At 32.7% G+C, this 72,089-nt stretch overlaps 4 protein-coding genes and 1 long non-coding RNA gene across 17 annotated transcripts in view; 2 read left to right on the forward strand and 3 right to left on the reverse strand.

Moving 5' to 3' along the window:
- Positions 1-428: 428 nt before the first annotated feature.
- Positions 429-8,417, reverse strand: LOC100375401 (calreticulin-like). The gene is made up of 9 exons (XM_002741363.3): positions 8,231-8,417; positions 6,624-6,728; positions 5,858-6,061; positions 5,379-5,479; positions 4,809-5,018; positions 4,129-4,242; positions 3,117-3,260; positions 1,566-1,658; positions 429-1,093 (listed from the first exon to the last, which is right to left on the reverse strand). Exons 1-9 carry the CDS (start codon positions 8,310-8,312, stop codon positions 917-919), a joined length of 1,230 nt encoding a protein of 409 aa, XP_002741409.1. The 5' UTR covers positions 8,313-8,417; the 3' UTR covers positions 429-916.
- Positions 8,418-15,707: 7,290 nt separating this feature from the next.
- On the reverse strand, positions 15,708-44,241 carry LOC102804317 (uncharacterized). Of its 7 annotated transcripts, none has more exons than XM_085503340.1 (14): positions 43,840-44,241; positions 36,188-36,277; positions 33,020-33,139; positions 31,180-31,203; positions 28,636-28,769; positions 25,373-25,462; positions 25,142-25,273; positions 24,063-24,230; positions 22,988-23,077; positions 22,597-22,659; positions 21,711-21,863; positions 19,381-20,928; positions 18,765-18,824; positions 15,708-18,037 (listed from the first exon to the last, which is right to left on the reverse strand). In XM_085503340.1, the coding sequence occupies exons 3-14, from the start codon at positions 33,108-33,110 to the stop codon at positions 17,999-18,001; spliced, it is 2,592 nt and encodes an 863-aa protein (XP_085359466.1). In that variant the 5' UTR covers positions 33,111-33,139; positions 36,188-36,277; positions 43,840-44,241; the 3' UTR covers positions 15,708-17,998. The 7 variants fall into 7 exon arrangements, with proteins under 7 accessions (XP_085359466.1, XP_085359467.1, XP_085359468.1 ...); XM_085503341.1 differs by lacking the exon at positions 43,840-44,241 and adding an exon at positions 43,403-43,570; XM_085503342.1 differs by lacking the exon at positions 36,188-36,277.
- A 379-nt stretch (positions 44,242-44,620) lies between these two features.
- Positions 44,621-53,067, forward strand: LOC102805231 (uncharacterized). 7 transcript variants are annotated; one of them, XR_014930412.1, is made up of 7 exons: positions 44,621-44,724; positions 49,726-49,849; positions 50,337-50,546; positions 50,789-50,836; positions 51,213-51,320; positions 51,639-51,761; positions 51,903-51,917. XR_014930412.1 is itself a non-coding variant. In XM_085503347.1 (5 exons), the coding sequence occupies exons 3-5, from the start codon at positions 50,596-50,598 to the stop codon at positions 52,007-52,009; spliced, it is 471 nt and encodes a 156-aa protein (XP_085359473.1). In that variant the 5' UTR covers positions 44,621-44,724; positions 49,726-49,849; positions 50,337-50,595; the 3' UTR covers positions 52,010-53,067. The 7 variants fall into 7 exon arrangements, 3 of the variants coding, with proteins under 3 accessions (XP_085359473.1, XP_085359475.1, XP_085359474.1); XR_014930411.1 differs by having other exon boundaries at positions 50,337-50,836; XR_014930413.1 differs by lacking the exon at positions 50,337-50,546.
- A 5,256-nt stretch (positions 53,068-58,323) lies between these two features.
- On the reverse strand, positions 58,324-62,410 carry LOC144358736 (uncharacterized). Its single transcript, XR_014930599.1, has 2 exons — positions 62,325-62,410; positions 58,324-59,647 (listed from the first exon to the last, which is right to left on the reverse strand). It is a non-coding gene; the product is annotated as an uncharacterized LOC144358736 (long non-coding RNA).
- A 102-nt stretch (positions 62,411-62,512) lies between these two features.
- LOC100376904 (lysosomal dipeptide transporter MFSD1-like) overlaps positions 62,513-72,089 on the forward strand; it is a 14,724-nt gene continuing 5,147 nt past the window's right edge. The window contains exons 1-7 of the mRNA XM_085503794.1: positions 62,513-62,659; positions 65,169-65,269; positions 66,638-66,753; positions 67,331-67,386; positions 68,020-68,163; positions 68,454-68,539; positions 69,487-69,642. Of these exons, the coding sequence (XP_085359920.1) occupies positions 62,635-62,659; positions 65,169-65,269; positions 66,638-66,753; positions 67,331-67,386; positions 68,020-68,163; positions 68,454-68,539; positions 69,487-69,642 (684 nt within the window). The 5' untranslated portion in view covers positions 62,513-62,634. The remainder of the gene's footprint in view (positions 62,660-65,168; positions 65,270-66,637; positions 66,754-67,330; positions 67,387-68,019; positions 68,164-68,453; positions 68,540-69,486; positions 69,643-72,089) is intronic.

Consider the following 72,089-nt stretch of genomic DNA (forward strand, 5'->3'; position numbering starts at 1 on the left):
GACTTGTGGTTTTCAACAAGAAGTCGAAAATATCACTTTTTACCAAAAATATTCACCAAAATTAGAGAATTAAAGATGTCATTACAAAATAAACAAATCTGAGAGATGTCCACATGTAGTACCTATATATGTAATATCAAAGCAATTGGTCTTGCGGTTTTCAACAAGAAGTCGAAAGTATCACTTTTTACCAAAAATTACAAAAATATTCACCAAAATTAGAGAATTGAAGATATCATCATGAAATGAACAAATCTGAGAGAGGTCTACCCAAGGTACATATACACCAAGTATCAAAGCATTCAGGCTTGTAGTTTTCAAGAAGAAGTCGAAAAAGTAAAACATTGACGACGAACAATCACTCATATGATAAGCTCCGCTCGACAAAGTCGACAGCGGAGCTAAAAAGACAAAACACAGACACATGATCCAAATAAAACTTGTAAATAATTTTATTCCCAAAATCTGGATAATTTGAAACAATTTTGACATGATAATATGTTGTTATGGCAACAACAATGTGGTACAATCAATACCAGGAAAGACGCATTCCGAGGTTTACAGGGAGAGGTTTAAAAAAAGAAAGACAAACTAAAATATTCCTTTCAAATATTACACATGAACATAATTTAAGCAAATATGGAAGCAAGACTTTAATTAGGGCTTTTTTTATTTTATTTTTTTTACTAAAATTATGTTTAAGATGCACAGGCACATCACACCTTTAACAAAAATAAAAATTCTAAACCACAATTCTATAAAGATGATAAGAAGCAGTCCAGAGAAAGCCACCTAAGATTTTGAAACTCTTGTGTACCTGACGGAGAAGGTGCAAGAAATATTTTTTTTTTTTTCCTTTTTCATTAAATATAGAATTTCAAAACTAAAATTAAATAAAATGCATTTTTAAAACTTTCTAAAGTTCATCATGGAATTCTTCATCCATGTCTTCATCAAAATCCTCATCAAAGTCCTCCTCTTCTTCATCGAACTCTTCTTCGTCACCTCCCTCCTCTTTGAGTTTCTTTTCTTCTTCCTCTCTCTGTGCACGCTCCTCAGCATCTTGTTTATCTTTCATCTCTTTTTCTCCATTCTGATGATGAAGTAAAATACACAATGTCAATATCATTAGTAGCCACTTTCGCCATAGGCGAGGATCAAATTACCATATACTCAACTCCACATTGATAGTAAAATCTGATTATTTAAGCCCTAAATATATATATCAATTTCACTCGCTAGCTGCGATGCAATCTGCTTATCCATTTAGATTTACAGAATATCACACCATCACAAGTACCTCATCTCTAAACGTAGAGAATGGGAAGTCCTAACTTATCTATGCCAAATTTATTAAATTGATTTGTCATACAGAATATTAAATTCTAAATAGAATTCTCTTCCAGCAAGATGTTAGTGTACCCCCCACAGTTTTTGAAAGCTAAAGGAGTTCAGGTAACTCTTGTAGACACATCACAGAACATCAGAGGCCTGGACACGTAAATACAAAGTTTTCATCATAACTCAGAGCCAGCAGGATTGATTCTCAAAAAAAGTTCACTTACTTTTGTTACTTCCCAGAGATCTGTGGCTTGTTTTTCTGCTTCTTCTACACTGTCTGATACTAGAACATTGTCAAAAATTGTGCCTGATTTTACCTAGAAGGAATGAAAACAAAATGTTAGTGATTTGGTTTGATTGTGATACGATTATCTACAACATTGATAATTATCTGCTACGTTCAGGAACTCATTGAAAAAACATCACATAGTATCAGAGGCCTAGACACGTGTATTTGTTCATCATTACGTAGCATTACAACTTGATCTTTTAGTACATATCAATTAAAGAACTGAAACAGGAACAGGAACAAGGGCGCAGCATCCTTATGACATGGTCATGGTCAACTGTGACCTGTCTGATAGTAATTTTGGCCCCAAGGAATCCATAGATTTCACCATTGTAGAATAAAAAACTCCACACCCTGGTAGGTAGAATTCAACCCCCCACTACCACTCTGGTAGTTCTTTTCTAGAAAAGAACCCCTGTGCAATATACTTACATATCTAACACTAAAGTGATTTTGCTGTATTTAACATAATGACTGGCCACTTATGGGCGTATTGACAAATTTATGTCTTCAAGTCTGACATATTGATTCAGTAAATAAACACTGTACAATACACACAGAAAAGTTTTCATTGCAACTACAGTGTCTGAATTCTAGATCAATGTTTCACAAAGCAGGCACATTTTGAAACTGGTTAATAGGTGATTTTCCGTACAACTGCGAGATCTTGCGAGATGCATGAAAGACGCGCGTCGAACGTCTGTCGCAAAAATCGAACGATTTGATTTTGAACTCTAATTTCTTTATTTCGTAGCGCACATCAACCGGCCGATCTTCGACAGGAATATTGCATTCGAATATCCTCACTTTATCGAAATTGCCCATCATCAAATGTGTACAGCACATTATTGACATGGAAATGTTCCCCAAAATACTTTCGCGTTTGTCGAATCTCACGCGATGTTTGACACGACTACGACGCTATGACTTTTGTTTGTCCTGTTTTTACGTTCGATTTCACGCATAATGCGCGATTCTCGCAGTGAACGGAAAATGGTCTATTGCAACCACTCACTGTTAACATTACCGATCCAATTACCATAGTTACAAAGACTACAAGTTTAAAGGACGGTAGTCGTCGCGCCGGGTCCTGTTCGATATGGGATTCACAGCGGCGTATACAAAGCATGTAAAATACATTGTTTATTTACATGGTATTCGAACACGCGCTGCGCGACGACCACCGCGCTTTAAGCTGAAGTTTCAGGTGTATAGCACAGATGTTTTTTTCAATTTACTGTGAAATACTTTATTTTAGCTGCAATTAATTTTCGCTGAAAAGGCTTTTTGGGCATTTTATATGGAATTTATTTTCACTGATTTTTGATGAGTTGAACGTGAAATATAGGAAAAGTATATTCGCTGGTTTTCACGGAATCATTCCTTCAGTGAAAATAGCGAAAACAAATTCCAAGCGAAAATAAAGTATTCTACAGTAATTAAAATCAAACATGCATATAGTAACACAAAAACAGCCAACACATACCTGCCAAAGATCAAAGCCTATAGCACCAATATCTGTATAAAGATAAAGTTTATCATCTGCTTTATAATCTGGATTGTCAATTTCTGGATGGATCCATTTGCCTTTGTACTCTGGGTTTTCAATTTGTTTTGGTTTCCATTCACCCTGAAGACAAATAAAGAAAAGTCATGATATCTGTCAGATAGGCAAATGAATCTTCAGAATCCTGAATACAAAGTTTTTGAAGACTAGAATTAAAAAAAACTTTTAATTTCGTTTGTGCAAAGCAACAGTTCCGGGCATTAGATGTCACTTGTCTCTCCTGACTTCTTTGTATGTGCAAATTGCAAGTGCTGACACCTGCTTTTTTTGCCATAGAAGCCATAATCATGTTTGGGATTACATGACAGGGATGTGCAACCATCTCTAAATCAAATGAGAATATTAATGCACTATCCTGGCGTCAATCACGCTGTCGTACACAAAGTCATATTTGTTAATAAATGAATATTGACCTGTGACCATTGACATTCACGAAGGGTAGGAATGACCCTTTTTGGTGTTCAGCCCGAGGTAGGATTTGAACTTGATCACAAGACTCTTACAAAAACCACTTTGCTAAAAGTGACTAGAAACTTTAGAATGTTAGAGTTCAGGTAACTCTTGTAAACACATCACAGAACATCAGAGGCCTGGACACGTAAATACAAAGTTTTCATCACAACTCAACGCTGGCAATAGGCTTGCAAAAAATGCAGGCAAGATAATATAAAAGTAAAGAAATGTTAGGAAGCTCGAATTTTAATAAAGAATTGCATTTTGCTGATTTTGTTTGATGAAAATGTCTTCTGGGCACAGTCATCCCGAGATGCAATTCACAGAACAGAATACTGTTCGAATGATTCTTTTGAAATACCGAGAATTATGTACAGTTATAGAAATATACATCATTCCTAGCAGGGTCAATTTAGAATCTAACTGCAAATGAAAAGATACAACACATGATAGAATGGATGCATGTATCCATGGTTACCTTGTATTCTGGATTGTCAATCATTGGTGGTTCCCATTCTCCATCCATTTCATCATCCCAGTCTTCTGGCTTCTCAGCATCTGGGTCTGCAATGTGTTCTGGTTGATCCCAATCCTAGAACAAATGTAATATTAGATTAGCTTGTGAAAAAAAAATCATTACCCCCCCTAATATTTTAACAATAATACAGCCTCCTAAATTCCTTAATCAAAAATCTGTGAAAGTATGATATTGCCAGTTTAAAAACGGCAAATAAAACGACTATGAATTTAAACAAAAACCCAAGCAATTTGCATAAAACTGGGCATGAAAAAGTTAACATGAAGACAACTTCTTGATAACCTCAAATTGTGTTTCACCCCAAGAACTTCAGGTTAGGTGATTAATGATACTTCATATTCAAGTGAGCAGTTAGCATTGCATGATATTTGGGTCCCATTACTAACAAAGACAACTTGAGCACATTCACGAGTATAAAAAAAATGTTTAAACCATGCAATTTATGAGATGACTGAAACACTTGAACAAATATTCCAAGAAGTCAAAAAAACTGTACCTGCTGCACATTGCATACAGATGAAAAATCAGTCGCGATTACCACTGGAAGAGCACATTCAATTATGGGAAAAAAAATCATTAACACAAATTTATAGATATTAAATATGAAACTATGTACATACTTCTGGTTTTGTGGCTTCTGGGTCATCAATTTTTTCCCTATCGTCCCAATCTTCTGGTTTTTTGGCTTCTGGGTCTCTGATCTTCTTTGGTGCCAGGAAATTCCAATCATCCTCCAAGTTTCCAGATTCTACTTTTTTGTTATCAATGCGAACCTCATAGGTGTTATCAGAGCGGACAATCAGTGTGTACAGATGGGTAAGCTCATCATCCTGTATATATAGTAGAATTGAAATGCAGTGAGTAATCAATGAGTTTCAGTTAATTAATAATTGATAATTACTGGTCTAGGAGACTTCAGATTACTGTCAACATCATGGATATCAGCCCCGAAAGATGGTTATATGTTGAAGTTATCATCATTAGAATCTGCATCTTAGATATGCAATCCATTACACAGATTGTAAAATAAATTTTCACTGATTTTTGGCGATATGAATGTAAAATATAGAAAAAATAGGTATACATGTATTGGCTAGATTTTTATTTTCACTGAATCACTCTTTCAACAAAAAATTAATTTCAAGCCAAAATCTCTTTACAGTAATAGTGTTTAACGTAATAGTACTTACCTTACACCTAATATCCTTTTTGATTAAAAGATTTTCCTTCTTTGGTGCATAATTGAAAATAACATGAACCTTTTTGGTTCCTGGGCCACAAATATCAGGTCCTGCAATAAAAATGAAAACAGTTAACGCAATTGTAAAAAGGTATATTAAATAAATTACTTTGGCAATCAGTCTTCAGATTACTGTCAACATCACGGATATCAGCCCCGAAAGATGGTTGTATGTTGAAGTTATCATCATTAGAATAGTAACCACTACTTGGACTGGACATCTTGATCTTTAATTGAAAGAATTTTGGGGTTCCTAATTTATGCAATTTGCTATTTTTATAGCAGATGTGCAAATTTTTTCTTACTGAAACGTTGCTCACAATGGCAGATATATTTAAATAAAATGAAATTCAATAGATATACACGTACAATTATCAAATTTGTGATCATATTTATCATAAAGAAAATGAGCAAAGAGTTGCAACTTACCAAACATGATAAGATAAGGAGATTCTCCATGAAGTTTTTCTTGGTCAAGATCACTTGAGAATACTTTCACGTAACCACCCCCACAGTCTATTTTTTGTTCATGTTTAACTGTAAATTGAATGACTAAATCTTTTCCTTCATTGCTGAATTTGTCGAATTTACTGGATATTCCATAAAACCTGGCATTTTCTGATGTCTGGATACCTGATGAGTGAAACAAACATAGTAAGTTAGGCTCACATGTTTCATTGAGTGAGTGAGTGAGAAAATTCAGCTTGTTTAGAATAAATGTGCGCATACACAAGTTTTTTTTTTGATAAAATATATACAGTATACAACATGCAATATACAGCAAATGCATTAGTATAGAGTTTTGTCCGAGGACTGGCAAATTATGCAGCAAAATTGTGTTATTTTGCCAAGTATACACTAGTAATTCTTCAAAGTTGTAATTTTAAGTTATAAAACAATCCTAACAAATCCAGCTGTCGCCATTATACTGATCAATCAAGTGGTGACGTGTTGGAACTCTACCATAGAATGCAAACTAATCAACACGTATACAAATTGTATTGAAAGAATTAACTCATTGGTGGTTTAAAAATCATTTTAGGCAACAAATACTTAAATGGGTGATCATACTTTCACTTATATACCATCACAATACATTATATATTAACGGAATTATTGTTTTAATCACTTCACCCTGATTAAGTCAATTGTAAAGGTGCTCATCTGGTGAAAGTAAACAAATAAAATAACTTGCCTTTATCTTTGTCTTCATCATTGAAAAATTTTCCTGCACTCCATGCCCATTTGCCTTGCTCACCGCCTTTGGCTGTTGATTCTACCCAGCGACCTTCGTACCCTTCTGCAAAATACAAAACACACAAATGTTAAATTAAAGAGGAAAACATGTTGAAATATTTATGCAAAAGTAATTGTGAGTTATCAGTATTAGTTCCAACATTCAAATAAAGCAAACTATTTCTTGAATTCCAAAAACTTAAAAGGCTTCAATAACAATATCCGGTATATGTTAATAGTTTTTTTTTTTTATCCACAATTGTCAAAGTCGCATCATATCCACAGTTGTTTAGTTAGATAATCGTAAATGAACATCGTTATTTTCGGAGCATAGTTTCGAGAAGGATTAGTTCTACAGTGGATGTAATGCCATTCCGACCTCTTACAGAATAGCATCACATTTTCAATTGAAAAAGTGATATTTTTACAATGACTTTAAAAATTTACTAATCCCAATAATTATTTCTAATCCCTAACATGATGCCAATCATGTTTATAAAACACAATTTTAAAGACTATGTACTAATACATATCACCATATGCTTCAATTTAATCCTAACAAATTTTTCAGCCAATCAGAGGCAGAGATTAAAAACTCTCCAGCCAATCACATGTAGACATTTGTAAAGGCAATGGTGGCATAGCATTTTGGTTTTCCTTTTGAAAAAAATTCATAAATTATTTGAAATAATGTATATACAAATATTTAAGTTTAATCAGGTAATTATTGAAATTTAAAATAGTACGATCTTAAACAGGAACAAGGAGTTTAAACATTCAAATATAAAGCAATGACTGCAATATATATTTTGAATTTTTAGTATCAAAATTAAGCTTTCCATGCCACTTTTAATAAAATTGAGAACATTTAACACTCTGTTTGGATTATTAAGAGATGGTATTAGTCGATAATGCAAATTTTAGTCCCTTGGGGAAAATGAATAATTTTAATACATTCAATAATTGATCTAGAAAAGGAAATGAATAGAGTACAATAGCCAGTTGGGTGCAATTCCCAGTTGTATTGCAAAATGTCACATTTTCGCCGAGGCCAATTAACTAATATCGTGTTGTTGTTTTTTTCTTTAAGGCAATTCATTTTGACCTCCATGGGCAATCTAACTCCCGGGTGTATTACCATTATTACTATTCTCGAATTCGATATAAAATGCAAGGTCACTATTTAACTGATTTCTAGCATTTCAAAATACTGCCATAATATACGAGTAGGTATATATTTTTTTAGGTAGTAATATTAATAAAAGAAATTTTAAAATGTGGAGACAGACCCCCCCCCCCCTCCCCGAACACGCTTGACCTCGTTTCTGCGTTAGCAGAACGGCAGAAGCGCAAACGTAGAACAAATTGAAAATAGAGATTTTATGCAAAATAAGACAAAAAATAGACGAGACGGTGGGAACATCGCTCACATAATACTATGTTTTCATGTCACGCAGAAGTCACAATTTTTTTACCGACAAATCGATGATCTCAGTTGCATTACCAGAGAGATCTCGTATTAAAATTCAGATGAAATGATGTCGAATGAAAATGTATTTTACTTACCGCCGAACTGTTCCTGGAAGTAAATTTCAGCTTTTGTGAATGTGCACACCAGAAGCGCGACAAGGAGAAGTAAAAACTTCATTTTTTTCTGTGTTTCTGGAGATTCTCTGTACGGAAAACCTGCACCAAAATAAGGGAAACACTAAGCCCAGTGCCTATATAGTTGTAGTACACGTGAAGCGGCTAGCCAAATGGCTACATCTGATTGGGTAAATCACTGAGGGTCATTAGAGCCAACCAATCAGCGCCGACCACGCGTCGAGGCAGCTTATAACAGCGCCCGCCACCGATTACCTCTGGTGAGTCATTTTGAACATTTGCATAAGTAATTAGCATAAACAAAACAGAACACATGCAGAGCCTTTCGACAAGATTATTTCTTTATGGTTTCAGACCAATCTCAATTTGTTTTTGAAGTCAGGTACATATAGTCAAACTTGAAGTAGTTTGCTTTGCGGTGGTTTTTTCAGTACTTTCGGACACAGAGGACTGTGTTTCGGACGACAAGCGAAATTGATGGTATCTAAACTCCAGCATTCATCCAATCACAAAGCTACACCGGTCAGATTAAACATTAGGAAAACAACCAATGCAGGATACGTTTACATTGGAACTCAGTGAACTATAGAAAACACGTCATTTCCGTCGTTTATCGCCGTATGAACTCAAGAATTCGACTAAATATAGTTCTCTTTGTATCTCGGAAGAAAAGTTAATTTAATGAAATACAAATAATAATAATGTTGTTAAAATATCAATGTACCGTGGTATCACTGTCAAACTACGTAAGAGCTTTCCATTCCATATTTTTATCGGGTTTACTCAATGTAGCATAAAGATATATTGTTACCTATTCCCGATAGTTCTTTATTTTCAAAGTTGTTGTTTTTATAGCATTTTCTATTTTATAATAAAAAATATTATTCGAACATACTAATTTAATTGATATACTTCTGTGTTACAGAAAACTGGTTCCACGAGCCAGCATAATCTCGGGGTGGAGCTACGTCACAGAACGTTGTGCGTTGCTATGACGCACACCGCTGTACCGTGTATTTCTACGAGCTCTGCGCAATCAAGTACTGTGGAACGCCGGTCGAATAGCCGGTGAAAACAGCTAAACTCAACTTTGAAGTAATGCTGAGCAACCAAATTTATATATGTTGCACATGTAGGAGTAATCTTGTTACACTGTTGAGGAGAATCTCAGCAACTATCCCAAAATACAGTTTTCGGCCTTTTTTTTCACTGTGCTTGTTTCCAGGCGGTGGAAATTCCTGGACGTCCGCACCGAGAATAGTGCAAAATTGTTTACAAACGGGCGATTTTTATCAAAACGTCAAATAAATCGACAGAACAGAGTTGTATTCATAATAATGACGTTAGTAGTATTTTTTTTCACTGCAGTTTCTAAAGAAGCGCTATAAAGCACGAAAACAAAAAAAGAGTAGAATGTGATATGACCTTCTAGTATCCAGCCAATCACGAACTTACACCAGTCCGGTTAAAAATACTCTAATGAATAAAAACACCACAAAGACTCGCGCTTGTCGGGAACACGTTGTTGCCGTCACTCCTTGCCAGTTTCGCGTTCTAAATAATTAACAGATCATATACAGGTCATTAACGTATACAAAAACAATGGACAGCATTTTGAATTTCTGAAATATGCAGCTGTGACAACGCGATTTTTCTCTGTGTAGCGACAGGAACTGTGGTGTAGCATTGTCACCATCGTCATGGTTGGGAAGGACTCAGTTGAGTTATTGACATGGCAATTAAAAAAATATATAGTTATATGTAGGTATTTCTATTTTTAAATCCAGTGTATCCATGTACCCGCATCGTAGTAGTTGGGACAATCGTGTGGGAAATGTAGTTGAAAGCGTTCCCGTCAGGATGAAGAAATAGTTTTTTTGTGCGGAACCGAGCTGCCGCGATGAAGTGTGAATTATTTTCGTATTTATAACAAATAACTGTATCAAATTTGAAATGGTGCACATCGTGAAAACAACAGAGTCGGTCGCGTAGGGATCGAAGTGACAGCTGGGACTCGCGCACATGCCGGTGTGATGTGAGTGAGCACCTGATGCTGCCGCGACCAGGCAACATATTGGCACACAATCAACATGTGTGAATATATATCTTAATGGAAGAGAATGGAAGTTGCTACTTACAAGACATTGAAACGAAAGGAAAATTATTCTGTACATTTACTAGGTACTCTCGAATTATTCATAACAACACCATGTAGTAATTGAACAACATACATAAACCACATTTAATACCATTAAAATGCATGGTGACATAAATAGTAAACCCCGGCTACATCCGTCTTTCTGGTGACAGGTCACGACTATCATGATGACCAATATTGCATTAACTACACAGGGAAACTTGTTTGACGTCGAGGACTGATTTTCAAAATTTTCAAAAGTGGGCGTAATCATTGGAATGTATAGGTATATTAGTATTACCACAGTAACCGAAAATGGAAATCGTATTTATTTATTGTTATAACGCCCCAGGGAAAAGTACCATATGTTGGTGTGTCACGCGGTATATACATGTAATTCAATAAAGGGAGACATAATAATGATATGGGATAAGTGGTGTACATTATGGCTGGATTAAAGTACTAGTACTTGACGCGCGGACACAACCACTCGCTTAGATTCATCCGGTAGGTTCAGTCAGTGTGCAACTTTGAATATACGGTGATTGACTGCTGTGACGGTCATGGTTATCTCGTGTTCCAATTATTGACTCTGATATTGCCTCTGAGACCATCACACAGTACATGTTGCAAACTTGTATTCAATTATTTGCAAGAAAGATATCTTTGTGGTGGAAATCATGAGACGAAAATTCAAGATAAACTTCTGTGATTCAAGTTCATCAAATTATCGCCATACGACTGGGACACTTTCTCATAAATTGGTCCCACAGAGAATTTTCGGAAAGGTGGTGGGAATTTCCGAGCGACAAGTAAGCACCTCCATGACCATCGTGATACGAGTGTACACATGTAGTTTTTTAAAAGGCATCACCCTATCCCTAGATATACTTTCATTTAATTTTGTTTGTATACTTTTGTTGCTTATTTTTCATCAATTTCAAATATGTAATTTGATGTCACTTTGAAAAGATGTGTGGTGATAGTGATTACGTATACTGGAGTTTCTGTTTTGCGATCCAACAACATTATTGTATGCGTACCACGACATATAGATTCCAGCGTTACGAGACTGTATACACGTACTTGCCTAAACATAAATATATATTTCGCCAGTTACCTCCATACCCCTATACGTACAATTCAAATCGTTAATGCTACTGTAACAAATGTAAAATCCTTTGCAGTTACTTTTTCTCAAAGGGGACTCCACGTTGCGGTATTTCTTATACGTGTTATCACTTTCGAAAGACAACGGTGTGATCCAGTGATGATGGATCAATTCATTGAACGGAAACCACAAACTGAGCCATGTTTTATGTATTCAATTTTATGTATTTTGTCAGCGAATTATTTCTATCACGCACCAATAAACTGAATTTGACAGACGTGTAAAATATGTCTTGTCATGTTTATATGACATGACACAACACGACAAAATACTAGTATATATAATTTATTCATTCAGGATACTTAGGCCACATTAAGTACACATACACTGGCATAAATACACACAAAAATGCATTGCGTCTTTTTGAGACTTAAGGTAGAAGCCTAGTCATAATTTTTGACAAAATTGGTCATAAATCATATGACATAGTTCATTAGTCTATTATGTATAATCATGAAGCATGATACAATGAAATAGCATTATTTTGTGTGTTACAGTTAAGCTTTTTGAGAAACGTGTCCCAATATTTCTTGAAAATTGCTATTTTTTGAACAATTCCATACATCACAATTGCATTTTTTGACACTTTTTAAAACCCAGATTTTTTAAATGTATAAGAACAACAAAAAGAACTCCATCATTAACAATATATGATTGGTTCAGCCTATGTCACCAGGTTAGATTTTGAGAAATTGCATAATATCTCTGCCATAGGAACCTGTGGTAAAAATGTTATAATAGTGTAAAAATGGCGAATTTACACTTAAATACAACCATCAATTTCTCGAAAAAAGGGTGGCGACCCTCAATTTTTTTTAGGTCATTATCCTTATATTGCCTTGGAGTACAATTTATTGCAAAATAAATAAATTCCGGGTTTTTTAATTTATGAGTAGGCTTCTACCTTAATACAGCATGTGTGAACAGATCAGAACAACTTGTCAGCTTTTGCAGTACGTTTCATAAATATATGCTAAACATATTTTGACAATCTCGTAATACATTTACGTTGAAAGAGTTCATTAATGAAATAAACTTATCTGAAGTTGGGAGATTAGATATCGCGGTTGTAATTTATAGAACGGACGTTCATTAGACCGGTATCACAAAAAGTACAAATTCTCTCACACCGGGGAATATAAAGCGTTCTGTCAGATTGAATATGCAAGTTATGTGTCGATATTCTAAAGCTGAATTCAACTGTGACAAAACAAGACCCGCCCAAATATAGTTTTAAATTTTGAATCGGGTTCCAATTTAGATGATTTGTTTAGTTTACCTTCCGCGAGTCACGTGACAATGACTGAATTTATTTTTAATCATTTCAATCACGGTTACTATTTTAGTAACCGTGTTTCAATGTAATTTCCATCATGAAAGCCCCAAAGCTCAGAGCCATATGAAAACACCGGTAGTATATTGAAATCAAAAATAGTGAAATCTCGCTTAATTTCTATATCCCCAAATTTTGAAATGCAATATTTGACAGAAAAAGAGAGCCGTTATTAATATTTCACAAGTTCTTTAGAGATGGTTCGTGTCAGAACTGGAAAATACTAATTTTAAATAATAATACCTTGAGAGAATGTCAAGTTCGTGGCAATGGTAAAACCATTATTCCCCAATTTACGAAAGACAATGACCTTCCGTTTGTTTCAGAAATATTATAACGAATTCAGGATAGAGTTATTAGGTGCATACCTACGTTCAAATGTTTTGTTTGTTTTTTTCATGTGAAACCGATTTATCGTTTTCGCCGTTTATACACTCACATAATGTATACAAGTCCAGCGCACACGAGCAGTTTCATGCTCAATCGAATCACCAAGGTCGTTTTCAAATAACAAAAATAATGATGGAGACAGCACACCGCCCTAATGAGCGGCAAGTTCACCGCGGAAAAATACCAACTCCGACTGGTGAACGGACACACAGCGCATTGGCATTTGAATACACACATTGAAAGAGCTTACCCTTCACACCATTGTAATGATTAACATGGCCAAAGAATTAAATAATGAAATAATTACACATCTGACCCAACTCTTGGGAAGCACCTGTACTAAAGTTTTTGTTGAACAATTCAAGCATGCTTTTCAATTTTAAGAAGAGACCAGACTGAGAAGCCAGGAGATTGGGTGTTTTTGTAATTGTTTTTTGTCACGAATGAACCCCTTTTTACAAATAATTTTATACTATTTCGCATTTTGACAGTATATCGCTATTCTGCGTGACGTGTCCCACTGTGAAACCATTTCACCTTCTGATATTTCGTCGAACAGAATTTCAATTCTTTGTGTCCCGATTATTTTTTTTTGTGAAACTATCAAGGCAACGGAAAATATCTCGTATTTACAAAATCAGGGTGTGTTAAAGTTAATAGACAGATTTTATATATGATTTTGAAGATAACTTGATGAAAAAATAGGACTGTTATTAGATTCGCTGCCTTCACTCCATCACATCATGGAGAGTGTCGATAGTTTTTCGAGTTCATGATCACATTACTCGGACTCGCAGCTGAGATATATATTCAAAACTGTCAATATACGTGATAAACTAACAAATGCAATGTTGCAATTCAATCCATCAATCTGATCAGTTGCTTCTTTTTACAGCAGCGTCATCATTGACACGGGCCGATACATCACTTCTACGTTCTACCGTATGAGGCGCTGTATCACGCCGTTTTGGTGGGTTACGACAGAGCAACTATGAACGCATTTTTGTGCAAGATTCATTTCTGGACACAGTAAAAGCATATTATTATCTCTTGTTCCAAAAAATCTTTCCTAGGCGTGGTTGTTCAAGGTCTTCATTAGAAGCCTATATTTTCCCCAGCAAATGATTCAATGGCCAATCCCAAGAAAACCAAGTATTCAGCAAATTGTTTAATGCTTTATATTGACACATGCAAAAGAGTATGTCAGGATTTATATTCAGATAATTCACCACTAAAGCACACAAGCATGTTCATTACATCTGCCAAGTTGGTTACTGAAATATTATATTTATTTTATGATGAATTTTATACTGTGACTGTATCATGTTATCAAATTGTTATATCAGTTATAAAATCAAAGAAAGCTTAGAAATAACTCCCCTGTGCTGAGAGTATTGGAGACACATTAAAATTAATTCAAAATTTAAGATTTGCTTTTCAAACAAGATTAGAAGCTTGGCAACTATTTGAGATGCATAACATGAAAATAATGTGATTCACATTATCAAAATTTATAATACATACAGAAAATACATTTGATAAATTATGATTTATTATGCAAATTAGGTAATTAATATGATCTGATTTTAACAAACTGAGCGGGACTGTGCATTGTTCTGGAGCATCAGTGTACGAAGTTTCATTGAAATGGGATAATTAGTACTTGCGATATCAGTGTAAAAGCCAAAATTAACTAATTATGCAAATAAGTTGATTAATATGCACACATTTTTACTTAAAATTAATCAGGTCTTTGGATTGTTCTAGAGCACCTATGTATCAAGTTTCATTGAAAAGTAATGAATAGTACGGTACTTGAAATATCAAAAGCTGAAAATTGATTAATTTTTCACATATCCATCTGTGCATCGTTCTATGTATCTATGCAAGTTTCATTGAAATGTGATGATTAGTACCTGAGATATCGGTGGAAAAGCCAAAAATTGTCTAATCATTATGCAAATTAGATTAATTATATGCATGGATTTTTACCCAAAACTAATATCTGTGCATTAGTCCAGAGCATCTATGTACTAAGTTTCATCAAAATCTAATGAATGGCTCTTTAGATATCAGTGGAACAGCTAAAAATTAGCTAATTATCATGCAAATCAGGTAATTAATATGTATGGATTTCAACCAAAACCTAATCAAATCTGTGCATTAGCCAAAAGCATCTATACACTAAGTTTCATTAAAAACCAACTTACAGTTCTTGAGATATCAGTGGAACGGACAGACACACACACGTAGACGGGAGTCAATTATTTAAACATGATCGAAAATACTCTGTTATTGCCCCTTGTATGTATTGAGAAGTACTAGTAAGCTGCAGGTAGAACCATTTTAAACATTTCCCCTCAAATTTAAGCAATTGTTCCATCCCTTATAAAATTACACATACATATGTCTGTAAAATATTTGTTTATTTTTTCATAAATATTGAACATAATCATCAAGAAAAGTCAAATTCTATCAATTTAGCCCCAAACTTACAGTCAGCCAGGAATTATTTGAAAGCACTATATTTGGTGTACACGATTTCCAACAGTGTTAAACATGCAAGTCAGTGACTGAACATGGAATAGAAGCAAAAAATAATTATTATTAAAAATATTTGAAATCATGCATTGTTACTTCATATCGTAAATATCATTGAATTCTATATGCATAAAATACCTTCAATCATTAATGTCAAAACTACATCATTTTATTTAAATTCAGCTGTTAGGGGTTTTACTGTTTAAAATTTATACAGTATATATTTTTATTGACTAGTCAATTGTAAATGTTCACCATATGAGCATAAAGAATAAATTCCTTTTCAAAAATACTCAAACAATTGACAAATATGTGTTCTATTCAGTTATTAATAATAATAACATTCATATATGATAGTGATTTGTTGTGATGATTAAGACAACTTGAAAGTTTGACACTAAATTATACATTAATCTACAAAATGATATGACAGTGTACGGTATTGCATGAGAATTCACATCAAGAATCTGAATGTTACCAGAACTTAGACCCCTTACCTTTATCAACCCTTTAATGTAATTATGATAAGTCATGAAAGCCAACATAAAAAGAACTTTCTGTCAGTAGAGCTGTTCTGTATTTTAATTGGCTGTGGTAGATGCGAGATACACGTTTGATTTTCGTGTAAACTTAGAACAGAGAATATATAGTAAATGTATCGTAACAAAATCCTCTATTACCAACATGTGTCAACAAACTCAATAAACAAGTGTTTTAGGTTAATTTTAATTGCCAATTTTAGGTCACCAAATTCTGTAGCGTGTGCTCAAAGACTGTACCTAATTCACTCTATTATACGACCACTGCTCGACTTGCATACAGGTTACTGCGCAACAAACAAACTTATTAGTTATTTCACTGGTAAGCTGGCTTTCGCCAATTATATACACACATAATATTTTATTTTATCGAAAAAAAAAACAACAAAAACAAACAAAAGACTGTATGCAAGTCTAGGTCAATGCAAGTTATAGCAACGTACAATTGTAATTGATTTTGCATAAGAAATGGAATCATTTAACAATTTAGTGTTCATCATAAATTTGCATATAATTACCATATACCCTAGTAATTTGCATAATTTGATTTGATTATTATTATTTATTGTGAAATGCCAAATTTGGCATATTTCCATATACTGTATTTGCTCTATTAGAAGTGCATTTATATAAATGCAGTCTTTTGGGTTGGCATTTCTAAGATGCATGTCTGAATATATGAATCTGAACACTAACACACTGATCACATTATGAATAAACGGAAACAATAATTAAAATTTCATGTCAGTAATTACACAAACGTGTTATCTAGACAATGGAAAAAACAACACTTCCAGAACAGTGACCTGTTTCACTCAATAAAAAAAAAAGTGCTACCAGAGTTGCGACCACATATATTTTATCTTCTACCCCCGGTAGTAATTTTGACAGATGAGAGTGGAGTTCCTAAGTTGTTGTCCTTCTTCAGGTGCGAATGGTTTACAAGCAAATATGTGTTTACCTACGCTTAAGTTAGCTATATTAAATAATATAAGTCCATACATTCTGTACATGCAATATTGTTGACACCATCACTAAGGGTACATTTATTCGTCAATAACTCCTGCAATTAAATTACAAGTGATCATATGCATGACAAGAAGCAGTACAAGATTCAACACGAGTCATAAAATCAGGTCCTATATTGATCACCATGACGACTTTGATCCATTTCAATCTACTACTTCCTCCTCACATTTCAAACAAAATGCCAGTAAATGTAAATTTCTAATAATGTATGGTTTTTGCAAAATCATATTCAAATGGTACCAATGTCTTCATAACATTGAATTATTGTGCATATATGAAGCTACTGAGTGTACAGAATTGAATGTTGTGATGCTAAAACTGAATTCCCTCCCTCCACATGTATAAAACCATATATGTCTGTGATAAAATTAACAAGCTTGGAAGCATATACATATATATATAAGCTGAATTATACCACTATGCACCCTCACTGAACATCGCCCTCCTGCGACATGCAAGTAAATAACATAATAGAGTGAATTTTTCGATCTGAATAATACTTATTTAAATTAATAGTTTGCTAAAAATATAAAATGCCGTCTTAATTGTTTCTACTTGTGATAAGAATTGTCTTGAATTAATTTGTAATTTACTGTTTAGGCTTGTTGACTGTAGCATACAGCGGTTCCTGTATCAATAAAAAAAAAAATAAACCAATGAGAATGAGACAATAATGTCTTCTCTGCAATCAACTACCAAGCATGTGAGTGAGCAAATGTGCAATGCATTCTGGGAGAAAACTTCACATAATGGAAAATATAGCACCACACTGGAATCTCACTAAACACCAATTTTATTTTTTGGAATTTTTATAATTGATATTAATAAGCTTTCATCATTTCATTTAATGTCCAAATCAACATTTTAAGATATGATCTCTTTCACTATATCAACCAGAATAAAACAAAAATAAATTTTTTACATTTTTTATGACATTTTGACTTTTCTTAATTTCTTTCATTTTCATTTTCTGTAGAATAATGGCATGAATTCATTGAAAATACCAAAAGGAATATAATCTTTAATTTGAAAAGAACTTTCTCAAATAAAATATGGTCTCACAAAATTAATAATGTTTTTTGGTCAGTTTTTCCAAAACATGGCAATGGCGTTTTTTTCCTAAATTATTTGGTGGTGTACAAATTTTGCAGATTTAATCAGTTTGTCAACAGCGAGTGCTGCGCAGTGATTGGTGAAATAAGTTAAATAGCCATGATAGAACACAGTTCTTTGAAACATATACCAGTTCCCTATGCTTTTAAGGTTGATGAAATTTTTCATATGTGCCTAAAGTCTATACATGTGGTTGAATTTAACAACACAATTCACTAACTGTCTACACAAGACCAACTCACCTCAGCAGCGGGACCACCAAACAGGTCCAGATTATCGAATGTGCTCGACTGCGCAGGAGCCTGAAAGTGACAATACATATTTATTATGTAAAAGTGAATACCAGTAGGTGATGCTTTAATTTGAAAAATTATAATGAAAGATTCACAGTAAAATTTATCATTTTTTTCACAAAATAACAGTACCGGTAATACACACACCACATTTATAAGTGTTGAGCCAGAGTAACGCGTTACTAAAACCAGCACATGGCGAAGTGTTGCAATAATGGCTTAATAGACCAAATACAGCAGCATTTTGGAACAGCATACTAACCTTACTTTATAAAATGACACAACTCCACACGACCTTTGACCGACAACTCCATTTTTGTCAGCTTTCACAGCATCATTTTTTTCATAATTTTTAACAAAACCTGCAGCCAATCGCAACTTATATAAATTCGATCCAAAATACATAAATATTGTACCAGAATTGTGGCAGGAGAAGTGGTTCTCCAATTTTATCATTGTTTTATAAAACAATAACCCCTAAAAGTTACACATTCTGGTATTTTTTTAAATTTTTTTTTAAAACTTTTTGACTTTAATGATAACTGCATACAGCCTGGATGCTTACCGTTTTACTTGGAGGTGCAGCTGTTCCACCACCAAAATCAAATGCATCAAATGGCTGATCTGCGAATGCATTGGAGCTGCCGGAAGTACCACCTGTTAGTCCTCCTACAGAGAAGGGATCAGGTTTAGAAACAGCGCCTTCTGCTGGCACAAATGGATTCCCAGTTGATGAAGATAATGGTGGTGATGATGAAGATGATGATGATGAAATATGGTTGACTGGAGATGAGTCCATTACAATAATTTTACTTGTGGTCGGCGACTCAGCTGTAAATGGGTCGTCTGCAAAAGGATCTTCGTGAACAGGTAGCAAAACATCATTAGTGGTGTTAGCGGCAGTGGTAAATGTTACAGTATTAAAAAGATCATTTTGTGGAAATAAATTGGCAATGTTATTGCATGCACTGGGAACGCTGGAAGACAGGTTAGTGTCTGCATGAGGGTTGGAGCTAGAAAGCAAAACATGCTGATCAAAGAGAGTATTAATAGGAAGCGACGTAGATTGTGTTGACTGAGTCATGCTCGTGCTGTTAGTCGTGCAATTATTAAAAGAAAGGGTTTTATTGTTTATGGAGTCACATGCACTGGAAGAAAGGGAAGAAGGATTAGAGGAAGCACTGGATTCCTGTAAGCTAAAAGTGTTTGGAAAGTGAGCTGCCGCTGAACCGGAAGATTCACAAGTTTCAGTCCTGTTTTGTGGTTGTTGTTGTTGGTTTGTATGTTGGTTATCTATCCGGGATGGGATGGGTATGGGATGTGTGACGTTATCCTTAATTCCCAGGTCATTATCACCATGTAACCTTGGCGGAACAAACGGTGGAACATGAGGTTGATTATTAAGCTCTGATGACATATTAACAGCAGCTGTGGTGGCTCTTGGAGGCAATGGTGGAGGCATATCTGGTGAAGGTAAATTAAAGTCATCATTACCCGATGGGCTAGTCATCATATTAGAGCCAAATAAATCAACCGGAGGTTGCTGACCAACATTAGTCCTTGGTGTTGGCACTGGTGGTGCAGCCGCTGTCGATTTGCCTGGTACAGGGGGAGGTGCCCTGGCTGGACGAGCTCCAAGACTCGCAAACACATCACTGACTCCAGAGTCTGATTTGCCCAAGATGTCCAAATCGCCAAATGGATCTGCCTTTGGTTTTACTGGTTGTGTTGGTGGAGGAACATAACTCTGAGAGTGGGATGACATGCCACCATAACCACCACCCATAGCACTACCCATACTGTAGCTGGTAGGTGCATTGAGTGCCATGTTAGTCGCCATCTGTGTCCCTATCATGGGATTGCCACCCATTGGAGCTGCCATGGTGTTACCACCCATTGGAGCACCCATTTGACCCATATTGCCATAACCCATTTGTCCATATGCAATAGGCTGTTGCTGTTGTTGTTGCTGGGGCACAGACTGTGCAGCAAACAGATTAGTTGTAGTTGATGTGGTACCAGGCTGTGATTGGAATGGATTGAACAAATCCTGACTTGGCGATGACATCGCAGAACTCTGATTGATAGGTGGAGAGCTAAATCCTGAACTATCCTAAAATAAATAAAAAAAGAAACATAATTGAAAAGTGAGTATCGGTATTAAAATATCTACTTTTTTCGCTACAGGTTTGCATAAAGAATGGACAGGCACAGCGACAATGTGGAGTCAGCACCATTTCTGTTTGCTGCTTCACCAATACTGAAGCATCACTGCAGCATCACTTGTAACATCATTATGCACTGTCTGTTTTGTGATCAAACAACATGTTTCAGATAAAGGTAACCATGTTTTTAAGGAAATATCTCGGGAAACTTCTTTCATTAAAAATTATTGCAACATTATGTGAGAAACGTAAACACTAGCAAAGTGTTCAACAATTTACTCAGACCCTTTGATATTCAGTTTTAACAGCTTTTATTGGACAGTACTTTACTGAATGACCAACTTTATAGCAGTGTTACACGCAAGATAAACTGGCACATGACACCAAATGTGCAACAAGCTATGCTACTTGTACAGTCACCATTAATGCAAGTGCCTGCGGCAGATCATTCCACCTTATATTTGCACCCCTCTATTGATAAGTTTCAATCTCTGCTTCATACTGACTACATTTTCTATGAGTATCTGGGTCATATGTAGTTTTATCTGCAACCAGTAAGTCACCTTAAAATGTAAATCAAAACTAGTCACTACAAAAAAGTCAGGAGAGACAACAGTGACTTTCAATGTCCGGAACTTTCACCTGGCACAAATTTATTAAAAAAACACTGGGGGTGCAAATAAAAGATGGAAATGCTCAATGACATTGCCAATAAAAAAACTGAACTTACAGACTGGGGTGAGAAAAAGTCACTACTGCCACCCATATTGAATGGATCAGCTGGTTCAAATGGATTAGGGGTCTTGTTGGCTGATCGGGTTCCATCTGGCGTAGTACCTCCAGCTGAAAATGGGTCTCCAAATGCCTCCATTGCATCAATGCCCTAGAATGGAATGACAGAATTACTTCTAATATTACAGTTGACTTCCCAGGGTACTGCTCACTAACATGTAACAAAGCAAGGCATTTACTGTATACATTTCAAATACTGATACAATCTACATGTATGTATTCTCAGGGTGGACAAACATTTTGGGTGGCATTTTCACCACCTGGCAACCATCATTCGTAGAAAAAAAAAGGCAGGAAACTCTCAGAAAACTGTACTTAGGACTGGTTGTTGAAACTCTTGAACAAGATTACCACTATACATGTATCTGCAACATATTAGGTTGCTCAGGATTGTTGAGTTTGTGCCGTTTTCCCCTGACTGTTTTCAGCAGCTTCTCAATCGGCATTCCACAGCAGCTAGCAGATAACCATAGAAATACATTGTACAGTGGTGCCCAAGCAACATAGAATGCTCTGTGACGTAGTTCCTCCCCTGAGAATAACATAGCTTTTGCACAGACTATCCTGTTCTGAATAGCATGGTTCTTAGATAGGGGAAACGGTGATGATAGAAGAGAATGGAACACTACATGAGGAGTTAAAAAACGAGTTGTGCATGTCTCTCTCTCTAAACAAGATCTTAGCAATCGTTTGTGTCTATTAGGTCTGTTGAATGAACCAGCTTTCACAGTCATCTGACAACTGTTTCATCTTGTGTGCAAAGAATGAAAACAAATAACACTGCAGCTGCAAAAATCTCAGATAAAGATGCGACTTATTCTTACCATCTGAATATTCTTCAGTTCGTTTTCTAATTCCACTAAATTTCCGCCTCCTGTAGTTTCCTCCTGAACAATTGAAAAGAACATTTGATTGAATAAAAATACTTGTAAATATGTACATTATAAAAAAGATGATTCTCAATAACAGTTTTGTACCACTGGAAAACAATACATCCATTCAACCCATTAAGTTTTAATTTTAATGATTATATATTTTTTTTTTAAATTCACTTATTTTATGAAGCAGAAATTTGTCTATTATGAATGAATATACTGGGATAACAATGTAAATGTCAAGATTATACAATAGAGTGGTTAGCTGCATTCCGTAATCCATGGTCTAGTTCATGGTGACTGAGTCAAGTCGGGTCACCTGTGAGTGGAACCATCTAACCTGTTCAAATGTAACTGTGTTTCCTAGTGTTGGTAATGCTTCAATTGTCTCTTCTTTTGATACTTCACCATTCTGAGTGGCAGGCACTGTCTGAAAAACAGAACATGTCTTTCAATGATGTATATCTTCAACAGTTACCCATGTGTAGTTTTTAATTCTTAGTTATTAAACTTAGTGATACGAGAAAATGTCAATATAATTAATATTTAATTAGGTTATTAATTAGGCAGTTCAATCATCATTCACATGGTGCACATGATATTGTCTGATTACTGTAAAATGACTAATTTTCACTGGGTTTAAATTTCACTGATTTACCATTTCAGGCATATTCAGTGGGTTTTAAATTCACGGTTTTATCATTTAGATAATGTATTCTATGCCAAATTTTACATATTCACTGGGTTTTAATTTAGCGCATTTTCCAGTCAGCGAAATAAGCTAAATTAAAACCCAGTGAATAATTAACCCTTTTACAGTACATTTGTTCGTTACATTGAGTGTGTTCGAAGTCAGTTTCCGTTTTGCACAGTCACTGGCTAGAGCCAAATATACCGGTAGGCAACGTTTTTCAGGATTTTAGTTTTTCAAATATTTTATCCACAGTGCAGTGGTATGTGATAGATATTTAGAGGACAATTAAGATGGTTGTTTCATGACTGGTTATGAGAGAGTCAGATGATTCTGTAGCCTTGTGATCTTGAAGTAAATCTCATTATCCAGCAAAATTAAGTTGACAGTTTCAGTAATGACTAAACGTTTAACTTCAATCATGAAAACAACCCTGATTTTTTTGCATGTTTTGAGATTCAAGCAAATAAAGACACACAATGTGCACATTCATATCTCCCCTTGCTGCTCACGCGAAGGAGTCCCAAGCGATGATAACACACCCTAATAAAGCAAAGGCTTATGGGTAGAAGATTGTTTGTAAACAATGACACACTATGGCCATCTGACGCATATGCAGGTGACGACTCCCCAGCTTGAAACAGACTGGAATACCACACAAAAGCACCCCCTATAGATAATAGAGCGCCCTCATGAGGCAATGAAGTAATACCTGTCTTCTCACCTCATGTGTTTCTTCTGCGACATCTTCATCAGGTGGCTCATCATCATACATTGGCTTCAAATACAGAACAGTATCAGAAGACTGTCTTTTCACTTCTTCTACTTCTTTTGTCTTCATATCAAAGACAACTTGAAATAGGTCTTTCAATGATAAAACTACATTTTCAGACTGTAATGAAAAAGGCCATTATTGTAATAAATAACAATTTAGAACCACGATCTACAAGAATTCAGAAGATTTTGAGTAATGCAATCTTGAGGGTCGTGTCTCTGATGTTTAATTTTCAATAACATCAGTCATCAATGTTTTGGCACACTGATTAAACCTTATTAGTTTTTGTTCAAGAATGTGTGTGTCACAGGCTTTTTTTAGGATCAGAATTTTCCGAAGACTGGAAAAAAAAATTCTTTTTCATAAAACTTCATATTAAAGCACAATTTCAACCAAGTTACATGTATCAAGTAGTCGGTGAGGTGTGCTAAGTCACTGAGCTTAAATTTAACCAGTGTGTACAACTGATATCTTGTGAAACGATAGTTTTTATATAAATAGGTGCAAAGAAGAAGTTTTAACAGAATGGATTATATATAGTACATGTATATTCAAACCAGAGTACATAATTGAGTGCCAAATTGAACGATTTTAAAATTGAAAAACAAATCAATGTGCATAGTGTAAACTATTTTTACAAATTACATGAGTAAAGAAAATTCATGAAATTGTCAGTGTCAGTGACTTTTGTGAAACTTTGTCATCACAAATACCATGATATTATCAAATCACCCATTATACATTGTCTTAATTTGTACCAACTTTGAGCAAAATCAATTCGGGAATGTCTGAGAACAGACGAATTTTTGGACGGACACTAGAAGTGTCAGCTTTGGACTGTGTCCAGTGGAAACAAACATCTGGATACATTGATTTAAACGACAAACTGACCAGAAATTTTCAGACCAGAAAAGTCTTGTATTCTTGTGGAACAAACAGACATTGCATGCAGTCCAGTCCAGTCCAGTCCAGTCTAGTCCAATCCAATGGTAGGAGTCGGTCAGTAAAATAAATGAATATGAACTTACAGCATTTGCTGTTTTAATAGCATAGAATTTATGATCGCCTTCCACGCCAAACACGTAACCGAATGCTCTGCTGTCAGATGGGTCTCGTGAAATAAATGATATTTTATGAACAGGATGTGTATGCTGAAGAATCTGGAAAGCACATAGAAAAAAACAAGTTCATTCAATTAGCAGAGACAATTTTTTTTTTTCTTTTTTCAAGTGACAAAAATATACGGCAGCATAACTTACCCCTGACCGTTCATCGATAATTTTCACGCCACCCAGTGATATACTTAATGTGATTCTTTGTTTATGTTCTCCCGAAGCCTTGACTATCATCTGCAATAGAAATAAAAACAAACAAATATATCGGTATTCAATCCATACATTGGTACATTTCTAAAATTACAATTGTGATAAATCGGGATTATGCAAAGTGTTTTACCACAAAATCTGAAAATGTAGGAAATACTAGTATATATTCCGTCAACATTATCACAACATAGTGCAAAAACATATTACATAGAAAACACAAGTCATTGAAAATGACACAGTCCCCCGTTAAGTTCTCTTTGTGCTCGTCATATTAAAGCGGAGGGGTTGTCGCGAGCGTGTCCTTGAAACTTGAGTTCCAAGTGGCGTATACAACAGATTGTTTATTTACATCAAAACATGTGTTTCGTTTCATAGTAATATGGCCAAAATAAAAACGGCCGTTATCCAGCCATCTTTGATCTGATTATGAAACACACTGATATGTATGATGTATGTGCCAAATACGAATGAAAATGGTACATAAATTGTGGAAATATAGTAGTAAGGCCAAAAAGTCAGATGACTTTCAATCGGCCATCCTTGACTAGATTTTGAAACAAATTGTCATGGACATGCATCCTAACATGTATAAAGTACATGTATGTGCCAAATTTTAATGAAAACTGACAGAGCACGTCCAAGATACCGCATAAAAAAACAAAAACAAGATTCCTGCCAGTCGACCATCTTTGATCCAATTGCAAAATAAATCGTCATGTACATGTATCCTAACATGTATAATCTATGTACCAAGTTTGAATGACAACTGACAAATCATGTCCAAAATACAACATTTTCAAAAAACAAGATGGCTGCCAGTCGGCCATTTTGAATCAAATCGCTAAACCACTGCATGTGCATATGTCCCACATAAGGTACTAGGCACATGCAAAGAATGATAAATTATCTGCGTTTCGTAGATTAGCAGATAATTGCTATCTATTCGTATGTAAATTATTCAGGTGCCATTGCACCTGTTCTGACTGGTTATTGGCTAAATAACCAGGTGCTCATGGGTATATAGTAAGAAGAGTGTTCTATTGTATTCAGTCTCGGTTGCAAACAACTCACGATGTATTTTTTCTTATTTAATATATGTTCAATTTTAATATGGATGACTCCCGACATCCACCCCTAGATACATCTGACATTGTGTCGGGTACAGGTTTCCAGATGTTTTTTCCCCTTAACAGGTTTTTTATATCTGGTTTTCCTGGGCGGTCAATGTATTTGCGATGGGGATTTATCATCGATTATTCCGTGAATATTTACATATGTAAGGGGGGATACTTGTAATAAACGCGTGTGGCTCCTGGGTACTGCAACCACTGCATACCGCATTTCATGCTTGTTGTTTAATTTGTACGAATAATTGGAGTTAAGTATAGATTGAACGGAATCTGTCCACAGGATTCTGAAATATGACGTTGGATGACTGACGCACGGATAGACTCAGGAACTCACGGACGGCCGGGGACATGTATCCTAACATGTATGATCTATGTACTAAATTTGAATGAAAACTAACAAAGCATGTCCAAAATACGACATTTTCAAAAAAACAAGATGGCTGCCAGTCGGCCATCTTTGATCCAATTGTGAAATAAATCATCATGGACATGTATCCTAACATGTATAATCTATGTACCAAGTTTGAATGAAAACTGACAAAGCATGTCCAAAATACAACATTTTCAAAAAAACAAGATGGCTGCCAGTTGGCCATTTTGAATCGAATAGCTAAACCACTGCATGTGCATATGTCCCACATAAAGTACTAGGCACATGCAAAGAATGAACGGAATCAGTCCAAGGGATTCTGAGATATGACTCGGGATGGACGCACAGACACACAGAGACCGAACGGGACTAACAAAATATTCGTTTTGAAGGGGATTGCAAAGAACTGCATTATGTATAATCATACATTGTGTGAATAAACAGTACATGTACTGTATTTGCTCTATTAGAAGTACATTTCCAATAGAAGTACATGTACTGTATTTGCTCTATTAGAAGTACATCTCCAATAGAAGTACATGTACTGTATTTGCTCTATTAGAAGTACATTTCCAATAGAAGTACATGTACTGTATTTGCTCTATTAGAAGTACATCTCCAATAGAAGTACATGTACTGTATTTGCTCTATTAGAAGTACATCTCCAATAGAAGTACATGTACTGTATTTGCTCTATTAGAAGCACATCTCCAATAGAAGTACATGTACTGTATTTGCTCTATTAGAAGTACATTTCCAATCGAAGTACATGTACTGTATTTGCTCTATTAGAAGCACATCTCCAATAGAAGTACATGTACTGTATTTGCTCTATTAGAAGCACATCTCCAATAGAAGTACATGTACTGTATTTGCTCTATTAGAAGCACATCTCCAATAGAAGTACATGCACTGTATTTGCTCTATTAGAAGCACATCTCCAATAGAAGTACATGCACTGTATTTGCTCTATTAGAAGTACATCTCCAATAGAAGTACATGCACTGTATTTGCTCTATTAGAAGTACATCTCCAATAGAAGTACATGTACTGTATTTGCTCTATTAGAAGCACATCTCCAATAGAAGTACATGTACTGTATTTGCTCTATTAGAAGTACATTTTCAATCGAAGTACATATACTGTATTTGCTCTATTAGAAGCACATCTCCAATAGAAGTACATGTACTGAATTTGCTCTATTAGAAGCACATCTCCAATAGAAGTACATGTACTGTATTTGCTCTATTAGAAGCACATCTCCAATAGAAGTACATGCACTGTATTTGCTCTATTAGAAGCACATCTCCAATAGAAGTACATGCACTGTATTTGCTCTATTAGAAGCATGTCTTCAAAAGAAGTGCGTGCAAACCATTAATTGTATATTGGATCATTCAAGTATTACTTTATTTTGGCCAGAGTCACATCGCTGTCATTTAGGTAAGCATACACGCTATTAATGAAGCAAATACAGAACATGTACAAGTCCTCTGAGGTTATGTACAGTGTGATGACCTCTGACTGTATTTGCTTTATTTAACCATCTGCATTGTACCTGTCATTTTAAAACAGGAACTTTCTATTTCTGGATAGAACCCAGCTTCTAATACAGCATATACATGTATGATATTGCATGTGTAAATAAATATTCCTAATGGATGAACACAAAAGTGGACAGTGGACACCACTATTACCTTTAACCTCTGCATGGCCTCCTGGCACATTTTGTCGCCTCTGGCTTGAGGCACGCTCTCAATGCCTATCAACTTTGCTCGGAACAGCATTCCATCTCCTTTAAACTTCTGTTGCTTAACATACTCCTTTTGCTCTGATACAGAAACAAAGCTAATCTTTTAGATGAATCAAGTCAGGGTATTGTGTGTTAGTCAACATTTCCACTAAATCTTTAAAATTTGTTCATCGAGCAAAAAAAAAAAACAACAAGAAAACTATGGTAACTAGCTAAGGCTCAAGTTTGGCATTGTCACAAATGTGTATACATTGGACTTCTGTAACATACACTTTATACAAAAATACGGTTTCCTGACATTTAATTCACCATTATGCGTCATCATGTTTTTAAATGATAACTTTGAGTAAATTGGTCTTAGCCATTGGTAGTAAATTGACATAATACTGTTGCACTCAATTCTTAGTTATTCACAATTGACGACTGACATAGGGCTAGTGGTTGGCTATCGTTGTCTACATACACTGGTAATTCTTTTAAATTCCATTGTTTCAAGACCTAAAGATTAATCTAGATCAATCCATTTGTCCAGTATCTCAAGCCAGGTTCAAATGCATTTTGTTCAGACATGGGGAGAGAATTTGAAATTTCATTTCAAATCTTATTATGTAAAGACATATTAATAATAATGAAACGAATATCTAGATAGGCTCTGGGCTTCAATTAACCCTTCACCAGATACTAAAAATCTTAAATCTGACTACGATAAATTGTGTCATTTTGCCAAGCTAAGCTAAATACATGTATATCTACAAGTAATTTCAAACTAAGAATTATTCTGAAAAAATGGTGATCATTCAAAATCAAGTCATCAAAAAACAAATGTTGACACATGTTACTTAATATAAATTAAATGTTATAGTAGTCCATTTCAATACATTTCGTAATTTTTTAGTTCACCCCATTATTGGCTACATGTATAAGCCAAGTTCAAAATTCGCAAGGAAAAACAACATTAGTATTAGCCAGTTTGGCTAAAACTATTTTATCTTTAGTGAACACCAAAACATTCTATGACACAAATGAGGTTTGCATCAATAACTTCTGTAATGTCACAATAAATGGCTTATCTCTGATATCTCACACATTCAATGGCACAAATAAAAATTTAGTGTTCGTGAATTGCCTTGATCTAAGAAATTGCGATTTCTATACACTATTAAAAGCAATTTTATGCTTGAAAATGAAGAACCTCACTAAAGTACCAGCCCTGCATTGTCATGATGCATTGTAATACTCCCATGGTGCATCTGATTACTGAGCTCTCAGCTTTGATTGAATGATTACACTTAAGGAAGAAGCCTAGTCATAATTTTAACAAAATTGGTCATAAATCGCATGATAATCTTCATTAGTTTATTATGTATAATCATGAAGCTAATGTCCCATGGTACAATTAAATAGCACTATTTTGTGTGTTACAGTAAAGCTTTTTGAAAAACGTGTCCTAATAATTCTTGAAAATTGCTATTTCTAGAACAATTCCATACAACACAATGTTAAAGAAAAATTGCATTTTTTGACACTTTTTAAAACCCAGATTTTTTAAATAATTCAGAACAACAAAAAGTACTCCATCATTAACAATATATGATTTTTTCAGCCTTTGTCACCAGGCTAGATTTTGAGATATTGCATAATATCTCTGCCATAGGAACCGATGGTAAAAGTGTAAAAATGGCAACCCCTCCATTATTTCTCAAAAAAAAGGCTGGTAACCCCTAACTTGTTTTAGGTCAATATCTTCGTATTGCCTTATTGCAAAATCAATAAATTCTGGGTATTTTAATTTATGAGTAGGCTTCTACCTTAACAGTCCAGCATTTACAGCACAGTGAGGTGCACCATGGTAGTGCAACCATACTTTTTTGATACATGTAGCGCCAATCAATCATCAATTAAAATCTGACGTAGGTGTAGGCCCCAATACTTTTTTTTTTACTTTTTATGAGAGACAATACATAAAAAATCTAATAACAGCAGGTGAAACCAAAAAATATTTATATATAAACAAAAATAACAATAAAAAATATATAAAAAATATACCTGCATTTTCTTCAATTATATTTTAGAGATAACTACATAAGCTAAGACCACTGCAATATTACATTGTAAAAATAAAAATTTTAAAATGAAACTGAAAAACACAACATTGGTAAATAAATCAAAATTTATATGTAAATTCCACTGAAAATCCACATAAATAACATAGAACCACTACATCATAAGACTCTAGCTATGTCATTACACAATGGATTCAATTGGAGTTATTTTATGTTGACACAAATATATGTACATGAACAACACATTGGCAGCCATATTACCAATGACATACCAAATACACATAGGACTAGGTTAGGCCATATGGTTGTTCTTGTGTTGATGCATACATACATGTATTTATAGACAACAGTCTGTGCAGACATTGTTGGATTGTCGGTAGTAGAACCAAACCCAATACAGACACTGTAGATTTCATAGTGCTTACCTGGAGTGAGTGCAAGTAAATTAGCTGGATTAGCATGCAAAGAAAAAAATTAGTATTATTAGGATGCGGATTACACAGCAGAGTACAGGTTATGTGTCACCATGTTTACATACAACACTGGAAGTAAGCGACAAATTACATATAATAAGATCCATGATATTAATGTGCAATACCGTGTTCTGTAGAGTAAGGGAAAGAATCTAGGGAAAGTATCATCCTTACAGGATAGTATATCACATGATAGAGCTATAACTACGACCACAGGTAGCGATCAAACACAAATGCAGCACATTAGGGTGATAATTTGTTAGTCAGTTAGCAATGTTGCTTTTAGACTAACTCCTATTGCCTGCTTTTAAAATTAAAGCATCACTACCACCACCACCACTGAAATCTTCCCATCAACAGAGTCGCGCATATTTCAAGGTATAAACCACTATGACTATTTGAAAATTGTATGCTATACATGTGTTTGTGTCCACATGTATGAAATATGTCCCCTGTCTTTATTTTTGCTATACGCTAAACACATGTTGTTGCAAAGTTTCATATCAAGATAGGTAAAATATATCTCAAGAAGACTGGGACAGAATCATTTCACCGTTTTTAGCTGGCCATTGTATGAAAAAGATATCAGTTTTAGTCATAATTGCAAAGCCCACTATCTGGTATATAATTACATGTTATCGACACACTGGTTTATTGTGTTCCTACACAAGCTTGTTGGCACAACAATCATTATTCTACATGCTTGCCTTAAAAGCAACATTGATAACTGACAAGCAAATTTGTACCCTAATGTGCTGCATTGAGCGTTTCATGCGGGAATATTGAGCAAATCAAATTTGGAAGTGCTTAGTGAAAAAAGCCAGGCAAACACGCCACAACAGACGAGATCACTAAGATTCTCTACAAATAGTATACAGACATAATGTACAATCATACAAATACTTTTGGAATGCTTTTGACAGTAATCATTTTTAACAAGAGGTTTTGTGTGATTTTAAAGTTTTGGTGAAAAATAACAAAAATATTCACTAAAATAAAAAATAAATATAGTTAATGTCAACAAATGAACAAACCTGATGCAAAACTCCTCCCTCCTCGACATTACGGAGCATTTCGATAAACGCCATAACAACTGATTTTGGTTTACGGCTCATTTTAGTACATATGTTAAAAGCCTAAACTTAGCAATTTGTATAATAAGAGAAACACAAACAGTTCTGTGAAATGAATGCTATCACAATGCGTTAGCCACATACAAACACTGCATATACAGGGAACACAAACAGGAAGTATAAACAAGTTGTAAGAATTTTACTCAAACGATTTTCCCAGAAAGGAGAAAACTATATTGCTATATAGGACAAGCAACTGAACATTATACATGTATTTTCTCTGTTAAAAGTGCTCTTTAATATTCAGTGCTTGTAAGTCATGAATGCAATGTCATTTGATAGGATAAATGTTTTAAAGTGGCACTGTTGTCGTAACCACACTTGTGCACATTCTACTGTTCTGTCAATGCCATGTCAATGCTCTGATTACCTACATTGTTATGTTTTTACCTACACACCATAAGCAGTTCAAACCGGTCATAACTACATCATGAAAAAAACATCCAAATATACAGAGAAACATGACAAGCATTTTGACAAGTGTTAGAATTTACATACTTGCATATGAATGCACAAAGGCTTCAATTAGCAGATCTCCAAAATCTGGCCACTATCAATATCTAAACATTCCTTCAGTGTGTGCACATGTACAGTTCTAACAACAGTGTCTATTTAATCACCATAGTGATTGCGTAGCGTGTGTTATAATTATATCTTACCTTTCTTTGACTTTTTGGTTGCCATTTTCTTTGGTATATTGTCATCTGCAGTTGACATAATCTTGTGCTCTAACTCTTTTATATTCAACATCCAGTTTTTATTTCAACTGGGGAATTGCCCTGTAATGATAACAATAACAATCACTGCTTTACGTCATACATGTACGGCAAGGGTCCATGTGAATACACAGTGTATGATCTATTCACTGCTCAAGTAGGGAGTCACAACTTGTTAACGTTGTGAAGAAATTGTTGCCCCCCCCTCCATTAGATGGACCTAGTCTAGAAGTTGTTCTGTTGAGTCTATGTACCATGTGTACTCTTTCCATGTTTCAGTCAACCTTTCTCTTCAAGCAAACAACCACTGACCTAAGCCTAAATTTACAAAATACTGATTCAACAACTCCTAGATGTATAGTTTAAATTTGACACCTCCATGAATAATTATATTAAGAAAGAATTATGGAATGCACACTAAATCTTGTCATGTTCTCTAATTAAAGTTTGAAATTTGATTTGGCTGACGGCAGAGTGAATAATTGAACCCAAGTCATGAACTAATAAAACTAATTTATTAAGATGTAAAAGCATGTTATCATTATCTTTTGATCTCTGCTACTCAGTAAATTGCAACACCACGATTAAAACCACGCATTTGTTACACTAAAAGTAAAATTTATTCTTTCAATACTACCGGGGTACTAAGGGACAACATCAAAAGTTCAATGTACATGTAGTATAGAAAACTTAATTCCTTTAGTCCCCTCCCCCCACTGAAACTTAATTGATAAATATTGATCATGGCGTCAGACTACATTCACCATTAAATACAAATTGATAATCGGACAGTATTATGGCATAGCAGTTGGTTCTAGGTCCATTGACCTCATTTGACGCACATATTTACACTCGGACCAAACCATTTTTTCGTCTTGCATGTGTTTTTTTCTTTTATTTTCTGTTATTTTTGTCCATGATTGGATAGAAAAAATGAATTACAAATACTCCAAGATTTTTTTGACTTCATTAAAAAATAAAATTGTTTTTGTAGGATGGAAATATTTTGAGGTCAAACACCCCCCCCCCCAAACTAAAGCAAATAAGTTTTTTATCCGAGATCAAACTTTTGACGTCGTCCCTAATATTTCACAAATTATAATCACAGAATCAGCTCACTCCAACTTTGATGAAAACAGGAAAACATTTTGTTATATAGGAGAGCTGATATGCAAATTAAAACTCGCAATGCATGATGGGATGGTCACAGAGACTTTCTATGGAGACGTGTGACATTTGGATGTCCGATTACAGCAGACGGTCATCAATACATGCATAACATCCTGTTGCAAATTCCAGACATCGTTGCAACTTATAAATAAAACATGCATGGCAGATACACTAGACAGTCAAATTGGATTATATACAAGTATTGTTGGTGACGTGTTGGTGTTCATATTAATAAGTAATAATCATAAAACAGGAGTAAAGCAGTAATATAAATTTCAATCTTGGATATAGCAGTACAAATGTATTGCATAAATTAAAAAGCCAAAATGACATTTGATGAAGAATATGAAAAAACATGGTTAAAAAAAACATGACTTATTGTGTTACTGCAGAACTTGGACAGACACACGCACAGAACACAAATTAATAAGACCTGTTTTTGAACTTCGCCATATTTCAATCCAAAACTAATCAGGTCTTTAGCATTGTCCCCAGGCACTTGTGTGCCAAGTCTTATAGAAATGCAATAATTGGTTTTTAAGATAAAATTTGTTAATTATTATGCAAATTAGATAATAAATATGCACAGATTTTTACCCGAAACTAATCAGGTCTGCGTAACATTCTAAGGTACCTTATGTGCTACATTTCATTGTCAGACCAGCTGTTTTTGAAATAATGGTGGAACAAACGGACATACATACACACACAGACAGGTTAACAACAAAGACTCCCACTCAAAATGTTCGCCAGTATGTGAAGTCAAACTATGTAATATGCATTTTTGATCTGTAATGTATTCTGTTGCACTATGGAGAAACTAGAAATGAATTGCCGTTTACGGAAACTTTCCAGCGTCTAGCTACGTTTGACTTGCATTCTAAAATTGTTTTATTGTCTACCAAGGTTACAATATGTAAATTAAAAACACTACCTCAGTAATTACTACATTTTAATGCAGTCAACACTGCAATTCTTGGGTTAGGGGATCTCAATATATTTGTGCCCATACAGACCTGATCATACAGTCCAAAATAAATAAAACGAGGTAGTCGTCACTTGTGCATCAGATGGCCATAGCATGTCATTTTTTAGCAACAAGTGTCTACGCATGAGCCTTTTCATTTTTAACATATGTTGTTATCGTTGGTTGGGACTCAATTCCCACACATGCGCAGGTGACAACCCTCTCGTTTTAAGATTCAATTTTTTTTTTTTAAACTACACTATTAAACAGATCATTGCTGTATTTGTTACATGTACGTCCACAAACAAAACAAAACAATATTAACCAGTACGTAATTTACCCCCGGTAAGTAATTTTTGTGGTGTGGTATATATTGATTATTTCTCATTCATTTTACAATGCATTATTAATATGAAATTGGAAGTGATCATGATTTAATCTGGTTACTGGATTCATGCCGAGCAATAAACAATGAAAAAAAAACCTGTTCTCGAGAAATAAAATTTAAAGAAGGACAGCCCTAATGGAACAGATGATATATCTGCTATGAGATCATAATTAATGTTCATTTCAAAAAGAAACCTCAGTACAAGAAACAGTGCTCACTGATACTGGCCAAAACGGTTACAGACACACCCCCTAAACTAAACGAAGCTTTAACAAGAATGTGATGCTTGAAATCAGGGCATGATTAAACATGGATAAAACTGGTAGTTGGTAAATACAATAATGACATAAGTTTGCTATTAAAATACAATGTACAAGCAGTGTTAAAGATGACAATGTTAAAAAAACACTGCGTAAGCTCTAAGCGATGTTAAACAAAATAAGGTAATTGATAATTGCTAAGGTCAATTAATTTGTAATAATAAACATTAACGAGCTGTAAAATAAAGATAAAAACAAAAAAAACATGAATTTTGCAACAAAAATGTACATTAAAGCAAGTATTAAAGAATGAGTGTTAGACTTACATGCTGAAGACAAGCATGCAGAAAAAAGGGCTCCGCCAGTTGTTGTACTTGTCAGTCAATAATACAGGTATACTGTAGTAGTTCAAACACCTGCAAAAAACAGTGACCTTTGAACCTGAGTGATTAAAGGGTCTATTAAAGAGAGACTTACATACTTCCATACACCTTAACTTTGCAAGTATTAACAATATGACTAAAACATACATTTCTGTGTTGTTCAATTGCTTACACTTATTTTTTTGTATCTGTTAACAGACTTTGATCAGCAAACAGATGAGGAAAATTATTGTAACCATGGTAATAACAAATACTATATTTGCTTTAATAGTAGTTCACATACTGCATTGTCTCTGCAGTCAAAATATGTAATATTTATTTATTTTATTAACAAATTTGGGTAAATTTTTGGTTTATATGTGCTTATTGGAGATGCCCCAGAAAAGAATTAATATTGTATGTCTTATGATCATACTGAATAACGATAGCTGTGTTTTGTATAATTTGGTTACAATACAAATAAACAAATTTGTAGGAGGAGGTCAAAATATTTGAAATTGACAGCTTTTTTGACAGTGTCTTATTCATTACTGACCAATGTTTGATCATGATCATCTTGAGATAACAAAACTACATACATACAACTCGCATGTACTTTGTACTACTACCCAAGTATATGCATTTATTAGTATTCAATTTATGAGGGGTGTGTTATGTAGGTGAAACACAGTACACGATCACATCTGTATTAATTTCAATTTACCCGGTAAAATGCACATGCATTGTAAGTCCACGGCTCAGTAGCACAATGACACAAAACAATTCAATTCTTGTCACAGGAATATTATTAGTTTATTTTTTATTATTAAAAACTGATATACTAATGTTTTCTACAGATAGTGCACTATAATAATTATTTGTATTTATAATATTGTTGCTCTAAAACCATTACATTTTATCCCGCCAGCCCAATGTACTTTTTACATTGACTTGACTATTTTAGTGTTAAACTCGATAGACGACCCAATCATACCATGGAACCACTATACAAATGTCCTCAAAATGGTAGCCTTGCTGTGTTTTTAAATTTGAATCATGAAGTTTGGATAGAAGAAAATGCATGGACATGTTATTACATATATACATGTAGTATTGCCATTTATCATATTGCAAGAGGTCCATATCATGATGATATCTGTATTTTTAGCAACATGTCAGATGATGCATGACTTGCATACATTGAACACTACTTTTAATAAAAAGCATGTCAATAGTTTTGCATTCACATTGGTACGCTTAGTCATCAGAATGATAACTATTAAAGTTTTAAATATCAAGTGACATAGCTGGTGCCATTTCCAAATTAGTATGCATAAGGCCAAATAAAACAAACTTGCTGTTTTTGGTAACAGTCTAAAAAATATCGAGCAGTTAAGCTGGGATTTTTGATTTTAATTATTTTTTCCCAATGAGTTGTATGATTGAATGACCATACCTAATTTGCATGAAATAAATAATTATGAACTGATTTGCATAAAATAAACTTTTCGATTTCCCAAAGAAAATTGGTAGGTACATGTACATGTAAAGTTTCTTGAATGACAGAACTTAATATTTTATTTAGCCTAACAGCTGTTTTGTTGAACCTTTTGAATGCCAAAGACAAATTTTGTTGTCTTTCACAAAATAAAATCCACATTTTTTCCAAAATTTTGATGAAAATAGTAACCATATTATGTCCAAATTTGGTCCCAAAATCATAAAAAAAAAACAGGCAAGTTGTTGCACCAAAATGATAGTGCTGAAAGGGACAATTCGACATTTTCCCCACCAATATTTTAGGTACAGAATGTACACTCTTTTATGTGTTTTTTTTTCATGATTTCTTTGTTAAATTTGAACTGAGTGAACACCGTCTTCATTGACTACGTATCTTTTGTGTTAAAATTTGACTTTTGTCTTCAAAATGTTAACTGGCAAATGCTTTATGAAAGCTGGAATAAGATTTTGGTTTCAAAATGCATGAAAAAAATAACATGTATGAATAAAATTTCAAGTGTTTGAGTCACTGCACATTACATATTACTGGTAAAAAAATAATACTGTAAAATGACTAATTTTCACTGGGTTTAAATTTCGCTGATTTACCATTTCAGGCATATTCACGGTTATATCATTTAGATAATGTGTTCTATGCTAAATTTTACATATTCACTGGGTTTTAATTTAGCGCATTTTTCAGTCAGCGAAATAAGCAAAATTAAAACCCAATGAATAATTAACCTCTTTACAGTACTTCTCCATGTGAGAAGGCAGTACGGCAATTGTATCAACCGGCGCGTAGCTACCATATGTACTATAATTTTTTTCTTTGATAACATTTTTATTATACATCATTACTCTGTAATACCAGAGGTACATTACTTGGGGTTTGCAACTCGCATAGTACTGTATGGTGACATCATGTCAAGAACCCATTGAAGTCTTATCTCGTCGATAGCGAGACTGATGCTACGACCTTCTGACATGATATATATCAATGTTCAAGGTTTGTAATGAAAAAATAAAACTTTTCTTGCCACTATCGTAGTGAAAAATGTAATACATCGAAAATGTACAGAAAATATAGTTCTCGTAATCCGTCATATCGTGGGCAGCTATTTTGATCCACCTGGACATCCCAGTATCCTAGTTAACTCGGGCATGCGCATTCGCATTTTTCTGAGTTGGAACGCTTATGCGAGAGTGAGATTGTAACGGGATCTTGGTATCATGTCACCGTAGTTGCAAACCCCAAGTAATGTACCTCTGGTAGTACCGATAATAATAATATTTACTAAGAAATAATATCCAAAAATTCCACTAAAAATGTTTCGTGCTCTGCGCAACATTTGTGTTTAGTGACATTTTATTTCCATAACATGCTATAGAACTTCTGTGTAAAGTAAGTGATGAAAAGTATTTAGCTATTACTGCAGAATACTTTATTTTCGCTTGGAATTTATTTTCGCTATTTTCGCTGAAGGGATGATTCCGTGAAAATAAAATCCAGCGAATATACTTTTTTCCCTATATTTCATATTAAACTCATCAAAAATCAGTGAAAATAAATTCCAAGCAAAACGCCCAAAAAGCCTTTTCAGCGAAAATTAATTCCAGCGAAAATAAAGTATTCCACAGTATGTCAATAACATGCAACACTAAAAATGTTAGTGACATAGTTTACCGGTATTCCATATTAGGGAACATGACACGTGTGCCGATATAACTTTTTAACCTTTTTACCACCAGTCTTTCTCGACCAAATTTGTTGACACTTTTTTTCTTAAATTCTTCACTATTTCTGGAAATGAAACCTAATTTTGGAGCCAATGGACAAAATTTGAGTCAATTTTCAGATTTTACTCAAAAAATGTGGCTACAGTTGTCTTGATCGTCTGAAGGAAAGTACAGACTATAAACAGGACTATTTTGTAAATTTGTGATGAAAAAAGGGAACTGGTGGGTGAAAAGGTTAAAGAATAGTAAATGATATTGTATTTGGTGCTAGATGTATGTACACATGTTGTACAATACCAAAATTGAACATTGCATTGCATGTGACAGTGATCAAGAATAACCTTACCAACAAATGAACATTGTGACATATGGCTTATACACACATACACAATGTACTGTTAAACCATTTATTTTCACTGACATTTAATTTCACTATTTTGATGTTTTTAGCATATTCACTGTGTTTTAATTTCACAGATTTGTCAAAGAAACAATGAGTTTTATTGTTATTGTACATGTTCACATAGATTTAATTTTAGCGAATTTTACTTATCAGCAAAAATAGCGATATTAACACCCAGTGAATAATTAATTAATTATGGATTTACAGTACATGTGCATGTGTATGATTTGATATCACTTTATGTACTAACAACAAATAGTGTCTAAATCTTAAAAATTTTCCTTTTTGGCTAGATCCCAAATAATATTAGTTTAGAATGTAGTGCTACTGTCACTTATCGCCTCATATCAACAAGTATTGTATGGTAATTTTTCTTACATTGGCTGACCCATAAAGCAGCTATAAAGGTCACACATGTTACTACCTACAGGTACTTTCTGGTGCAAAATAAATGAGTACCAGTAGTCCAAAATCAAGGATTAAAAGTCAATTTTTACTATATGGACCGAAAACAAAGGCGATAATTATGTCTCTAATCAGACCCTCCACTGTGGTACAGATAACATTTATGATGTGAGATGTAGAAAACCTGCATAGTGTTACAAGATTGAAAACCCCGCTTTTCCTCTCAATTTGCAACTACGAATGTGAATATAATCGAACATTTCACCTAGATTAGATTCTAATTTTTAGGTTCTCTGTAGTCAGTATCTACTGTCACCTATTCAAAAGTACAATATTTATTGTGGCTAGCTTGAATTGGTAAACTACCGGTATGTTTCGACAGTGAGCCATAAAAAGGGGTAAAATTCTTCTTCAATGCTCAGTTTATCTTTCAAAAATAACTAATTTCTTTATTTAAAAAAAATCATGCTGATTGCACTACAACATCGATAAATCTCTTCCCGCGTTACGTTTGTCATGAAATCGCTGAACTGTCATTAACATATTTAAATGAGCTATCATGATAATTCAAACACGTTGGTATCATCCAGCATTTTGATTGGTTAATTAGCGACTTGACCTCTCAGATCAAAGAACACAGTTTCAGGTCAATTCACGTGTTTACATGTGACCAAATTCATTCGCTTACGATGAAACTACATGTAAGTTGAATTTTACTTGCATTTCATAACAATTCAACAAATATTTTGTTGTACGTTATTAAAATCACTTCTGAATAATGATCAACAATTGCAACACTCTAAAAACAAGTTATTCACTTGTGAATGCAGCATGACCAGCTACCATAAGAAATGCATTTGTGTTTGTTTTTATTTAAATGTTATTTTAGAATATACTTTTCGATACAAACAAAATAAATGCATATTATATTAATAAATAAACTGTGTATATTTTTGTTATCATGTGAACAGTTTTTGATTGACTGTAATTTTTTCAACATTTCGTGACTTCTATTTCTAACCAAATTAAGACCTTTCACTCTTACCTAATGCCTAAATTAGAGTGATGCCTATTCAAAAAAAATTATACGGTAGCATATGTTCCAAATATATATCAAAGTTATGATTATATATGCATATGTCAAAGATTCCTTGATACCCTAGGTAGACTTGAGTGCAAAGAATAAAAGTAAAAATACCTTGTGAACAAGTCATTTAAAATGACACAGTCCCCGTTAAATTAAGTTCTCTTTGTGCTCGTCATATTAAAGGTGAGGGGGTTGTCGTGAGCGTGTCCTTGAAACTTGAGTTCCAAGTGGCGTATACAACAGATTGTTTATTTACACCAAAACACGTGTTCCGTGTAGTAGTAATATGGCCAAAAATAAAAACAGCCGTTATTCGGCCATCGTTGATCCGATTATGAAACACACTGATATTTATGATGTATGTGCCAAATACGAATGAAAATGGTACATAAATTGTGGAAATATAGTAGTAAGGCCAAAAAGTCAGATGGCTGTCAATGGGCCATCCTTGACCAGATTTTGAAACAAATTGTCATGGATATGCATCCTAACATGTATAAAGTACATGTATGTGCCAAATTTGAATGAAAAATGACAGAGCACGTATAAGATACCACATAAAAAAAACAAAAAAAAAACAAAATGCTTGCCAGTCGACCATCTTTGATCCAATTGCGAAATAAATCGTCATGGACATGTATCCTACCATGTTTAATATATGTACCAAGTTTGAATGAAAACTGATATTTAGCATGTCCAAAATACAACATTTTCAAAAAATAAGATGGCTGCCAGTAGGCCATTTTGAATGGAATCGCTAAACCACTGCATGTGCATATGTCCCACATAAAGTACTAGGCACATGCAAAGAATGAACGGAATCGGTCCAAGGGATTCTGAGATATAACTCCGGACGGACGCAAGGACGCACAGACGGACGGAGACCGAATTATAAGTCCCCGTTTTTGGACTTCGTCCGAACGGGGACTAATAATCTCTCGTGAATCATTGGTATGTCACAATGCTGGTAAATAAACTGCCCTTTGTTATCTGTTTATAAACAGGCTTTCGGTGTTTACTTCTATACTGCCTTAACACATTTTCTATGCAATGACATTTTTAGCATTTTATACTTTGTTTTTCTATTTTGTCCTATTAATTTTTTTTACTCTTACATGTATTTAGTAAGTTTCATTATTTTAGTCTTTTCTTATTTTTCATTTACCACCCTTTGGTGGTTTTGATTGTGTAATAAAGTTATTATTATTATTATTATTATTATTAACATACAGATACCATATCAGCCTGAATTTGAATAACTGCAACTCCATAATTCTGCCCACGGCGCTTTACAAAGGCCTTATGGTATAATATTATAAATATATTATTCACTAGCATTTATTAACTACACTATTTTCAAATTTTTATCATATTGACTGGGTTATTATTTGGGTTACTTTAATTCCCAGTGGAACAATGAGTATATTGTAATTTTACATGTTGAAGTAGATTTAATTTAGCAGATTTCACTTATCAGCGAGAATAGTAAAATGAAATATGTTACTAAGTATCGCATTTAAACCGACACTGTTGTCAGAACTGCATAGGGGCATATAGGGCATGCTCACACAATGAATGTTTACATATTGACGGCAGCCAGTTTTTAGAGAATTGCTAAAAGCTATTTATATAAATTCAATCTGTCGAAATTACACTTGTCATATTTGGTTTGGTTTTTTGTAACAATAAAGTACTGCCCCAGCTGTGATCAAGGTTTATATTTCGAACTGCGTATAGCATGTAATGCACATGATGACGATGATCATAATCATCATCCAGAAATTGAAAATAGAATCATAGAATAAGTGCACAAGCACAGCTCAAACGACACACAAAATACACCGGCTGATTTGCATCAATATTTCTACAAATGTGTGTTTTTGTAGCTATTTCATAAGATCAATGGCCATCACTACTATATCATCCTATTTGCATATCCTTATCAATATAATTGGAACTGAAAAAAAGCTGTGTCTATTACATGTATCCAGATATGTTACAGATGTCTGTATGAGTCTGATACATCAATACAATGGTTCCTTACCGGCTACACAGTGCATGTATATAGGTTTCGGAGCTGCAATATGTACACAAGTACGGTGGCCGAATGTCTCTCGAATCCGGCCAACCGAATCAGTTGCAAATGGTCGAGACACGCCCACTCAGTCAGACATCGGGCTTGGGAATGCCATGTGGCAACACATGGGACGAAATGCCTACCTGTCTGCGTGCGATTGTTAACGTATTCAACATAATAACAAAACAGAAGACACTGATTCGCTGCCGATAATCGGTGGTTGCGCACTGATTATCAGCCAAAAATGTAGTTTCTGAAGTCTGGTTCCACTTCCGGTTGTTGTGTACGTTGTGAAAGCAGAAGCTGTACACAAGCCAGACTAGCCAAAGCCGTTGAAATTCAATAACAATGCACACATGTACAAATCGACTACATTAGAAACCCGGCTTTTTTGTAATATTTACCTGGAAAAATATTGTCAGGAATTTCCGATGAATTCAGGCGTTCAAAAATAAGCCTCAATGCGGCAAAGCACTGCGCTGATATCGAAATAATGTCATTAATCCCTGCGTGAAACACTAACTTAAGACACACGAACTGTCGACTTCAGAAAATATATTTCACGTTATTCGCCATTTATAATTCACCCTAAACTAAAAGCCCGGATGTAACATACTACGCATGATCGCAACCTTCGCACAACCATTGAAATAGTGGGAAATTGCTGCATGTTTCTGTTCGGAAAACTTTGAATAACGCAGTCCTTCCACCAATTGCCCGGTGCGACCAATTTGTCAGAAATACGGAATTTAAACATGCAATCATTTATGCAATATGAAAGATAACGACTCTCTCGCGACACAAAAGTAATGACATGATGAGGTATCCTCGTCCAAATGCAGTCATTATTATTATAAATCTGCCTGCTATAATAAAGTGATATCCCATTTTAATTTATTGAAATCCATCTTTCTTTATTATATCTACAAAAGACGTGCTGTACGTCCTGAACACGTACTTTTAATATTAATATATCGTTGAACGTGGTCAAAGCTGGGTCAAAGGGTCAGACAGCATGTTTGTTTGTTATTCACCACCACCACCACCACCACCTCCACAGAGTCGAGGTATAATTTTTACCGGAATACGGGTAAGAACCGCATATAAGAACCTCGCTCTGATTGGCTGACACTACGAACTGGCTGCCTAGCACGCTCAAAATTCACCTCACGCATGCTCACTTCACTGTTTTCGTACCAGAATCGTAGCGAGAATGAAAATAGTGCAATGTAATGTGATTTTTACCATCGCTATTTAGGTTTTGATGAATATCTGACTAAATCCAGCAGGTAAATCACGTTCATTAGAGAAATATCTCTTTATATGATTGCCAACTAAAGGTCACTGACTGCCCTTTGGTGTTTTTTCTTCAAAAGGTTCTTGACGCATCAAGGTTCTATGTTTCCGCGATCAAAAGCCTGGTATTGATTCATATTTACTCATAAGATCATATATCAACTCCGTAGATCTATATACAATCTATAATATTAATAATATTATTCTCTAATTTCATATTTTAATATCAAGGTTCTTAAAGTACCATATATTGTATCAAATATAAGGTTCTTGGAATTCTATGCTTATTAATTCAATTTAAATCATATTTTAGTTTTGTAACCCCACATATCAATTTAATAGTTCCATATACAATCTATAATATTAATAATATTACTGTCATATTTCATATTTTAATACCAAGGTTCTTAAGTTACCATATATTGTCCCAAATATAAGGTTCTTGGAATTCTGTGCTCATTAATTCAATTTAAATAATATTTTAGTTTTGTAACCCCACATATCAAATTAATAGTTCCATATACAATCTATAATATCAATAATATTACTGTCATATTTCATATTTTAATATCAAGGTTCTTAAGGTACCATATATTGTCCCAAATATAAGGTTCTTGGAATTCTGTGCTCATTAATTCAATTTAAATAATATTTTTGTTTTGTAACCCCACATATCAATTTAATAGTTCCATATACAATCTATAATATTAATAATATTACTGTCATATTTCATATTTCAAAATGAAGGTTCTTAAGGTACCATATATTGTACCAAATATAAGGTTCTTGGAATTCTATGCTTATTAATTCAATTTAAATAATATTTTAGTTTTGTAACCCCACATATCAATTTAATAGTTCCATATAAAATCTATAATATCAATAATATTATTGTCATATTTCATATTTTAATACCAAGGTTCTTAAGGTGCCATATATTGTCACAAATATAAGGTTCTTGGAATTCTGTGCTCATTAATTCAATTTAAATAATATTTTTGTTTTGTAACCCCACATATCAATATAATAGTTCCATCTACAATCTATAATATTAATAATATTACTATCATATTTCAAAATGAAGGTTCTTAAGGTACCATATATTGTACCAAATATAAGGTTCTTGGAATTCTATGCTTATTAATTCAATTTAAAACATATTTTAGTTTTGTAACCCCACATATCAAATTAATAGTTCCATATACAATCTATAATATTAATAATATTACTGTCATATTTCATATTTTAATATCAAGGTTCTTAAAGTACCATATACTGTACCAAATATAAGGTTCTTGGAATTCTATGCTTATTAATTCAATTTAAATATTATTTTAGTTTTGTAACCCCACATATCAATTTAATAGTTCCATATACAATCTATAATATCAATAATATTACTGTCATATTTCATATTTTAATATCAAGGTTCTTAAAGTACCATATATTGTACCAAATATAAGGTTCTTGGAATTCTATGCTTATTAATTCAATTTAAATCATATTTTAGTTTTGTAACCCCACATATCAAATTAATAGTTCCATATACAATCTATAATATTAATAATATTACTGTCATATTTCATATTTTAATATCAAGGTTCTTAAAGTACCATATATTGTACCAAATATAAGGTTCTTGGAATTCTATGCTTATTAATTCAATTTAAATATTATTTTAGTTTTGTGATCCCACATATCAAATTAATAGTTCCATATACACAATCTATAATATTAATAATATTACTGTCGTATTTCATATTTTAATATCAAGGTTCTTAAAGTACCATATATTGTACCAAATTTCAGGTTCTTGGAATTCTATGCTGATTAATTCAATTTAAATAATATTTTAGTTTTGTAACTCCTCATATCAATTTCGTAGTTCTATATACAGTCTATAATGGTAATAATATTATTGTCATATTTCATATTTTAATATGAAGGTTCTTAAGGTACCTTATATTGTACCAAATATAAGGTTCTTGAAATTATATGCTTATTAATTCAATTTAAATCATATTTTAGTTTTGTAACCCCACATATCAATTTAATAGTTCCATATACAATCTGTAATATTAATAATATTACTGTCATATTTCATATTTCAAAATGAAGGTTCTTAAGGTACCATATATTGTACCAAATATAAGGTTCTTGGAATTCTATGCTGATTAATTCAATTTAAATAATATTTTAGTTTTGTAACCCCACATATCAAATTAATAGTTCCATATACAATCTATAATATCAATAATATTACTGTCATATTTTATATTTTAATATCAAGGTTCTTAAGGTACCTTATATTGTACCAAATATAAGGTTCTTGGCATTCTATGCTTATTAATTCAATTTAAATCATATTTTAGTTTTGTAACCCCACATATCAAATTAATAGTTCCATATACAATCTATAATATTAATAATATTACTGTCATATTTCATATTTTAATATCAAGGTTCTTAAAGTACCATATATTGTACCAAATATAAGGTTCTTGGAATTCTATGCTTATTAATTCAATTTAAATATTATTTTAGTTTTGTGATCCCACATATCAAATTAATAGTTCCATATACACAATCTATAATATTAATAATATTACTGTCGTATTTCATATTTTAATATCAAGGTTCTTAAAGTACCATATATTGTACCAAATTTCAGGTTCTTGGAATTCTATGCTGATTAATTCAATTTAAATAATATTTTAGTTTTGTAACTCCTCATATCAATTTCTTAGTTCTATATACAGTCTATAATATTAATAATTTTATTGTCATATTTCATATTTTAATATGAAGGTTCTTAAGGTACCTTATATTGTACCAAATATAAGGTTCTTGAAATTATATGCTTATTAATTCAATTTAAATCATATTTTAGTTTTGTAACCCCACATATCAATTTAATAGTTCCATATACAATCTGTAATATTAATAATATTACTGTCATATTTCATATTTCAAAATGAAGGTTCTTAAGGTACCATATATTGTATCAAATATAAGGTTCTTGGAATTCTATGCTTATTAATTCAATTTAAATAATATTTTAGTTTTGTAACCCCACATATCAATTTAATAGTTCCATATACACAATCTATAATATTAATAATATTACTGTCATATTTCATATTTTAATACCAAGGTTCTTAAGTTACCATATATTGTCCCAAATATAAGGTTCTTGGAATTCTGTGCTCATTAATTCAATTTAAATAATATTTTAGTTTTGTAACCCCACATATCAAATTAATAGTTCCATATACAATCTATAATATCAATAATATTACTGTCATATTTCATATTTTAATATCAAGGTTCTTAAGGTGCCATATATTGTCACAAATATAAGGTTCTTGGAATTCTGTGCTCATTAATTCAATTTAAATAATATTTTTGTTTTGTAACCCCACATATCAATATAATAGTTCCATCTACAATCTATAATATTAATAATATTACTATCATATTTCAAAATGAAGGTTCTTAAGGTACCATATATTGTACCAAATATAAGGTTCTTGGAATTCTATGCTTATTAATTCAATTTAAATCATATTTTAGTTTTGTAACCCCACATATCAATTTAATAGTTCCATATACAATCTATAATATCAATAATATTACTGTCATATTTCATATTTTAATATCAAGGTTCTTAAGGTACCATATATTGTACCAAATATAAGGTTCTTGGAATTCTATGCTTATTAATTCAATTTAAATCATATTTTAGTTTTGTAACCCCACATATCAAATTAATAGTTCCATATACAATCTATAATATTAATAATATTACTGTCATATTTCATATTTTAATATCAAGGTTCTTAAAGTACCATATATTGTACCAAATATAAGGTTCTTGGAATTCTATGCTTATTAATTCAATTTAAATATTATTTTAGTTTTGTGATCCCACATATCAAATTAATAGTTCCATATACACAATCTATAATATTAATAATATTACTGTCGTATTTCATATTTTAATATCAAGGTTCTTAAAGTACCATATATTGTACCAAATTTCAGGTTCTTGGAATTCTATGCTGATTAATTCAATTTAAATAATATTTTAGTTTTGTAACTCCTCATATCAATTTCGTAGTTCTATATACAGTCTATAATGGTAATAATATTATTGTCATATTTCATATTTTAATATGAAGGTTCTTAAGGTACCTTATATTGTACCAAATATAAGGTTCTTGAAATTATATGCTTATTAATTCAATTTAAATCATATTTTAGTTTTGTAACCCCACATATCAATTTAATAGTTCCATATACAATCTGTAATATTAATAATATTACTGTCATATTTCATATTTCAAAATGAAGGTTCTTAAGGTACCATATATTGTACCAAATATAAGGTTCTTGGAATTCTATGCTGATTAATTCAATTTAAATATTATTTTAGTTTTGTGATCCCACATATCAAATTAATAGTTCCATATACACAATCTATAATATTAATAATATTACTGTCATATTTCATATTTTAATACCAAGGTTCTTAAGTTACCATATATTGTCCCAAATATAAGGTTCTTAGAATTATATGCTCATTAATTCAATTTAAATCATATTTTAGTGTTGTAACCCCACATATAAATTTAATAGTTCCATATGCGTTCTAAAATATTAATAATATTATTGTCATATTTCATATTTTAATAAAAAGGTTCTTAAAGTACCATTTATGACACAAACACAGATAGGTACATGAAAAATAAAGTTTATTACTTTGGCAAAACAGGGGGGCACACAATATAAGGTTCTTGGAATTATATGATTATTAATTCAATTTAAAGCCTTGTTATTGAAAGAGACCTCTTCATATGATTGCTAACTGAAGGTCACTGTCTGCCCTTTGGTGTGTTTACTTTTTTGAAATGGTTCTTGATGCATTGATACAACTTTCAAGGTGCCGTTATCCATGATCGAATCCATATAAATATAATCTTTCTTTCTTACAGAAATATGAAAAGAGCATGGCGTGATCTGGTTTAATGTTCTAGATCAAAACTTCAGATTCATGACGAAGCAGAATATGTCAGTCACTTGCCAAGAATAGTTAGGGCAAAACGACCATGCAACCAGGTAGATGTGAATTTTGTCAATTTTCAGTCTCAAAATTGTATTGCCAGCAAACCGTAGTAGATCTAACAACTTTAGGAAAATCTTTCTAGTCCTGATAAGCTGAAATGTGCACAGTATTTTCTTCTTGAATATAGTGATTCGATGGCTTTTAGTTGTATTTTAATATATATTCATGCATGAATAACAACATTTTTAGTGGTAATACACATTATAAATTATTTTTTGGTTTTACAATATTCTATCAAATATTTTTGTCAATGTTTGACCCGTATCTTATACATTTACATTTTTATGGTGAAAATAAGAAATAATTTAATGATTTAGTAGAGGTTCACCTCTATTAGAGTTGCGCTTCTAATAATAGAGCTAATATGATAGCCATTATTGTATGAAAATTGAGTTTGCTAAGTTATTGCCCTTTTTAAAATAAATATTGTTATAATATTATGTATTTATGTCATAGAATAAATTCTATGTTGATTTTTAGTCTTTTGTACATGGTGCAAAATCTGGAACAGACAGTGATGTTATTGAGTCAGACCAGAATCTTCACCTGAACCTATATGCAGTGAAGAAATCACTCCTGCAATGCCAACTTATATTGAAACTTAAAGACCGCAAAACAGTATTTGCCTGCAGTCTTCAGTACAATGTATTTGGAATGATGGACTATAACCACAAACAAAGGGAACTGAAAGTGATTTGCTTTTACTAATTATTATTCCCTGTTCGAACAAAGTCTAAAAATGAGGACTTATGAATTGACCTTGGTGTGCGTGAGTGTGTATCCAACCATATCTAGCCTTTTCTCACACATGCTTAGAATTATTAAGTTCAAAGTTTTTGGACATTATATTGTAATTGTGCTCATAAAACTACAATGTTACACAAATAGACCTGCTTTTGTATTAAATCATCTTTTAATTCTGATTATTGTAGATAGACAAATTGATGCTCTGCCACCATTTGTTACTGCAACATATAAAGGTAATAAATTTTATTTGCTAGTTTATTCTATTATTAACTTTTATTTTACCTAATCAGATATTGGTCATTTGTTTTTGTTTTTTTGTATATACATGTATCTATACTTACATTTTATATAATATGTCATTGACTCAATTCTAGAAACATGCATATTGTTTAAAATAGATTTGCTGGACACATTCATTTTCCTCTTTCTTCTGACCGGTTTAACTTTGCCAGATTCAATGTTGCCACATCTGTATTATATAGCAAAAGTATATTAAATCAGCATATGCAGATATATATATATTTCTTAGTAATATTGATTTATTAATTGGAGCCCCACCCCTCCGCATGGGTATGTTTTATTAACCATGGTTCTTTTTCTTCAATGTAGAATGCACTTTTGCAGGGAATATTAAGTGTCTCATGTTTGGTTGGTTCTTCGTTTGAAATATTAGCCTTCTAACAAGCTTATCAAATGTAGTAGAAAAGTTATTCTATGGTAATGTACCTTCTAGACTGCATCCATATTGTGCACTTATACTTTTGTCACAAAAATGTGTCAGTCAGTCAGTCACAATTTAATTAGTTGTATCATAGAGGGCTTACATTGAGGTGTGATATGAATAACATAAATCAATGTATAGAATTATGTTTCGGCTTTTTTCACATCTTCAGTCCCTTGGAATGTATATATTAAATTTTAGCCAGTATTTTATAGATTCTCAGTAGAAATATAAGTTGTATACTATTGAATACCAGAGACTGTGTCATGACATGACTTGTTATTACTATAAACATGTATATTTTATCATTACAGCACCTTCTGTTGTCATTTATGACAATGCTTGCAATTTGTATACATACTTCTTGAATAGAGATCTATGTTTCATTCAGAAGACTAGATTTTATGTTGATCGTCTTCATTGGAAGAATCACACTGGTAAGTAATAAATAGTAACATGAATGGTAAGATTAATCGTTTTTTCCAGCTTATTCTTCAGTACCAGTAGTATAAATATCAACAGTTTCTTTGCTGTGAAATATTATCAATAAAAATGAATCCATTTTTTTTTATTTGCAGGTTGCTCCAGGGCATACAATCTAGATGAGTATTCAGAATGGTGCCATTTGAATAGCCAAGTGGCAGAGCAATCTAATTCCAGAGTGAAGAAATTGATAATCTACTAGTACAGTATGATGGTGTGGCTTTGTATGTTTGTGCACAAGTCTTCTCTCAACAAGTCCGTACAGAAAACATTTAGGTCACGTAATGTTTGTTTATATGCAGTAACCCCATATGTTGTTTTCATTAAATATCATTAGATATATTGCTAAATATTATTTTGGAAAGTGTTTGCAGTTCATGTTTTTATTTGTATGAGGGCCCTTGATGTAGTACATGTAATATTAAAGTTACACAAGATTATTTTTAGAATATAAATACCATAGCATGTATTTGATTTTTATCACAGCCAGATAAACAGTCTAGTTTGTATTCTTCCTAATGTTGTATTCATTATTAAGTCAAAAACGGGGAATGCATTAAAAGCTGTATCTCAGGCATACCTTGATCAATTCTCTTCAAATCTTGTATACTTAGTCTGTTACAGGTGTAATGATTTTGTGATTATGTCAAAAATGGCTGACAGGGACTGCGCACTGCAATATCTATTCTTGAATGGGCAAGGTTGTAATAGTTACACTATGTTTGGAAATTAATTACATGTATGCGAACATGATGATTTCACTTGAGTCATAATTATTGTATTCGGACAAATTGAAATTACTACATTTTATATTGCATAATATAATGTATTTTTTTATAATTTTCACATGAAATGATTTAGATCATGAAATTTCAGTTTTTGGGAGTTATTTGCTGCTGTTTAATGTTATAACACTATTAAATCAAGTCAACTGAATGTTTACTTTGAATATTTGAATATATATATTCTAATGTTAATTAAAAGCCATCAGTAAGCATGATTACAAGCCATTGGTGCTTGGAAACATTGTGACTTCATAACAGTAACATATTAATGGATTGTTCTGGTGGTCAGATCTCATAATACTAATTTATTGTAGATAAAAACTAGCCATGATAAACTCATCATATTGTGTTGCTGCAATGTACAATACCTCTGCAATAACTGGATTACACCCTTTGGTACTCATTACCCTTTTGTAAGAGCATTCATCATGTACCAATGTTAATTGTTATTATTAATAAAACTGCTTAAACTGTTGACTTGTGATTATGGCCTCATATTTCAAGACTTTATTTTATGCAAATCTGTAAGTACCTTACAATCATTAAATGCTGCCTGGAAATCAGATACATTTAGCCAATTCATGCTATATAAATGGGTCTTGTAATATAAATTATAGAAATTGTTATTGTTCTGTATGTAAGTCGCTGTGTTTCAGTATGATTTTGTGGCGGCCCTGGCCCACAATGTGCTATGTTTCCTATTTATCAGAGCCGCCACTGTACAAGCAATCTCTTCTTTCATGCTAGACAAACTAAAAATTTAAACATGTTTTCTTTCTCATTTAATTTCAGGAACTGTAACAGCAAAAAACAAACTTGTTAACATAATTAGAAAAATGCAAAATTCCATGAGCTAGTGATTACCATTCCTTAAACAAACCGCCCATAAGTTCATACAACAATCACTGAAAAGAAAATGTTAAATTATTCATAGTTATGACATTCCTTACAGTTCTGGGCTGAACATAACTGTAATTAATCATAGACTCCTCTCCATAATATAAATGTGATGCTTCAATTTCAATTTAGCACCATGCCCATGTAAATCAAACAGACAATTGAATTAAATTGTATCCTTATAGTAGCAATATATAACATATATCGCACAATAAAAATGTGTGTTGGCAACAAATATATTTGTTTGATAGGATAATGTATTACCGTATTAATCACAAAGATAGTTCCCTGTACATCAAGCTATTTCGAAACACTTTATTCACACTTTCTGTGAAAAGAGGCCAAAGTGTGAAAATAGAGTGCAAAGTAGTGGAAAAGTGGTGCAAAGTGCGAATCTGAGGGGCAAAGTTAAGGAAAAGTGTTGCAAAGTGTGAAACTAAAGTGCATAGTTGTGGAAAAGTAGTGCAAAGTGTGAAAATAGAGTGCAAAGTGTGGAAAAGAGGTGTAAAATTCTCAAAATAAAAATAACATACAGGGACTTAAGTGATTAATGGCCTTGTTGAATAGCTCGAGAAAATCGACATTATATAAGCATTATTTACAAATATAACTAATAACCATCCCCTGATAATAATGATGAAATACACTATTTGATAATTAATTATGATGAAGTAGTCATATAACACCAATTATTATTCATTATTATTACTAAAAATAACCCTTATATCGTGTATAAATGTGGGTAGTATAAGAACCTTCTTTAGATAATAATAAGGAAATATCATATTTCATTGTTATTATTATTATTAATTATGACACGAATAGCTTCAAGAAGTAATCATCTAACACCGCCAACTATTAATAATTATTATTACAAAAAGTAAGAACCTTTGTATGTGTATGAATTTCGGTAGTATAAGAACCTTCTTTAGATAATAATAAGGAAATATCATATTTCATTATTAATTATGATGATACGAATAGCTTCAAGAAGTAGTCATCTAACACCACCAATTATTAATAATTATTATTACAAAAAGTAAGAACCTTTGTATGTGTATGAATTTCGGTAGTATAAGAACCTTCTTTAGATAATAATAAGGAAATATATTTCATTATTATTATTAATTATGATGATACGAATAGCTTCAAGAAGTATTCATCTAACACCGCCAATTATAAATAATTATTATTACAAAAAGTAAGAACCTTTGTATGTGTATGAATTTCGGTAGTATAAGAACCTTCTTTAGATAATAATAAGGAAATATCATATTTCATTATTAATTATGATGATACGAATAGCTTCAAGAAGTAGTCATCTAACACGACCAATTATTAATAATTATTATTATTACAAAAAGTAAGAACCATGTATGTGTATGAATTTCGTTAGTATAAGAACCTGCTTATATTTGATAATATAAGAGGACACATAGAATCGAAGACCGAATGACGATGCCGTAAGTACGACATATGGAAATGTTTTTGTCGACATATATCAGCAGTCTCTGTGCGGTTTTCTCGGGGTGATTAAATTTTACGCGACATAATCATGATAACCAAACTTGCTCGCCCGAATGAAAATCTGAGAAAATTACTAAATTTCACTGAAATCACTTGGTACGTGCACATTCAGATTGTCGATATGCTATATCTTCTCTACTATACGTGTTAAATTCAATTGACCATCACATTGACCTAAACAACTTGAATAACTTTTCTTCTTTTTCTTATAAATGCATCTCAAAGATCGTAAGTAAACATTTATTGGTAGAGTGTACAATGAGAGTCTTGTAATGTTGATATCTAGTCCACACAGAATTAATTGGTTGGGGCTTTTCATTGAGTATAATATTACACATCGATAGAACGCAGTTTTCATTTTCTATCGAAATAATAATATAGTAATTGCCAGAAGCATCTCACAATACGCATTCTTAACATTGAAAGCAATGTTCACGTGATCCCCGACAGATGGAAACATAATACAAATCTAACAAATTTCACAATTGTAACGTGGGCATGTTACAATTTTGTGCAATGCAAAAAACATAACTCCTACATTTACTACCAGACAATTAATCTCATCTAAAGCAAACCTGTAGCGTAAAATTATCTAAAATGTTCGTTAGAATATTTCAATGATTATTATTATAATACACATTTTAATTTAATTTTAATTTAGATAAAACATATAATATCAATGCGCTTTACATAAACTAGTTATGAAATACATTATTCAGAAAAATAAGATTACATTAAAACCAGATAAAAACACACTATATGGTAAAGATAACATTTTTAGTTGAGAAAAGCAGACAAATTAGGTGCAAGGCAAAAGGATCTGGGAAGTGCGTTAGAGCTATGGTGCAGCAACCGAAAATGCCCTCTTTCCGTAATACTCTTGTTTATAACGGGGTTCAAATAACCGTATAGTGGATGAAGAACGAGTTTGTCTAACTGGAAATGAAATAGTAATGAAGGCGGATAGATAAGGTGGAGCTATAAAATGATGCGTGACAACCACCAATATTATACATGATTTGTTCGTACACGAACATAATTGATGCAATATTTTCATCATGACAACGAGCTCAACAAACTTTATCTTCATGTAGTTCGGTGACTATACATTTTTGATTAACAATACCAACTAAAAAAAAAAACAAATCTGGTCATAAGTTTTAAGAATAAAGTATCTGAAAGTATATATAGCTTTGGTAAATAGTTTACAGTAAGAGGAATAATACATAGATTAACAAATATACCCAAAAACTAGTGTACGTGATCGCATACTATAATTTATCCTTGATTTTAACGAGCTAATCAATTTAGTTTAAGGTAGAAGCCTACTCATGATTTCAATTACACAGAATTTATTTATTTTCCAATAAATTGTACTTTCGAGCAATATAAAGGATATTGACTGAAAAAGTTGGGGCCACCAGCTTAATTTTCGAGGAAATTATGATTGTATTATTTTTATGGATAGTGGCCATCTTGTCAAAATTCTAGTGCCTTTACCTGAGGTTCCTAAGACAGAGATATGTCATATTTTATACTGTAGGCTGTAAACGATGAAATACTTTTTGGTGTTCTCAATTATTTCTAAAATCTGGGTTTTAAAAAGTGGCAAAAATACAATAATTCTTTAACATTGTGCTCTATGTAATTTCTCAAAATACGTCACTGTTTCACACGAAAGAATGCTTATTTCCCGGTTCCATGCGATTTATGACTAACTTTCTCAACAATTTTTACATTAAGTCGATTTTATATGTAGCAGATGATTTATAACAGTTTTATATTATTCATTTGTCAATGATGCATCTGTATATGTGATGTACACGACCGTGTAGTTTCTTTGAGGCAGAAACTTACTCACATTTTTGTAGAGCAGGTATTAAATTGCATAACAATGTTGATTTGTGTATTAATGCAATAGGAGTTACCACAAAACGACTGATGATGTATTTTAACAATTTATGAATTCACTTTGATTTGTCATAGACAAAAAGTGAATCTTATCTTTTTTTGTAAACCATATTTTTGGAATAGTTCTTGACAACGATCAAGATACATTATATTTTCACCAGCCAACACTGTACATCGTCCCCTAGCATGGCTTCGTTGACCCATTTTCACGAATAGACGGTGACAGTTGTCTGAAACTATTTGTAAAGGCGTTCTCCGACACTGACAAAATGGCGGGCATGTTTATGTTAATAGCCCTGAGCGAACAATCCAAGACATTCGCTGCCAACTCAACGAGCTCCAATACTGACTGGACGAACCAACACCTTTCAGTACACATGCAGTAGTGGGGGTATATGTTCAGAGATATTTCACATTAAAAAAATAGTTGCATTATACCGTTCATAATGTAAAATGAAGCAGGACATAAATGGTATTTTGTTGTTAACTACAAAATGATGAGCCACCTTAAAATCATCGACCCCCAACATAAACTTCTACAATTTATAACACACATACTCCGAAGCACACACCTTCTTTCATAATCCTGGTTAACCTTTTCAATGCAAAATGTTATAATGTAGGTGTGTTTGAAGACTGGATTTTAGGTTTCCACAGCTGTTAGAGGGGAAGTCATGGCAAACAACATAATGCTTCTAGAAAAAAGAACTCCACAATGTAGGAGAAAGCAATTTACAGTTTCATTATATCACTTTTCAGTCTCTTGATATTAAACTTTTAATCAGTATTATGTAGTCCACCATCTTGATTCTCCAGCAAAGAGTTGTGGGTAAAGTGTGACATCATATTCACTGTTGTGAAAATTGAGAGATACTGAGTCAAATTAGTTTAAATTTTGGTGTGCACATTACTCATGTATATAAATATAATAATGGAAATACACAAAAAAACTGTATAACCTACTTGGATCAATGAATTGTAAACAATAAACACAAAAATGAATATTTTCAGTTAGTTGTCATGACAACATGTATTTTATATGCGTGTTCGTCACCGGTACATGTAAGCTACCAGGCTATAAACTATAAGCCAATTTGAAGTTCAACTTTTTTATCAATTTCTCACAACAGTGGATATGATGTCATAATTTATGCATAATCCTTTGCGGTGGACCACTTAAATTAATGAAAAGTTAAATATCTAGAAAATGAAAAATTATAAAAAAAACGCAACTAGCATTATTTTGTTAGCATAGACATCTCCTATTAAATGGAATTTTTTCATGTTTATGCCGGAAGAGCATGCAGAGAAACAAAGAATTTATCATTTTACCCGGTCTCTGGATTAACACACTGTTTTATGTGCCTTCTTCAGTGTAATCAAACACATTCACACCTTTTGTGTTCCTAATTTGTTCTTTATTTGTACTCCAACCCATATAAAGTATGACAATTCATAAAATATAAAACAACATGTATAATACAATCAACTCCAAAAATGTAACCACTTCAAAAGCAGGATTATTTAACTCAAAGAACCAACGTCAAACTTACAAAATATCATGAAGTTAGGGCTGACTATTTGTCCATTAGTCCAAATGATGAGTGTTGAATTTAAATAAAAACAGTGTAAAATCTGTTATCACAGAGTAATGTAAATCAGTATTTAATGTGCACATCTTATCAGAACAGAATGACCATCACACATAACACATTAGAAGATATCACTTAAAAACTACAAAAACAAATGAGTTGTATAAAATTCCAAAATAGTACAAAAAAAAGATATTAGAAGCACATTATCAATACGACATATAAACCAAATATTTTATTTATTTATTGTATACTGAATCATTATTTAGCCAATTTTTTTGATAAAAAATTTGCTTGTCAAATTTTGGTAGAAATTATGATTTATACTATATATATTGAGTTACTGAACTGTGCAATTCACAATTCTTGGAGAGTATATTATTATGGTTTATTTCATATCAGTAGTTGCTTTCTTTTTAATCTAAGTAGCATCTTTAAAGACATACTGTAATACTTTATTGACATATTAAATATAGAGTACACAATGGAGTTCTTATCATTAGTAGTATGGCATCTGATATATTTTGTTTTGGCTAGGGACTAATTGCTTAATAAAAGAATAACAGTCAACTCAAATTTGGTCTGTTGATTCCAATAATAGGAACAAGCAGCCTGTCGGCTGAGATAGCTCTGCTGTTGACAATGCACATTTCAATTAAAGAACTGAAGATATCATTAGAAAATGGAAAATATGTATAGTATTAAAGCAATCGATTCGGACTTGCTTTTTTCTACAAGAATTCAAAAATATCACTTTACCAAAAATTACAAAAATATTCATCAAAATTGGAGAATCAAAGTTATCAGCATGAAATGAACAAATATGACAGCAGTCCACATGTAGTACCTATATGTATAATATCAAAGCAATCAGACATGCAGTTTTTAACAAGAAGTCACAAAAACATGGCAAAATGGAAATGGCAAAAAAATACTTCAAAGAAAAAAATCATAGAATTCCTTATACAAAAAAAAATTGAAATACAGAAGTAAAAAAAAGTATATTATATTATATATTATTTACAAAAAATGTGCCCTCTATTCAAGGCACTTTATGAAGTTGAATCTTTTTGTTTGCAGATAGTCTGTAAATTCTTCTGCCTTCTTTTTGTAATTTGTAGAGAAATACTGAAATAAAAAAAAAGGTTTATTCAGTTTTGAATATTAGTATACATATGTTATAGCGTGCAGTTAATATTGTGGTATTGCAGAGGGTACATATGTTTAAACAAAAGTCTATAATTTTTTATCTATAATTTTTTTATCTCTTCCAGGAACAGCATCCGCATTGCAACCAAGACAGTTCACACTTTGATGTGGATACAATGTATCTAACCATGTTGATTGCACCTAGGAGGTGTTACCACTGTGACACTAAGTGAAATTTGTTTTGTCAGAGGAGACTTATTGTCGATTAACCTAGATTAAAACATACTAAGAATATTTGTAATAGCCATTTATATGGTTAATTATCACATAATTCCAAGAACCTTATATTTGGTACAATATATGGTACCTTAAGAACCTTGATATTAAAATATGAAATAGGACAGTAATATTATTAATATTATAGATTGTATATGGAACTATTAAATTTATATGTGGGTTTACAAAACTAAAATATTATTTAAATTGAATTAATAAGCATAGAATTCCAAGAACCTTATATTTGGTACAATATATGGTATCTTAAGAACCTTGATATTAAAGTATGAAATATGACAGTAATATTATTAATATTATAGATTGTAGATGGAACTATTATATTGATATGTGGGGTTAAAAAACTAAAATATTATTTAAATTGAATTAATAAGCATAGAATTCCAAGAACCTTATATTTGGTACAATATATGGTACCTTAAGAACCTTCATTTTGAAATATGATAGTAATATTATTAATATTATAGATTGTAGATGGAACTATTATATTGATATGTGGGGTTACAAAACTAAAATATTATTTAAATTGAATTAATAAGCATAGAATTCCAAGAACCTTATATTTGGTACAATATATGGTACCTTAAGAACCTTCATTTTGAAATATGAAATATGACAGTAATATTATTAATATTATAGATTTATATGGAACTATTAAATTGATATGTGGGGTTAAAAAACTAAAATATTATTTAAATTGAATTAATAAGCATATAATTCCAAGAACCTTATATTTGGTACAATATATGGTATCTTAAGAACCTTGATATTAAAGTATGAAATATGACAGTAATATTATTAATATTATAGATTGTAGATGAAACTATTATATTGATATGTGGGGTTAAAAAACTAAAATATTATTTAAATTGAATTAATAAGCATAGAATTCCAAGAACCTTATATTTGGTACAATATATGGTACCTTAAGAACCTTCATTTTGAAATATGATAGTAATATTATTAATATTATAGATTGTAGATGGAACTATTATATTGATATGTGGGGTTACAAAACAAAAATATTATTTAAATTGAATTAATAAGCATAGAATTCCAAGAACCTTATATTTGGTACAATATATGGTACTTTAAGAACCTTGATATTAAAATATGAAATATGACAGTAATATTATTAATATTATAGATTGTATATGGAACTATTAATTTGATATGTGGGGTTACAAAACTAAAATATGTTTTAAATTGAATTAATAAGCATAGAATTCCAAGAACCTTATATTTGGTACAATATATGGTACCTTAAGAACCTTCATTTTGAAATATGATAGTAATATTATTAATATTATAGATTGTAGATGGAACTATTATATTGATATGTGGGGTTACAAAACAAAAATATTATTTAAATTGAATTAATGAGCACAGAATTCCAAGAACCTTATATTTGTGACAATATATGGCACCTTAAGAACCTTGGTATTAAAATATGAAATATGACAATAATATTATTGATATTATAGATTTTATATGGAACTATTAAATTGATATGTGGGGTTACAAAACTAAAATATTATTTAAATTGAATTAATAAGCATAGAATTCCAAGAACCTTATATTTGGTACAATATATGGTACCTTAAGAACCTTCATTTTGAAATATGAAATATGACAGTAATATTATTAATATTATAGATTGTATATGGAACTATTAAATTGATATGTGGGGTTACAAAACAAAAATATTATTTAAATTGAATTAATGAGCACAGAATTCCAAGAACCTTATATTTGGGACAATATATGGTACCTTAAGAACCTTGATATTAAAATATGAAATATGACAGTAATATTATTGATATTATAGATTGTATATGGAACTATTAATTTGATATGTGGGGTTACAAAACTAAAATATTATTTAAATTGAATTAATGAGCACAGAATTCCAAGAACCTTATATTTGGGACAATATATGGTAACTTAAGAACCTTGGTATTAAAATATGAAATATGACAGTAATATTATTAATATTATAGATTGTATATGGAACTATTAAATTGATATGTGGGGTTACAAAACTAAAATATGATTTAAATTGAATTAATAAGCATAGAATTCCAAGAACCTTATATTTGATACAATATATGGTACTTTAAGAACCTTGATATTAAAATATGAAATTAGAGAATAATATTATTAATATTATAGATTGTATATAGATCTACGGAGTTGATATATGATCTTATGAGTAAATATGAATCAATACCAGGCTTTTGATCGCGGAAACATAGAACCTTGATGCGTCAAGAACCTTTTGAAGAAAAAACACCAAAGGGCAGTCAGTGACCTTTAGTTGGCAATCATATAAAGATATATTTCTCTAATGAACGTGATTTACCTGATGGATTTAGTCAGATATTCATCAAAACCTAAATAGCGATGGTAAAAATCACATTACATTGCATTTTCATTCTCGCTACGATTCTGGTACGAAAACAGTGAAGTGAGCATGCGTGAGGTGAATTTTGAGCGTGCTAGGCAGCCAGTTCGTAGTGTCAGCCAATCAGAGCGAGGTTCTTATATGCGGTTCTTACCCGTATTCCGGTAAAAATTATACCTCCAGAGTCCCGTGACTGGGAGTTCAAAGTGTTATCACATGTGATCCAAGTGGATACTGATAATATTTGTATTACAGTATTTGTGTCATCATGGCTTTACTACATGCTTCCCAAGGTGAGTGACCAGGCGTGCACATGTAATATAACAGTGTAGGCGACAATGATAATTTGAATATATTTGGTTTTATTGAAAGTACACTCAAAGTCGATGTTTTGAATTTTTTATTAATATCCTTATTTCTGATTAAATATGGTATAATGTATACAAATAATGAACAAGCTATTATTTATTTTTTATATACATTGTTAAGTTCAGAATCAATCAAAACCTGTCAGATAATATTTTGGTGTGAATACCCACATGAAATAGTTCAAATATATAATTCAATAATCAGAAGTATTGTACAAACTGATCTTCAAACCAAATTAAAAAACAAACAAAAAAAAATTAAAAAAAAAACAATTTAACAACTTGAAATGGTCAATAAACTTTTTGAATGATTTATGTGTATGGTGCATCATTCCTGTTTAATAACAGGATACCATACAAAAATAACAGCCATGTTGTCACTCAAAGGAATACAGAAATCTTCCCTATTTTATTAGGCATGCATGCACAAGTGCAAAAAGTAGACTTACTGAAACTCGTGGACCAAAAAGATTAGGTCTTAAAAACTATGACTGGAGCTTACAGCCTGACAACAAGCACACTTCCAATAAACTCAAAATTATATGCTAGATCAATTAAAATAGGACTTACTTTAACCACAAATACACCTCTGTTATTTACAGCCAATATCAGTGCAGTTTGATAGTGATACCAATTCCTCATTGATACAGTTGACTAAGAAAATATATAATTTTAAAATTTCTGATGTAATTATTTCATATACATGTATGTGCTTTGCTGCTCTTAATTTATTTATTTCTGTATGTGTACTTCTATTGGTGAGCCCCTGATTTGAAAGGGTTGCAAAAAGGACACCAGTTTTATTTTTATTTAAATAAGCCAAATAATGTATTGTCTAGACATAACACTCACTGACTCGAAAAATGTCAGATATATCATAATTATTATAAACACAGTTGATTACTGTACTATACATGCAAGAAATCACTCTTAAGTTGTCGCCTGGTGTTGATAAACACTTGCCACTCATTCAATAACAGATCCTTATATAAATTTTATACCTGCCTACTTATCCCTTTGATAAGCTCCCAATTATTGTTCAGGAAACCACTAAACAAAACATTTTGCATGCTACTTTTGTTGAACTGTTGAGCTGAATCAATTTTTGCTGTATGCAAGTACATGCACAATGTGATGTAGACATAGCATTTTTTCAATATCAAATGAAATGGAGATACTACATTTTTTCTGTTAGTAACGCATACTTAATAAATGTGTATCAATGGTCAAAATAAATCATATTTAAATGATCGAATCCTGTATACAGTAAATACAATGTTTTCGTTTACATGTGTTTCAAACAAATCTTGTTTTTTTGATAAATCAGAAGAAAAAAAACAAACATCTGATCTACTCTTCAATTACAACTAAGCTGAGAATACTGTGACAATGTCTCATTATACTTTTAACTTGTGGTTTGAGGGGAAACATTTCCATTAGGCAATATATTGATATTTATACCACTGCAGGGAGGCATTGAGCTACCAGCCTTTCAAATATACTTCTGGAAACCTTAAAAAATAATTTCTGCAAAACTGAAGAAGCATTATTTCTCATTTAAGTTTTTTGCATGTCAAAGTACATATTTATAATTACCGTACTGGACCGCGTCAACGCCCAGTGTCCTCAACTCAGAAAATAATGATTTTTTAGGTGTGGGCTCTTACACAAGCTTCCACCTCAGAAAAAAAGTGCAAATAACAATTTTAATTCACCATGTGACAGATTGAGGGGGATATTACATCTTTGAAGAAAATAAAAATTAAGTTTGCCAACTCTAAGAACATAATCATTTCCCGGTCATTTGTAGTTATTATGTAAATAGCTCCTTAATTAATATTAGATAATTTATGGCTTACTGTAGATAATTTATGTCTCAAACTTTTGTGATCATAAGTTGGTAGACCTGAATGTATGCATGTAGAAATGATCTTGATAATCCAAGTTATGTAATGTTGTATGGGAGTTATGTAGTTATATATTTGTTCTATGGGAGTTGTGTATGCTCTATGGGAGTTGTGTATGCTCTATGGGAGTTGTGTTATGGGGTTATGTAGTTGCATGTATGTTTCAGGGAGGTAATGTTCCCTTAGTGTGTTCGTCTCCACCTGTATCTCAGATATGCCTGGGTGATTTCATTCAAACATCACACAATGACATACCCGGTAATACATATGTACAAACATTTTTTTCATAATCAAATTCAAGATGGCTGAGTGGCGACCATTTTAGTGCTAAAAATTCATTCCAAAACCGGATCTCACATAGAACAAATAAACTGGCTCCACTTTGTATCATGTCTGTCACATGAGCATATGGCACCAATGTGTGTTCAGTGGAAATTATGTTCTATGCGAGTTATATTGTTACATGTTTGTTCTATGGGAGTTATGTTTCTATTAATAATAAACAGATCTTTCTATTTTTTTTTCAGGTGGATTCCGATTTGTTATTTTATTTTTCAACTGTATGTTGACATTTGGTTCTTACTTTTGTTTTGATATGCCAAGTGTACTGCAGGATATATTTCAAGCTGTAAGTGTATTATTCCAATTCACTAAACTACAACTTGTTGTCCTCTTCCATACATCACAATACTGTTATGTCATTCATCAAAATACTACATGTCCTATATCAAAATGCTGCCCTCAATGTCCTATGTTGAATTCCTGCTCTCTGTCCTATATCAAAATACTGCCCTCTGTCCTATATCAAAATTCTGCCCTCAGTCCTATATCAAAATTCTGCCCTCTGTCCTATATCAAAATACTGCCATCTGCCCTATATCAAAATACTGCCCTCTGTCCTATATCAAAATACTGCCCTCTGCCCTATATCAAAATATTGTCCTGTCCTATATCAAAATACTGCTCTCAGTCCTATATCAAAATACTGCCTTCTGCCCTGTATCAAAATACTGTTCTCTATCATTTGTTGAATTCCTGCCCCCTGTCCTATGTCAAAATACTGTCCTGTCATTTGTTAAATTCCTGCCCTCTGTCCTATATCAAAATACTGCCCTCTGTCCTATATCAAAATACTGCCCTCTGTCCTATATCAAAATACTGCCCTCTGTCCTATATCAAAATACTGCCCTCTGTCCTATATCAAAATACTGCCCTCAGTCCTATATCAAAATACTGTCCTCTATGTCATATGTTGAATTCCTGCCTTGTGCCCATCATCAAAATACTGATATGATATGGTATGATGAGGTTATTGCGAGAATAACACAAAGTATGCACAGAGGCAATACAGTGACGATACATGTATCTATCATAGCATCTGTCGTAACATCGGTTGATGTGTTCCTGTACTGAATGCATACTTCGTGATATTCTCATGACAGCCTTATTGATTTACATGTATACATCTTTTTATACTTGTAGTAATAATGTACATAAAAGCCCAAACAGTGACAGCAAAAAGTATTTGTGTTTGTGTGATCGTTAACTTTCTGTGGCATGATTCTATTTCAGTCATATGCTACACAGTTGTGTACAATGTAAACAAATAAACATATTCAAATGCCACGTAAATATGATGCACATTTTCTAAATAAGTAGGACATTTTCCTACATGTCCATGCTGTTTTTTACACACAAATGAATTCAATTTTTTATAATAATGCATTTATGCCATTTATGAAAAAAAATTATTAAAACATCGCGTGTCAGTGAATATTTTCTTGGTTTTTACTGGTATGTTTTGATTACGAATACTATAAAATCATCAAAAACTAAATAGTTTAATTAATTATATAATATGATATATATATATATATATATAATAATATATTATATAATATAATTTATATCTCAAGATATCAATTACTGTTTGAAAGTGATATGTTTTCTCACAAAAGTTAGTCACAAATTTAATTTATTTCTCTAATTCTCATAGAATGTGACCTGTCCAAATAACACTCACATTGGTAACCATAGTTACAACTGTACAGATGGAGGTCTTGGAATGACTGCAAATGAATATAATTTACTATATGCCATCTATGCATGGACGTAAGTTGAAAACATTGATGCATATTGCCTGTCATTTCACATAGTCCTTTGGTACGTTTGACCAGTACGTTTGATCAGTACGTTTGACCAGTACTCAGCAGTCTGAAAAAATGATTTTAACAACATGTTTTCCGTTTTTTTTTCTGAAAAGTAGTAACAATTTGGTTTGCTCAACTTACATTGCAAACAAATATTACAAAAACACATTTTGAGAAACAATTATAACAGAATACTGGTAACTTAGGAATGATGTAAATTGTATTTTTAACAAAAAGGTTTCAGCAAAATGAAACGGACATGTAGAATGCGTTGTGATGTGTAGCTTTGGTTATATACATATTCAATAATGACATGTATATTCCATGTAACAATGAGTCCATCTCTCCACCATCCAGTATTGCATATATCTACGGCATTGAATGTATTGAATATCTTCATGTTATAATACTAATGGAAACTTTTCCCATTATTTTGTTCTATGCAATGCTCAACTATCAGGCCCCATGAGTTTTAGACAGTTTTCTATAAATACTGTATACTTATACTCTGACTGTTTCTTTCATTTGTTACACTGCAGAAATGCTGTTGTTGTGGTAGGGGCTGGTTTTCTAATTGATAAAGTTGGAAATAGAAGTAAGGAACTCAGATAAAACTATATCAATGGTGTACTTTTTTTTAGTTGCACTTTTAATAACAATTTTTATAGACATATAGTTTAAAATCATTTTTGTTCTTTTTTTTGTATTTAGTGTGTAATGTGTATGATTCTATAAGCATTGTAAATTCAGCAAAATGTTCAAAATAGAAAAAAATTGTGATGGACATGAATAGTTTACAGTACTTTTTTAACCACTCAGATTCTGCATTTATAGTTTAGTACATGTATGATGGACAAACTCCATCTCCATCAAGTAAAGTAATGTCTGGGGGATCTTGCATTGTGAATAATTTCAAAATGAATCAATTTAAGATTAAAGCGCGGTGGTTGTCGTGCTGTGCGTGTTCGAATTTCATGTAAATAAACAATGTATTTTACACGCGTTGTTTACGATGCTATGAGTCCCATATAGAACAGGACGCGGCACGACGACTGCCGCCCTAATGGTGTCCGATGTATTACTAATTTCACAAATCAAAAACTCAATAATAAAAATAGCATTACTGATTTTCTCTTGATCAAGTGATTCAAAGTACTGCATGGTTTTGTTCTTATCTACATTATATATCCGTAACACAAAACTTCAATTTTTCTTTTTCGATTTGCAGTTGGCCTATTTTTATTCTCTGGTTTATGTCTGTTGGGTTCATCGCTGTTCGCTTTAGGTGCTCATTTTGCCGGCACTAGTGCACTATTGCCGATCATGTTGGTTGGTCGCCTGCTGTTCGGTTCCGGCAATGGCTCATTAACAAGTGAGTATTTAGTGTAATCATGCAATTCAATTAAATTGAATATCTAGTTTTATGCGAGGGATACAAAGTGCAGTTTTATTTATTTATTTGCCAGACAACCCATTAGCTTAATTGCATGGGGCTGATATAAAAGATATTTTTTTTTGAAGATGATTACAATTTGTAGCTTGACTCATTAGCCTTCAATCAAAATTTTGGTTCAGATGCAGGTGTGTGCTGCCCTCTAGTGGCAAAAATGGTAGAAGCAGTGAATAGAATCATCAAAACTAACATTAGTTTATTTTGTTCAGTTGTACAGAATCGTATCACAGCTTACTGGTTCAGGAATAAGGAGTTGGCATTCGCATTTGGAATTACACTTACTTTTTCAAGATTAGTAAGTTATAGCTATTGCTGGTATTACAGTTAAATGTATCCCACATATCTGCTTTTCGCTTACACAAAGATACTGCTGGTAAACCTACATGTAGTTAGCTAAATAATGACTAAAAAAGAAAAATGAGTCAGTGTGGAAAAATACACTGCAAGATGGATATTGTAAGACCTAAACATTTAGGGTAATGCTATGATTGGTTGGGTGGCAGTGGATAATTCTATTATTAGTTTGTTTGCAATGGGTAATGCTATGATTAGTTGGGTTACAATGGGTAATGCTATTATTACCGGTAGTTGGATGGCAGTAGGTAATGCTATGATTAGTTGGGTTACAATGGGTAATGCTATGATTAGGTGGATGGCAGTGGGTATTGCTATGGTTAGTCGGGTTACAATGGGTAATGCTATGATTAGGTGGATGGCAGTGGGTAATGCAGTTATGATTAGTTGGAGGTTACAATGTGTAATACTATGATTAGGTGGATGGCAGTGGGTAATACAGCTATGATTAGTTGGGTTACAATGGGTAATGCTATGATTAGTTGGCTGCAGTGGGTAATGCTATGATTAGTTGGGTTACAATGGGTAATGCTATGATTAGGTGGATGGCAGTGGGTAATGCTATGGTTAGTTGGGTTGCAAGGTGTAATGCTATGATTAGTTGGGTTACAATGGGTAATGCTATGATTAGGTGGATGGTAGTGGGAAATGCTATGATTAGTTGGGTTACAATGGGTAATGCTATGATTAGGTGGATGGTAGTGGGTATTGCTATGGTTAGTTGGGTTGCAATGTGTAATGCCATGATTAGTTGAGTTGCAATGGCTAATGCCATGATTAGGTGGGTGGTAGGATACTTGCTTGGTGTATGAGAGTGATGATGGTCCAATTGATACATAAATTATTAAATGTGAGATTGAATATGTTCTTTAATTTATTTAATTGCAGGGTAGTGTTTTAAATTTTTTTCTTACAAGTAACTTTGAGCATAAATATGGTTTGAGCTGGACACTGTGGGGTGGTGCAATGCTGTGTGGCGTAGGATTTATATCTGCCTTGATTCTCAGCTTCTTGGATATTGTAGGAGTTAAACAACTAGGGCAGGTAAATACAAATCTGATTAATATAAGATCTATTGTCATCTCCCAATCTATTGTCGTCTCTCAATCTATTGTCATCTTCCAATCCATTGTCATCTCTCAAGATGACTGGGTGTGAGCTGGTCATAGACAGCATGCAGTTTTAACATTTAAACAAACTCACCCAGTCGACAACGTGTTCGATAGATGACCATCCAAAACATTCTTATTGAAAACTGGATTTTGATTGCATATTACATTCTTAGCTCGGCTGTCAAGTGAAGCTTATCATATGAGTGATTATCCGTTGTCAGTGTTTGTGTCATCTTTTTACTTCTTCTTAAAGACTACTAGCTCAATTGCTTTGATACTTGGTATGTAGGTATCTTGGGTGGACCTCTGTCAATTGATATGTTTGACTTGATAAAAAACGCAAGTCTGATTGCTTTGATACCATACATATAAGTACTACAGGCGAACCTGTCTCAGATTTGTTCCTTTTGTGATGATATTTTCAATTCTTTAATTCCAATGTGTGGATCGATCTCAGACGAGATGCTGCTTGTTTAGTGATTCAATCAAATTTGCCCAGCCCACTACAGTACATTTCCAGTAATGACTGATGACATCATAGCACTATATCGCGAAATATACACACTCCTGGATCATTTCTAGTGATGAAATTTGGTAATAAATACAGAATGGGTATTGTGCTTTAATGTCAATGCTTGTTTTTATTGTGAAAGACACACATACAGTTGATCTCACTTAGGGAGTTTTGCCCAAATCTTTCAAACAACAATACATTGCACTGTGTGTCTCCATAATGGTGCCTGTAATATCATTGTTAGAATGTTCTCTGATTGGTTGAATAATTTATGTGTGTGAGTAATTGTCAAAAGTTGAGGCGACACAAAATGCTTGTTCAATACGTCATGTTGCTTTAAATGTGAATGGGAATCTAGTGTGAACCTGATGCAATAAAATATTGTGTAAATACATCAGGTTCTGTCCAATATTTGGAGGTCTACTTGTATTAAGGTAGAAGCATTGAGAATGATGGTCATAAATCATCAAACCTATTGTCCCAGGGCACCATTAAATAACATTTTTTTGTGTTACAGTGACGTATTTTGAAAAACTTGTCCGAATATTTTTCAAAAATCGTTATTATTGGAACAATAATGTTAAAGGAGAATTGCATTGTTTACTTTTTAAAAATCTGATTTTTGATATGATTCAAACAAAAAATACCCCATCATTTAATAATTTGTTTAGCCTATGTCACCAACCTACAATTTGCGATATGGTATTATAATATCTGTACTATAAGAAATTATGGTACAAGCCTTATAGTACTGACAAAATAGCCATTATTAACTAAAATACAGCCATTATTTTCAATGTTTTTTATGTCAATATCTTTATATTGTCTGGGAGGACAATTTATTGCAAATGAATAAATTCTGGGTATTTGCATTCAACTATAATCTGTGAAGTTTGAATATTTAATGACTTGTGCACGGGTGCATCTAAAATTACCCTCATTGAACATAGCTCAAAGGATATTGACAAAAACTATTCAGATAATTTGATATGTTACATTGCATTTATAATATCTAAAACCATGAATTTATAATGATTACTGTATTTTTTAAGAGCATGAATTAATACAATGTACTAGAAATGAATAATAAAGATGTATATTACTTTCATAAAATGCGCTATTACTACACGACATATCAGCTGTACTGCTGACATTGATGAAATATTTTGACTTGCACTCAACTGGTTTTGTACACTTCTCAGTCTTTTGAATACTCAAATCGTGTTCATGAAAATATCCAAATGTGAGATGCTTCTGCATCATGCAATAACTATGTAGTAGATCAAATATGAGTTTGGTGTTAAAGCATATGTGACCAAAAATTCTGCATGTCATTTGTAGAAATCTTTAGCAGTCTGAAAACAGGGATTTAACTTCTGTATGTGCAATTGTGGGTGCATGCCTTAGACATGCCTGGACTGATTACATTCAAACTTCATGCATATGCACATCAATTTGTTTTACAATCTGATTCAAGATGGCCGAATGGTGGCCATTTTTGTGCTGAAAAATCATCAAAATCGAGCATTTCTGATATTCCGGAACAGGATCTTGGGTGTTTACAGATGAATTTTGTTGAAACTTGGTACATTGGACATTATGGGACCTTGATGCATGTCATTTTATTTTTTAGATCGGATTCAAAGTGGCCGACAGGTGGCCATTTTGTTTCAATGAATGCGGTTCTAGTGCCATATTTCTGACATGTTTAATTAATTTTATAGATTCATTACATATCATGTCCTAATATGCAAAAATATTTGCACTAGATTTTAGATAGGAAAAAAAATCTGGTACTAAAAGGGTTAAGCATTTATTCAGCATTCAACACTAAATCCAGACACAGTATGGACAGTTCCGGACAT

The sequence above is a fragment of the Saccoglossus kowalevskii genome, chromosome 9 (genome assembly GCF_978046115.1).
Source record: "Saccoglossus kowalevskii chromosome 9, keSacKowa6.1, whole genome shotgun sequence".
NCBI classification, from domain to species: domain Eukaryota; kingdom Metazoa; phylum Hemichordata; class Enteropneusta; family Harrimaniidae; genus Saccoglossus; species Saccoglossus kowalevskii.

What these genes read in the sequence shown, in the direction of transcription:
- LOC100375401 (XM_002741363.3), bottom strand. Translation starts at nt 8,312, where the DNA reads ATGAAGTTTTTACTTCTCCTTGTCGCGCTTCTGGTGTGCACATTCACA. An exon ending in AAAAGGATATTAGGTGTAAG is followed by an intron (nt 5,019 to 5,378) that starts GTAAGTACTATT and finishes CTATATATACAG; the next exon opens with GATGATGAGCTTACCCATCT. An exon ending in CAGAAGCCACAAAACCAGAA is followed by an intron (nt 4,243 to 4,808) that starts GTATGTACATAG and finishes CATTTGTTCTAG; the next exon opens with GATTGGGATCAACCAGAACA.
- LOC102804317 (XM_085503342.1), bottom strand. Translation starts at nt 33,110, where the DNA reads ATGTTGAATATAAAAGAGTTAGAGCACAAGATTATGTCAACTGCAGAT. An exon ending in AACCAAAAAGTCAAAGAAAG is followed by an intron (nt 31,204 to 33,019) that starts GTAAGATATAAT and finishes ATGCTAATCCAG; the next exon opens with CTAATTTACTTGCACTCACT. An exon ending in AACTGAAGAATATTCAGATG is followed by an intron (nt 21,864 to 22,596) that starts GTAAGAATAAGT and finishes ATTCCATTCTAG; the next exon opens with GGCATTGATGCAATGGAGGC.
- LOC102805231 (XM_085503347.1), top strand. Translation starts at nt 50,596, where the DNA reads ATGAGGACTTATGAATTGACCTTGGTGTGCGTGAGTGTGTATCCAACC. An exon ending in TGTTACTGCAACATATAAAG is followed by an intron (nt 50,837 to 51,638) that starts GTAATAAATTTT and finishes TTATCATTACAG; the next exon opens with CACCTTCTGTTGTCATTTAT. An exon ending in TCATTGGAAGAATCACACTG is followed by an intron (nt 51,762 to 51,902) that starts GTAAGTAATAAA and finishes TTTTATTTGCAG; the next exon opens with GTTGCTCCAGGGCATACAAT.